At 42.6% G+C, this 60948-nt stretch overlaps 1 protein-coding gene and 1 long non-coding RNA gene across 2 annotated transcripts; one reads left to right on the top strand and one right to left on the bottom strand.

Moving 5' to 3' along the window:
- The first annotated feature begins 2987 nt into the window (after window positions 1-2987).
- On the top strand, window positions 2988-44886 carry Rbp2 (retinol binding protein 2). The gene is made up of 5 exons (XM_004834339.3): window positions 2988-3229; window positions 21268-21443; window positions 35122-35300; window positions 42965-43066; window positions 44647-44886. Exons 2-5 carry the CDS (start codon window positions 21371-21373, stop codon window positions 44695-44697), a joined length of 405 nt encoding a protein of 134 aa, XP_004834396.1. The 5' UTR covers window positions 2988-3229; window positions 21268-21370; the 3' UTR covers window positions 44698-44886.
- Window positions 36231-54355, bottom strand: LOC147825257 (uncharacterized). Its single transcript, XR_015440831.1, has 4 exons — window positions 53797-54355; window positions 42945-43273; window positions 41671-41713; window positions 36231-41141 (listed from the first exon to the last, which is right to left on the bottom strand). It is a non-coding gene; the product is annotated as an uncharacterized LOC147825257 (long non-coding RNA).
- Between the last annotated feature and the right edge of the window lie 6593 nt (window positions 54356-60948).

The raw sequence follows: 60948 nt of genomic DNA, 5'->3' as shown, positions 1-60948 counted from the left end.
AATAAAATAAGAGTAGATGAATAAATAAAACTAAAGTAGTTCATATGTTCTGACTTGGAAATATTTATATGACAAACTAGGTAAAAATGTCAAATATTCCTTTAGTCTTATGGAAAGAAAGGTTACTGGGAAGCAGTTCTCATTGAATGTGATTGCCAAGGACACTCAAGGTTTCCTTGAAGGAGAAGCAGGGACAGAGTCCTTGGGAAGAGGTGGTTTGGTTTGATCCCTGCCAGCTCACTATCTCCTCTTAACCATTGGTTGGATAGTGGAGGGAGGCTGGGAGTGAGGCAGGAGACTAGGGCATGCCAAACCAGAGGAAGTGTCCTGTTAATCACAAAAATCCAGGCCACATGTGCAAAACACAGTTCCCAAGCTGTGCATCTGGGACCAATCAGAAAGAGCTATCTTCACTTCTTCCAGTGTGAAACCAAGCAGGTTTTTGACAGGATAGCCTAGATATGAGGTCAGCCTGAAGAATGAAGAATACAAAAGACCTCTGCTATTAACCTTGTGATCACTATGAACTCTCTCAGTGGCCCACTCTTACTCTGCAGAGCCGACTTCTTTTCCTACCTTTAATAAATGCAAAACCTCAGTATCTTTTTTGTGTGTCATGTCCAATTCTTTGTTCAGGACACCAAGAATCTGGGAAGAATCTACAAAATTTCAGAATCTAGTAACAGGGGGATAGGAAATTGCAAAGGGCTCCTTCCTGTAACTCCATTGCCAGGAAGTAATGGTTTGTGGCCTGCCCTGCCTTTGGGGAGCAAAAGTGAAGAAGGGGTACAATTCACGTGGAAAACCAAGACAAGGGCCAGCACTGTCTGGTGGCCTGAATGGGACCTGAAGGAACACCTAGGTCTTCCCCTTTGGCCCTCTAGGTAAAGACAAATCTGATTACTCATTCCCAACCTTGATCACTGAAGATTTCCCAGCCTTGAGCACTGAAAACACAGAATTTTTGGAGTTCTGTGTCTGGTACCCCATCTCTGTCCACAAGGAGAACAGACTTTCCTGGCTCAAACGGCCTCATAAGGGTGTCAGGTTGAGAAATGGGTGTCCACAACAGCCCAAACAGGCATGGTGTCGAGGTTGGGGAGCTGAAGAGGTGAGATCCCCAAAGAGAAGAAGCCACATGGGGAAGACATTAGCAAAAAGCAGCAATAAAGTTCTTTATTGCATGGCACTTATAGTGGCCATTATCACCTACTGAGGCATACTGAAAAACACCAGCTGTGTGTCCTTGCATGACCATACTGCACATGCATGGTTGATTTATGGTTACATAAGGAGGCCTATCATTTACCTGTGCTAACAATGGGGTCATGTCTTCCAGGAGTCCTCAGATGCCCAGGCTTTGACTGACATAACTCACAACACCTCCCACATATGTTCATGGTCATTACTAACACTTGTTCCTGATGCGTGGCTCTCCCAGGTCCAGGGGGCACTTGCAGAATGTGGGGATGGGAGGGAGCAATACAAGATTTACCCTTCCTTTGCCCCGTATCTTCAGCCGTACTTCAGTGGGTATTGGAATCACCTGAGGAACTAACAGGGCACATAAAGACCTGAGATAGTAGCACAGAGCCTGCCCTTCGTGTTTTCACACAGTTGACTGGATGATTCTGACAGGAGCAAAGTTGGAGAACTATTGCAATAGAATGATTTCAAAGATTATCCAAATTAATCCTCAATAATGTCTGGAGAGATAAATATTATTCTCCTTCATAAAAAAATCAGACTCAGTAAGGCCAGAGAGAAGTGTTTCTAAATTCAAATTCACCATCTTTTTACTAGCTATGCCTTCTGTGGGAGGCAGCTACCCTTTCTGAACCTCATTTCACCATCTTTAAAGTGAGAATTCAAAGACATTCCCTCCCTCGAAGGGCCAGGACAAGTGTTCTACAGACACAACAGAAGGTCACAATTGTCATTCTAACCATGAGTCAAACCAGGTATTAGAAACATAACACTATATAATAAAAGTTTTTGAATGGACACATCTTCATTGATTTTAGCCCATCAGGTGGCATTTGATAAATGGTGGGAGACTACATAGACCAATATCTTATTGATCAACTCACCAGTGTTTTTATTTAATTTGAAGTTTTGAAAAGAAGAATTGCTGGTAGCTCATAGCATCACTGGCGATCAAAGTCCATCTGCCCTTCAATCCCAAGAATGTGTAGACATTTGGGACTTTCTGCTTCAGAGAGATCTTCCCCTGCTCACACTCAAGCAGTCTTCATTCTATGAGTATATGAATATTCCTCAGCTACCACAAATCCATTCCTCAGCTACTGGCACTGGAGAGAAGGTGGTAAACAAAACAGAGTGGTCTCTAATCGCAAGGAGAGAGAAAGTAAGATTTTGCCTGATCCGGGAAATGTCAGACATTCCTTGGGTCTGGTGGAAGGAAGAGTTAGGGGGTAGCTGTTTCCACTAGGTGGCATTGATTGCCAAGGGCATTCCAAGTATCCCTTAAGGAACAGTGGTTTGGATTGACTCCTGCAGCTCACCACCTCCTCCTGACTGTAAGACAGAGAGAAAGTAAGGGGATTTCCAAGGGCACCTGCCTGTTCCAGAGCAATTTAGTCCCTGGAACCCTAAGAGCAACAAAGATGTATGGCTTCCCTACTCTGTTGCTATGCTTTCTGGGAGTGAAAGTGGAGAAGAAGCACAATGTACAAATGAAAAACTCATACATACATGAAAAACTAAGACAAAAGTCCAGGGCCGCTTGGTGCCTGAAGGAATTCTTAGGTCCCCTTCCTCAGGGTCCTCTAGGTAAAGACAAATCTGATGAAGTTTCTAGTGCCCAGTGAACATATACTCCTGGGTTTGGTGTGAGGCATTGCCTAAGGGAGAGTGGAAAGGATGACACTCTGCTGAGAAGCTCTGGAGCATCCAGCAGAGGGCCCTTGCCTAGCAAGGGAACTCCTTGACTTTCAGAGGAAGGAGACAGCAAGATGGAGCTGGGCAGGCCTGGGCAGGCCTCTGGGGAGAGGATACCTGGCTGTAGGGAGTCAGCCCGGGAGCCCAGCTGCTGGCGGACTGAAGGCATCCCTGGGGACCTTTGCTGAGCTCACTCTTAGCTGACTGATCTCAGACTCAAGCTTCAGCAAGATTCACATCTACCCTTTTTCTTGTGGTCTCCAGAAAAGTCTTGCAACTTGGATTGGTTCATTGTAGCTGTCACCCGAGGTATTTTGCACAGACTTAGGTAAGTAAATCAGAAATACAGTCACTCGGGTATGTGGTTTGTTACTATGAGTGAACAAAGTTGGGTGTCCTGGGACAGAACTTTTGAAGCTGGGACTCGGCTGCTGATTTTAAGATAGGAGTCTTCCTTGAATGGAAGGCTGGTGAACATTACTGGCTGAGTTGTTGAGTGGGCATTGCTTTTCCTTATCTGCTATCTCCTACTTTCCCCTTTCCTCCTGGCAACGCCCTGATCCCATATATACACAGATCAGGGATGGAAAAGCATTCCAATGCTGTTTTTTTGTTTGTTTGTTTGTATTTTGGAGAGGTTTTTTTAGTTTTTGTTTTGTGCGGTATTTTTGAGATAGGGTCTTGCTATGTAGTTCAGGCTGGCCTTGAACTCACTATGCAGCCCAGGCTGGCCTTATTTGCAGCAGTCCTCCTGCCTCAGCCTCCTGAGTGCTAGGATTACAGGTGTACCCCACCACACCCAGTTGCCAATGCTATTTTTTGAAGGACTGTGGCAAGTCAAACATTTGCTAGGAGCTTGAGCTACAACCCCATATACTGGGACGAGGAGATGGAAAGAAGTTAGGCTAACAGGACAGAGGTCCTGAATAGTTAAGTAAAGTTTAAGTAAACTGAAGGTTAAGTAACTGAAGGTCTGGACTTGGGGCTTGGATGAGTTAAAATGTAAAGGACCCGAAGAGCTTACCTGAGTAAACTAAAAACAGCCTTGGAGGAATAAAATATAAACAAGACAGCCTGCTTTCTGGACACTAAAGGCCCAGAACACAAAGCAGCCTCCCTGTATTCTGTCACATAGACCTATAACAAAGATGGTATAAAAGACCCTGGACTTAAACACCCATGGTTTTTCCACTATTTGGAATCCCCTCACCGACAGTGGGGAGACTTCCTTTTTATTTTTCCTAATAAGCACACACCTAGTCATTCCCCATTAGTTGATTGCTATTTTGCCACTTCCTTCTGTGTCACTTTAGAACAATGACCCTAAAGGGAGCTCCTTACATCTTTGGCACACAATGTGGGGCACTAACCTTCTCTATGGAGATGTAAATGTGATGGAATGGCCAGAACCACCCCCCCCACACACACACACCTCTTTTCTCTTAGAGTAGCTGCCACTCTTGTAGCAACACCCAGTTAATCACCCACTGAAACCAGTGGGAATGTTAGCCAGACAGGAAGCTGGATTCCCTGACTGGATAAGAGAGGTCTCCACTCATTTATTATCTCCACCTGCCCTCCTCCATGAGCTGAGAAGTAAACTTTCTTGGTAATCTCCAAATTCACTCTTTCCCAGAGTAACCTGAGACAACATTGTCAGAGACCTCTCTCCATCCTCCATTAAGAGTTAAGCTACAGGTTCAGACTTTTCTCTCTCCACTAGTACAACAGACCCCCCTCTTCAGATATGTCCTGGTAAATTTACTGGGCCAGGAACAGGTTAACAAAATAACCCCCTAGATTCCCTGAAAAACATGTTAGGACAAAGGTTGGAGTTCAAAAACAGTTTCCCCAGGCCCTTTATCATTCCAACTAACAGGGAGTTAGCTTTGGAACTCACTGGCTTCCTTCAAACTCCAGCCTATTTTTCTAAACAAAAGCCACTTGGCAACACCTCCTCTCTCCCCAAGAGGTTGGGCTAAGGAATATCCTTATGAGGACTTTCTGTCAGTCCTCAATCTGTATGGGTTGTGTCTAGATGTCCCCCAAAGCCTCATGTGGTCATAGGTGGCTGGATCTAGAGGATGTACTTTTGGGATTAAGGGTATGTGATTACTAAATTAGTCCAGTAATTGGTGTGGCACCCACCCTAAGCCCAGTAGACTATAAAAGGGGCAGAAAGAAGCTGCTCAGGTCACTTGGACTTGCTGCCTTCTGCCTGCCCTGCTTCACCATTGACTGTGTCTCCTCTGTGATGCCCCTCTGCCATGCCACTCTGCCTGAGAGCCAGACAACTACAGACTGAAGCCTCTACAAACTGTGAGCCAAATAAACCTTTCCTCCTTTTAACCTTTGAGTGTTTGGTATTTTTTTTCAGCAAGGAGAAAACTAACTAAGACACAATCCAAACCCATCTATCCATCAGGCTCTCGGTACACTTTCCCAGATGACGCATTGGCACTGAGTGCGACTAAGACCAACACCCACAGAGAACAGGAATCCACTCTCTTGCCAGTGGGCCAAGAGAGGTGGAAAAAGAGAGGGTAGGATTTAAGGTGGCGCCCTTATCTCACAACCTCTCTTACAAGAATACAGGAACTCAGTACTGCCTTTGTCCCCCCACCAGACCAGGGCAGTTTACTGAACAGATTACTTTAATACAGGGAATATCTTCCAAAAACAGTTCACCTTTAGCACAAGAGAGCAGCTGTTAGAGAAGTGATTTACGCTGGTGCCTTGCATGGAGGACATATGATTATCAAAACAGAAGTTTTCTCTATTAGCTGCGTGAAAAAAACCTTTCAGATCAACAGAGGGCTCTGAGAAGCCTGCAGAGCTATTCCACGATTAAGATAAACCATCAGTCTCATCCTTTTTTAAACAGTCCTTGCTTTCACAGTGTAAAGAGATTTTTCTTTCTCTCTCTCCCTAACTCTCACTGGTGTTAGCTTATTACAAGAGATCTCTGCACTAATTGGTCACCCCTAAAATGTTCCTACTAGTCTATTTATGGTTATGAACCTATAACTAAAACAGATTATTATAACTCAACTTGGCCAATGCTTCTAAGAGTGCACTCTGATCTAAAAGTAATTGTTTTGTGTGTCTGTGTTTGTTCATTTAAACTGATTAAGGTACCTGAAGTTACATTGTTAACTTCAACTTTATTTTCCTTTTATTCTTACTGACTCTTTTTGGCCTTTCATAAAAAAATAGTTGGCCAAGTTTTTTTAAATACCTACGTCCATTTAAAATATCACAGGAGGAAGGTTGAGACTGAAAACTTACATGAGACTTGCAAACAAAAGCCTTAAAGTCTGATAACATAAAGGTTATATATGTATGTATGTGATTTAAATTAATGTTTATGTTTCTATATGTCAATTTTCAAATACGTGTTCTACTTAGGTTTGCTTATAAATAAATAGACACTCATGATATTAGCCCAAATCCTTTTTGGTTCACAAAGTTTAGCAGTGGGCTAATTTGAATCAGTTTATAAAAGTAAAAATGTCTTTAAAGCTGGTGACATGTTTCCTTTCAGATTGTTAGTTAATAAAAATTATACAAAAATTAGTTTCATAAATACAATGTCTATTGTTGTCTGTATACAATAACTTAAGGGTTTTTCTTTGGTCAAAAATAATATATCACTTAAAAGTGTTAACTATGATGATCTGGTTCTCATGCATCATCTAAAATAATTGTTAAGATAACTAAGTGGAGACCCATTGGGCTTAGAAGAGCTACTGGACAAGACACTTCTTGTTAGATAAAAGGACAGCTGCCTAAATCAATTTATCCAGTTTTTATCTACTGATGGGTCTTGGGTAACTTTTCCAGAGATTTACAGTGACATACTCCAACAAACATTATTAAATATATTGTTGTAATATATTTACATCAATTATAGTCAAAAGGTAAGTTTTTTATGTCTAAAACAATAAGGTTTCCTTAAGATATTAGGATGTGGGCTGGGGATTTAGCTCAGTGGTTTCGCTGCTTGCTGCACAAGCACAAGGACCCGAGTTCAATCCCCGGTACCAAAAAAAAAAGATATTAGGATGCTCTTGATTAAATTTTACAAAGCTAAATTTAAAAACAAGAGTTCTAAGAGATCGAAGAGGATATAAAAAAATGGAAAGACATCCCATGTTCCTGGGTAGGAAGAACCAATATAGTGAAAATGGCCATATTTCCATAACTGCTATATAGATTTAATGCAATGCTGATTGAAATTCCAACAATATATTTCACAGAACTAGAGAAAACAATCCAAAAATTCATTTGGAGCAGAGGAGACCTAGAATAGCAAAAGCAATTCTAGGCAACAGAGACATGGCAGGGGCTATCACAATCCCCAAATTGAAACTATACTACAAATCTACTCCGATAAAAACAGCATGGTACTGGCAAAGAAACAGATGCAAGGATAAGCGGAATAGATTAGAAGATGCAGAAACAACTCCAGACATGCTCAGCCACCTCATCTTTGACAAAGGAGCCAACCACCCTCATTGGAGGAAAGATAGCCTATTTAATAAATGGTGTTGAAAAAACTGGATTTTAACCTGCCAGAGATTAAAACTAGACGCATATCTATCACCATACACTAAACTAAGATTGAAGTGGATTAAAGATCTAAATATGAAAACAGAAACACTAAACTTGCTGGAAGATAAGTTAGGTAGAACTCTTGAAAACATTGGCATAGGAAAAGACTTCATGAACAAAACCTCAGTAGCACGGGAACTAGCACAAAGAATCGACAACTGGGATCTCATCTTATTAAAAAGCTTCTGCACTCCAAGAGAAACCACCAGCAGAGCTAAGAGATAACCTACATTGTGGAAAAAAATTTTTAGCAGCTATACCTCAGACAAAGGACTACTATCTAGAATATATAAAGAACTGAAAAAAATAAGACCCCCCAAATTCAAAGACCCAATTCAAAAATGGGCATCTGAAATGAACAGACATTTCTCAGACAAAGAAAAGCAGCAAATAAACATATGAAAAAATGTTCAACATCACTGGTCATTGGAGAGATGCAGATGAAAGAAAGAATGGCTGCTATCAAGAAATCAACCAATAACAAATGCTGGCAGGGGTGTGGGGAGAAAGGAGCCCTTCTCCATTGTTGGTGGGAGTGAAGACTGGTGAAACCACTGTGGAAATCAGTATGGAGATACCTCAAAGAACTAGGGCCAGAGGCCCCATTTGATGAGCTATTTCCCTGCTGGGTATCTTCCCAAAAGAATTAAAAGAATCATACCACAGTGATATATGTACACCCATGTTTATAACACTGTTCATAATAGCTAAAGCTATTATGTTTATAGCATTGTTCATAATAGCTAAAGCTTGGAAACAGCCCAAGTGCCCATCAACTGGAAACTGGATAAAGAAGATGTGGGTTTTTTAAATAAAATGGAGTACTACTCAGTCTTAAAGAATGAGAAACTAGAGACATTTATAGCTAAATGAATGCATATTGAGGCCATACTTTTAAGTGAAATAAATAGGACACACGTATAAATACCAAATAGTTTCTCTAGTGTGAGAAACTGAAAGTGTAAATAAGGATTAAAATGATATAAAATGAATAATTGATAATTTGAAATAGGAAGAAAAGGTCCAAAGGGTTAAGGTTGGTGGGAAAGGAAGGGAAAAGGAAAGAAGGGAAAGGAAAAATTACGAGAAAAGGAAAAAATGGAAAGAAAGTCTTTGTAAATAGGGAAGGGTAGAGGGGGTGAAGGGAGCACAGGTAATGGGGAAAAGATAAGAACCAAGATACATCATGTACAGGTACAAGCACCCAATGATAAATGTAAATGTATTGTATACCTAAAATGTACCAATAAAAGAATTTAAGCAAAAATAAAAATAAAAAAATAAAAACAAGGGCTCTAACTTGCACTTAGTTTCTTGTGTTTTCCATTGTTAAACTTTGGTTACTAAAATTGAATTTTAAAGGTTAAATCAAATGTTGGCTTATAAAATATTTTCAATAACCAGTTTATGATGGCTTAAATAAGCAACTATTATCTCAGTTTATGACATAACTTATATATATAGTTATACAAACAGTGGTGCCTCAGTTCATGAACTTAATTTATTCCTTGATTCTGGGGAACATAGCCATGTTTGTGTTCATACAGGGAAGATGGCCACGATCATGTTTATCACCCTGTGCAGAGTTTGCCAACAGACGTTTTCATGAACCGAGGTATTACTGTATATGTATATATAACAAGATATGCTATACGTCTAAGCTTTAAAGTTAACTTTACAGAGTTAAAACTACATTAGTTTAATGCATACAAAGTAACTAATGTGTTTCCTCTTTTATGTAATATATATCTAGTTCTTAAACAAAAATTGGCAACTCTGTTTTAGGTTTGGCCCCACCATTTAAAACTTGATCTACATCTATTGGCTTTAATTAAACAAATATTTTGTTATTATATAAATGAGACACACTTGCATATTGGGTAAGAAGTCTTTTTGTGATCAGCAGCACTATTTCCTTATAAGACCTCTATAGATGCCCTTAATTCTTGTCAGTGTGGTTACACCGTATAAACATGGCTTTAAAATAAATTTATAAAGGGGATCCAAGTCCTATATATTGGTCTCTGCTGACAGTCTCTAGCTACAACTATACCTTGTCACTACTGGGTTTCCGTGAGGTTAAAAAGCTACAACAACAGCTATAAAGGTTCTACAAAAATCTTTTAATTCCTTGGCTGAAATTGTCCTTCAAAAGCACAGTGCCCTCAATATTGTTATGTCTAGAAAACTTACATGCTCATAAATAAAACTTGTTATGTTTAAGTAAGTCACATCAGATAAAAATATCTTAAAAATCAAACTTCTAGATAACCTTTGAACTGTCAAAAAAGAGAGGCTATGTCTATTCCTAAAATAAAATAAATGTTGCTTTTATTTATTTTTTTTTTATGAAATTCTTTTATTGGTACATTGTAGGTATACAACACAATTACATTTCTCATTGGGAATTGTACCTTTACATGATTAATCCTGGTTCTTATTTTTTCCCCATTCCTAGCCCTCCCTTCACACCCTCCACCCTTCCCTATTTACAAAGACTTTATTTCTATTTTTTCCATTTCTCATCATTTTTCCTTTCCCTTCTTTCCTTTCCCCTGCTCCTCCCACTACCCCTACCCCTTTGGACCTTTTCTTCCTATTTTACATTATCGATTATTCATTCTAATCATTGATACATTGTAGGTATACAATATAATGACATTCATCATTGGAAATTTGCACCTTTACATAGTCTCTCTTGGTTCTTCTTTTTCACCCTTGCCCAGTCCTCCCTTCAACCCCTCCAGTCCTATTTACAAAGATTTTGTTCCTATTTTTCCATTTTCTCATATTAATCCCATTCCCTTCTATCCTTTCCCCTAGTCCTCCCACTTCCTTCCCCTTTGCCCCTTTTCTTCCTATTTCACATTACCTATTATACATTTAGTCCTTATTTACACTTTTAGTTTCTCACACCAGAGAAACTATTTGGTATTTATACATGTGTGCCCTATTTATTTCACTTAAGAGCATTGCCTCAATGTGCATCCATTTAGCTATAATTGTCTCCAATTTCTCATTTTTTATGGCTCAGTAGTACTCCATTTTATTAAAAAAACCACATTTTCTTTATCCAGTCTCCAGTTGATGGGCATTTGGGCTGTTTCCAAGTTTTAGCTATTACAAACTGTGCTGCTATGAACATGGGCACTCATATATCACTGTGGTATGATTCTTTGAATTCTTTGGGGAAGATCCCCAGCAGGGGAATAGTGGGGTCAAATGGGACTTCCAGTCCTAGTTTTTGAGGTATCTCCATACTGATTTCCAGAGTGCTTACACCAGTCTACACTCCCACCAGCAGTGGAGCAGGGTTCCTCTTTCCCCTCAGCCCCACCAGCATTTGTTATTGGTTGATTTCATGATAGCAGCCATTCTTTCTGGAGTGAGGTGGAATCTCAGCATTGTTTTCATTTGCATCTCTCCAATGACCAGTGATGTTGAACAGTTTTTCATGTATTTATTTGCTATTTTCTACTTCTTTGTCTGAGAAATGTCTGTTCATTTCAGATGCCCATTTTCGGATTGGGTCTTTAAATTTGAGAGGTCGGATTTTTTAAGTTCTTTATAGATTCGAGATAGTAGACCTTTGTCTGAGGAAGAGCAGGTGAAGATTTTTTCCCACATTGTGTGTTGTCTCTTCACACTGCTGGTGGTTTCTCTTGCTGTGCAGAAGCCTTTTAATAAGAAGAGATCCCACTTGTTGATTGTTTGTGCTATTTCATGGGCAAATGAGGTTTTGTTCATAAAATCTTTTCCTACACCGAAGTCTTCAAGGGTTCTACCTAATCTCTGTTCCAACTGGGTCAGAGTTTCTATTTTAATATTTAGATCTTTAATCCATTTTGATTTTAGTTTACTGGGTCTAGTTTTAATCTTTGGCAAGTTGAAGCCCAATTTTTCCAGCATCATTTATTAAAGAGGCTATCTTTCCTCCAGTGAGGGTGTTTGGCTCCTTTGTCAAAGATGAGATGGCTGAGTGTGTCTGGCATTGTTTCTGCATCTTCTAATCTGTTCCACTGGTCCTCAGGTCTGTTTCTTTGCCAGTCCCATGCTGTTTTTATCACAGTAGCTTTGTAGTATAGTTGCAGGCTGGGGATTGTGATACCCCCTGCCATGTCTCTGTTACCTAGAATTGCTTTTGCTATTCTGGGTCTCTTCTTGTTCCAAATGAATTTTTGGATTGTTTTCTCAAGGTCCATGAAGTATGCTGCTGGAATCTCAATTGGAATTGCATTAAATCGATATAGCAGTTTTGGAAGTATGGTCACTGTATTAATCCTTCCTACCCAGGAGCAGGGGATGTCTTTCCATTTTCTGATATCATCTTCAATCTCTCTTTTCAGAGTGCCATAGTTTTCAGAGAAGAGGTCTTTGATTTCTTTCATTAGGTTGATTCCTAGGTATTTCAGTTTTTTGGATGCTATTGTGAAAGGAATTCTTTGCCCTATTTCTCTCTCAGTGAGTCTGTCATTGGTGTAGAGGAAAGCTATTGATTTTTGTGTGTTGACTTTGTAAGCAGCTACTTGACTGAATTTGGTTATTAAGTCTAGAAGACTTCTGATGGAGTTCTTGGGGTCTTCTATATAGAGTATCATGTCATCTGCAAATAATGACAATTTGACTTCTTCATTTCCTATCTTTATTCTTTTTTTTTCTTTCTCTTTTCTAATTGCTGTGGCTAATGCTTCCAGAACTATATTGAACAAGAGTGCTGATAGTGGACATCCTTGTCTTGTTCCTGATTTTAGTGTGAAGGATTTCAGTTTTTGACCATTTAGTATGATATTGGCTGTTGGTTTTTCATAGATGGCTTCTATCAGTTTGAGGTAGAGACCATCTGTTCCAATTTTTTGTAGGGTTTTTATCATAAATGCATGTTGGATTTTGTCAAATGCTTTTTTCTGCATCCATGGAAATAATCATATGGTTTTTGTCCTTGGCTCTATTGATATAGTGTATTACACTGATTGATTTGCATATATTGAACCATCCCTGCATCCCTGGGATGAATCCCACTTGATCAGGGTGTACAATCTTCCTGATGATCTTCTGCATTCTGTTTGCCATTATCTTATTAAGGATTTTTGCATCTACGTTCATTAGTGAGATTGGCCTATAGTTCTCCTTTTTGGTTGGGTCTTTCTCTGCTTTGGGGATCAAGGTGATCCTTGCTTCCAGGAATGAATTTGGGAGCATTGCTTCCCTTTCAATTTCACTGAAGAGTTTAAACAGTAGTGGCAGCAGTTCCTCTCTAAATGTCTTGTAGAATTCAGCAGTGAAGCCATCAGGGCCCGGGCTTTTCTTAGTTGATAAGTTTTGAATTACATTTTCAATTTCATTGGTTGATATTGGGTTGTTCAGAATTTTTAGGTCTTCTTCATTCAACTTTAGTAATTCATATGTATCTAGGAATCTGTCCATTTCTTCTGTGTTGTCCATTTTATTGGCGTATAGGTTCTGGAAGTAGGTATTGATGATCTTCTGAATTTCTGCTGGGTCTGTTTTAATTTCACCCTTTTCATTCCTAATTGCATGGATTTGGGCCTTTTCTTTCCTTTTTCTGACAAGGTTGACTAAAGGTTTGTCAATTTTGTTGATTCTTTCGAAGAACCAACTCTTGACTTCATTGATTTTTTGTATCATTCTCTTAGTCTCCATTGCATTGATTTCTGCTCTGATCTTTATAATTTCCTCCCTTGTATGAGCTTTGGGGTTGTCCTCTTCTTCTTTTTCTAGAAACTTGAAGTGCCGCATCAGGTTGTTTAATTGCACTCCTTCTGTTTTCCTAATATGTGTATTCACTGCTATGTATTTCCCTCATAAGACTGCTTTCATTGTGTCTCATAGATTCCAACATGTTGTATTGTCATTGTCATTTAATTGAAGGAACTGTCTGATTTCTTCTTTAATTTCCTCTGTGACCCATTGGTTATTCAGGAGTCTGTTGTTCAATTTCCATGTGTTTATGAAATTTTTTGAGTTTCTTTTGCTATGGATCTCCAATTTCATCACATTATGGTCTAATAATATACAGGGGATAACTTCAATTCCTTTGCACTTATTAAAAACATGATCTATGTGTGAGTATGTGGTCTATTTTTGAGAATGACCCATGTGCAGCTGAGAAGAATGTGTATTCTGATTTTGTGGAGTGGAAGACTCTGTAAACATCTGTTAAGTTCATTTGTTCAAGAGTTGGATTGAGTTCTAGTATTTTGTTACTTTTTTTGTCTAGTTGATCTATCTATTTGTGACAGTGGGGTGTTGAGGTCCCCCACTACAATTGTATTAGTGCATATATGACTTGTCATGTCCATTAGTATTTGTTTTATATAGTTGGGTGCACTAGTGTTTGGTGCCTAGATATTTATGATTGTCATCTCTTCCTCTTGGATTCTTCCCTTTACAAGGATGTAGTGTCCTTCTTCATCTCTCTGAATCAGTGTTGGTTTGAAATCTACTTGATCTGCCAAGAGGATAGCTACTCCTGCTTTTTTTCGGGTTCCTGTCACGTGGAGTATTGTTTTCCACCCTTTAACTTTCAGTCTATGAGTTTCCTTTTGAATTAAGTGTGTTTCTTGTATGCAGCATATTGTTGGATTTTGCTTCTTGACCCATTCTGCCAGTCTATTTCTTTTGATTGGTGAATTGAGACCATTAACGTTGCTGGTTATAACTGAAACGTATTGACTTGTCATTGGCATGACTTTTTCTTTTTGTTGGGTTCTCCCTCTTTACATTTAATTTCTTGTCATACCAGATGGGTACATTCTGCTTTGTTTCCTGGGGTTGTGATCCTCAATGTCTGTTCCTAGGATATTGTGTAAAATTCTTTGGAGTGCTGGTTTGGTATTCATGAAGTTCCTAAGGTGCTCTTTGTCATAAAAGTGTCTTATTTCTCCATCCATTTTGAAAGATAGTTTTGCAGGGTCCATCAATCTGGGTTGGAGGCTGTTTTCTTTTAGGGCTTGGAATATGTCACTCCAAGCTCTTCTTGCCTTGATGGTTTGTGTTGAGAAGTCTGCTGTGATTCTGATGGGCTTTCCTTTGTATGTGATTTGTTTCTTTTCTCTGACTGCTTGGAGAACTTTGTTCTTCTGTTGTGTTTCTGGAATCTTAACAATTATATGCCTATGTGTAGATTTTTTTTGATCAAGTCTATTTGGAGTCCTATATACCTCACTTATCTGTATGTCAAGCTCTTTTCCCCTGCTTGGGAAGTTTTCTGCCATTATTTCTGTGAAGAGATTTTTTATGTCATCTGCACTCTCTCCTGTTTCTTCACTGAGCCCAATCAGTCTTATGTTATTCTTTTTGGCATCATCTAGCAGCTGCTGGATTGATTTCTCATGTTCCCTTATAATTTTGAAACAATTTTTCTTTTCCTGGTCACTAGTTGCAATCTTATCTTCTATATCTGAAATTCTGTCCTCACATTGGCTCATTCTGCTGTGTAGACTTTCAGTGGAGTTTTTCATGTCCTGGAAATCTCTTTGCTTCTGTTTTATGGATTCCATTTGTTTCCTATGTTGGGATTCCATCATGTTCCTTAGCTCCTCTCTAGATTTATTATTATGTCTTGCACTAGGGGCACAATTTCTCCTGTTATCTGAGAAATTATTTCTGAGAAATTATTTCTGATTTCATTTTTTCCAGATCCCCTTTTGTTGTCAGTTCATTGTGTCCAGGTGGTTGAATATCAGAGTGTTCCATCTCATTTCCCTTTGGGGTTGCTGTAGGTGATCTGGAAGTCTGGTTTTGAGACTTATTTATGTGTTTTCTCATTTCAGCTGGGGTGGGGGCTGTTGGCGCCTGCACGGATTACCTCCTCTGAGCTGGGAGAGGTGGGACTGGGGCCAGAAGCAGCAGTAGGGATGGTGGCCCAAAACCCCTTTCCTCTGGGCTGGTAGCAGTGGGAAGGAAGGTGGCTGAGAAGCCCCTTCCTCTGGTCCAGGAGCAATGGGATGGCAGCTCAGCAGCCCCTACTTCTTGGCTGGGTGCGGTGGGAGGGATGGTGGCCTAGAAACCCCTTCCTCTTGACCAGGATCAGTGGGATGGCAGCTCAAAAGTCCCTATCTCTGGGCGGGGAGCAGCAGGACTCAGTACCATAGTCTGGTGGTCCGGTGTCCTCTGCTTCTTTGTAGTGTGGAACCAGGTGGCTGTACAGAGGAGCGGGATGGGGGTCCAGTGGATTGTTGTCCGGGTGCAGGCTGATTCTATTCAGTGGGATTTTTTTTGTTTATTTTTTTTTGGTACTAGGAATCGAACTCTGGTCCTTGCACTTTCGAGGCAGGTGGCAGAACCACTGAGCTAAATCCCTGGCAAATGTTGCTTTTATGCTAGCAGTTTCTTTCTTTTTTTTTTTTTTTTTTTGGTACCAGGGATCAAACTTGGAACCTTGCACTTGTGAGGCAGGTGGCTGAACCATTGAGCTGAATCCCCAGCCCTATGTTGCTTTTATGCTAATCAGTCTGGGATAGTGAAAGATGCAGCACAGAAATTAGCTGGCTGTACTTCTAAGATCTGCCAGAAACTATTCGAGTCATAGAAATCCTGGCTACCATGTCTGGAATTGGACATCCTGGCTACTCCCCCTAGCAGGGCCATTATTAATGCTACTTGTACCCTTGACATTTGGACCATATTTTCTCAACCTCCTAGTCCAATTCATTTATTCCCATTTAACAGCTTTAAAGCTACAAATGGTGATGTGGACAGACTCATTGACAAGCACTCTTCTTTCCTTCTGTTCAGGACCACTAGATAGGCCTCAGAGTGGTAGACTCTAACTGCTGCACCCCAGCAACACCCCCTTTCTGCAAGCAGTAGCCCAGGGGATCTTTCATCACTCTTGTATCCTGATGGCAGTCAATGATTGCTACTGTAGAGGAGGGAAACTGAGGCCAGAAGATAAAAGGAAGTTAGGCAGACAAGGCAGAGGTCTTGAATAGTTAACCTAAGTGAACTGAAGGTCAGGCCTGGGTGACTTAAAATGCAAAGGGCCTGAAGAGCTCACTGGGTAAACTAGAAAGTGCCTTGGAGGGTTAAAATATAAACAAGACAGACTGGTTTCCAGACACTAACGGCCCAGGAACAAAAGGCAACCTCCTTGCATTCTGTCACATACACCTGCAACAAAGATGGTATGAAAGACCCTGGACTCAAATGTCTATGGTTTTTCTGCCTTTCAGAACCCCCCTGACAAAGGGGGGGGGGCTTTTCTTTTTATTCTTCCCTATAAAGATATACCCAGTCATGCCCCATTACTTGCTTGCTGTCCTGTTGCTTCCTTCTGCATCACCTCAAAACAAGGACCCAAAGGGGAGCTAGTTGCAATGTACTGGTTAGTATCTTGGAATAAACATATATTATATGCCAGGAATTCAGCTAAGAGTTTTGTATTTTTTATCTCTTTTTTAATTCTCAGTGACCCTGAGATTCAGAGGATGAATGTGAGAGTCAAAGAAGGAAAGTATCCAGGGGTGCCACTGAAAGGAAGTAATGAAACCTAGGTTCTAAGCTTGGCCTGGCTAACTCCAAAACTCTAAGACTTTGTCTTTTCCTCTTGATTAATTTCCTCTTCTATTTCTGTTATTCTAAAACAGTAACTCCCAAGTTATGGTCCTGGAGCAGCAACAGTAGCGTGCAGGAACTTAGTAGAAATGCAAATTCTTGGGGCCCACCCCAGACACATTAAATCAGAAACTCCTGGGGTGGAGCCCTCCCTTTCCTGATCAGTCTGATGCTCTCTTGAGTTTGGGAATCACTGCTCCAGAGGGAACGCTCGAGTTTCAAGGCAATACTTAAACTTACATTGATACCAAACATCTCATCAATCAACAATTTCAGCTGTCTGAGCACGTTTACTCATATTACTCAGCTAATTTCTCATGTAGGTATCATACAGGATTTTAGTTTGCATTGTCACCAAATCTTTTCCATATAAGGAATCAGCACTTGTTTTGTTATATTCATTTTATTAAGGTATAATTTACGTACAATAAAAAGGCACAGATCTTAAGTGTACAGTTTGAGTTTTGACTATTGTCATAGAACCACCACCCCAAACTATGGAACATGTCCATGTATTTCTCTAAGAAATTTCCCTTTTGCTCACTCCTAGGCTATCTCCACCTACTATCTCTATACCCACCAAATACTGGTCTGTTTATATTAATGCAGTTTCAATTTGTACTTTTCTAGTGTGTTGTATAAATGGAAACCTTTAGCATGTAGCCTTTTATGTCAAGCTTCTTTTCCTGAGCTTAATATCTCTGAGATTCTGTGTTATTTTGTACATTAGGAGAGTGTTCCTTTTTTATTCTCGGGTAGAATTCCATGTGTGAATATACACAATTTGTTTACATATTAACTTGTTGATTGAAGTCTAAGTTGCTTCCAAATTGGAGCTATTGTGTCTGAAACTTACTAGCTTCAGAGACACCCTCAAACTTGGATAATATTCAGCTAGGTTTAGAATTCTTGCTCACAACTGTTTTCCCTCATCATCATAAGGTAATCTTCTATTATAGTCCAACAGAGTTGTTGAAAAGCCTAATTGATCAATTGATCTGATCATTTCCTTGTTCTTTTATACAGTTAGTGTATTTTTGTCCGCTTTGGAGGGCTTTAAATTTTATTACTATTTCCCTAAATTTTTGCCACAGTATATTCTGCATTATGTACTTTCTGAGCAATTTTCACAAATTCTCTCCTCAGCAGAATCAGCTGTTTAAATAGTGCCTTTTTAATTTTAACAACTATACTTTTAATTTCTGGAGCTACTCTCTGATTATTTTAATCTTTTAAAAAAGGCATTATTTTACTCCTTTGGTTAATTTTAAATGCTTTTCAATTTATTTTAGTCATTTTAAAAATACCTAATTTGCAATCTGCTTTTGCACATTTTATTAACTAAGACACTTGGAAATCTAATTTAACTGTATGTTTCTGCTGATGGTTGCTGTGTTGGATTAGTTTCAGCCATGTTTTATAATTTTGGGTTATAATCTATATTTGACATAGCTTTATAACAAAAAATTCTGTTATAGGGGCTGGGAATTTAGCTCAGTGGTTATGCCACCTGCCTTGCAAGTGCAAGGGCCTGAGTTCGATCCCTGGTACAAAAAAAAAAAAAAGAAAAGAAAAAGAAAAAACTATATTATAAAGGTTGGCATAGTTTGAAGGTATATTCTTCCAGACAATTTTTATGCTTACTTTTTCTTGCCTGGCAAAAGACAGTAAAAGCTCATCACTCTTTATTTTAGAATGAGTCTTTGGTTAGCCCAGAAGTATATATTCAAACCTCAAGCCAGGGTCAAAGCAGGACAAAATAATTATTTTTAACCCATGCAGATTCCAAGCTAAATATATAAGCTTTTTTGTTGTCGTCTCTGAACATATTTTGACTAGTTACATTCTCACAAAACAGTATCTTTTTAAGAGTTTTGCTTTATGCAGGCATATATATTTTAACTTCCTGACTTAAATCAGAACCAATGCCTCCCTTCTCCATGCCCATTAAAACCAAACCCCTTGGCTTTTTGCAATTAGCAACCCCATTCTGGTCCCCAGGCCCCTTCCTCTACCAGGTCAGTTTTTCTTTACATTTTTGCAGGGGAAGCCAATGAGGCACTCAACTGGGGGTAGGAAAGGCTATGTGAAAGCCCTTGTATCTGAGTCTGGAGGGGGAGGACCTACCTATCCAACCCTGAAGGCTGAGTGCTCAGCCTGTAGCAGCTTCTGGCTGGACCTCAAGGGATGATTCCCCTAAGTTCTCTTTCTGTCCATTTCTGCTGCCTTCATTCATTTTTCATTCTGGTATTTATCCCTTATTCCTCCTTCCCTTTATCCCACATTGACCTTCTGACAATACAGTAGAACCTCAAGTTATGACCATTCTGACATATGAACAACTTGGATTACTACCAGAATTTTAGTTTTTAAATTAAGACCAAAATCTTGAGTTATGACCCAAATGCCAGCCACTTGTGTTTCAGATGGTTTCAGATACAGATTTAACCCTTAAAGAGCTCTGTAAAGAACATCATGACATCCTTTCCTGTGTGGAGTTAATTAAGTAATCCTGGACCAGTGTCTCTAAGGACACTGAGATCTGCCTGGGGAGAAAGACTTTGAAAGAGAAAGACTTTGAAGGCTGTGTAGAGAAGGCTGAGCCTTCAGTTGACCAAATTAATTTCCAACCACCCTTTGTGAATGAACTGAGTTCGAAAGTCAAGGGTGTAGCTGGACCATTTCTCACTCAGTGACTCTAGTATATTTGCTGAAAGATAAATGTGCTATTTTACACCCCTCCACCCACACAGTCAGAGTTAATTAGATTTCACAATACAAAAATACATGTATAAGAGTTTCAAAGGGTCTTTTTTATGGTTTGGGTCTAGATGTGCCCCCAAATCCTTATGCAATCATAGGTGAGGCTTTTTCAGAGGTGGCTAAATCTAGATTGTGTGATGCTAGGATTAAGGGTGGGTGATTACTAAATCAGTCCACTGATTGGTTTGACATCACCCTAATCCCCATAGCCTGGATACAATATAAGGGACAGAAACAGACTTGTCTTCTCCCCTGCTTGCTTACTTTTGCTGTCTTCTGCTTACCATGAACTGTTTCTCCTCTGCAGTGCCCCTCTGCCAAGCCACCCTGCCTTAGAGCCAGCCAATTATAAACTGAAACTTCTGCAAACTGTGAGCTAAATAAACCTTTCCCACCCTAACTTGTGGGTGTTGGGTATTTTGTCTCAGCAATGAGGAAGTCACTGACACAGTCCTCATCAAAATTGGCCTCACTTTAGGAATTCCTGGTACATCTAGCACAGCCCCTACTCCCAGTCTGTTCTTCAGAGTATAAGGGCCCTTCATGAGAACTCACACCTCAGAGTAGGATGTCAGAGATATAAACCAACCCATCTTCTGACTCCTGGGATAGCCAATTTGGAGACAGCTCTGAAATTTGTACTTGTCCAAGTGCCAATTAATCCCCCCACCTGGGTCCAGGCAATCCGTAGCTTGCTTCTGGGGTCTCAAAGAAGAGTTTGACTGACCTTCTGTCTCCCTCTGGCCTCTTTCTGGGCCCCGGTTGCCTTCAGCAGACTCATGTTCCCAGAACATGCTCTTCTCATGGAACACTATTGCTTGGGAGCCCATGAACACCCTTTTGAGAAGCAAAGGAGAGTCAGGCTTCTAAGTCCGGCTCCAGTCCTCTTTCCAAGCTGATTCAGCACATTCTGGAGAAAAAGGCTCTGTAGCCAAACAGACCTGGGTCTGAATCCTGACTCAGTCACTCAAAAGCCATTACTGGACATGGGATTTAACATCTTTGAGTCTTTCTTTTTTGTGAAATGATGATGGAAATGATGACTTGAGTAGTGCTCCACAGGTGTGAGTTTACATCTTTTCAGATTTCCCAGCCTGGTGAGAAGTGCTGGCTACATGTCTCACAGATTCCAGGTTTGTGGTCAGAGTGCTGCCTACCCTCAGTGCATGTGGGTGGACACTGGATGCTTGTTTTCTTAAGGAATGGGATGGAGGGGTCTGTATGGGAGCCCAGCCAGCCAACAGTGAGCTGCTTCAGGGCTTTGTGTTGGTCAAGGTCACTGGGATACACACACCTGGCCACGTCAGGACTTTGTGCCTGGCTAGCCCATATACTGCTGAACTTTGTAAAGCAAAGTTTCTTTTGATTGTGCTTATGACCTTTGTCTCTTATCCTATCTTATCTTCTCTTCAGATGCATAAGCCAGGTCACCAAGCTATAAAAGTGATCCGTTTCAACACTTCAGCTTAGTCCTTAACATTTACCATACACCCACACCAAACCAGAGGCTGTCACCATGACAAGAGACCAGAATGGAACCTGGGAGATGGAGAGTAATGACAACTTTGAAGGCTACATGAAGGCCCTGGGTAAGGGGGATAGGGGATGGAGAGGGAAGGGGATGGTGGGAAGATGTTGTCTGGTCCTCTAGATAGTGTCATTGTGGAGTTCAACAGACATGTATGCAAATCCTCACTCTTTGTTTACAGCAGTGCACAAATTTCTGAGGCAAATCTCCAAATTGGGAATAATAATAAAAGAGATTATATTTAGAATGTCTTCAACACAGTGCCCAGCTCAGAAAAAAAATATGTTGAATGGAGAATACACACATATAACATGCACCACACACACATGTGCATACACACATACACACACACAGGATGAAAATTACCTTGAGGGAATAAGGCAGCCCTCTCCTGCCTTACAACCACCATCTCCTTCATGACCATTTAGTTCTGACATCATCCACCAATGACCCCCGCTTTCTCTTTGGTCAGACTTGTAATGGAAAAATAGGAAAGGAACAGCTAGAAAATCTCCCAGCCTAGAGAACATCAGGGCCTCAGAGGGTTAGGAGAGGCTTTTATCCTATAGTTCAACCACCCACTCTTTCTCTGACTTCCAAATTGGGCTCTAAGCCATGGGCTATAAGTTTCCAATAGGTGGATCTCTTCTGGAGCTGGCACAAAAGTGTAGCCTTCTTCAGCTGGTGGGTTCTACATAAAAGCAAAGGGGGTGAGTCTGCAAAGGGGAGCTTGTGGCTGCTGGTCAGCTCCTGTGCTCTAGGCACTGGACAGGGAGTTGGCTGCCTGTCATTTCTTCCCTGTAGCACCCTCACCACCAACACATTTCTCAGCTTTAAATTTCTCCATGTATAGAATTACCTCACTGGAACTTCCCACACAAACAGCATGAGAAAAATGGCTACAGGTGGGGTCAGAGGCCCAATAATTTTTCTGTGAAATTCACTTTTAGCTTGAAGAATATTCTTGCCATGTCAATAAAAAAGGAGACCTGTGCTCTGTATCACAATTTACAGAATTTAGACCTCTCTTCATATGGTTTAAACATGTTTCCAACAGTTAACTTTCTTTTTCCTCTTAGCCATCAAAATTTCACCTCTGTATGCTTGGGGGAGGAAGAAGGAGGCCAAAATTCTTCTACCAGGGCTCCACCCTATGCCCTGTTGCTCTTGTATTTTAAGTACCATGGTGGCAAATAGAAGTGAAATTGTGAACCTATCCATGGGTAACAGATTTGTTGCATTGTTCACAACTAACTCAGAAGAATAGCATACAGATGAGGAAGCCAAACCAGAGAGCTCAACATAACTGGGGCCAGGGCAGACTTATTCTGTGAACTTGAACATTTTTTTTAATCTTTCAGAACGTCAATTTCCTCATCTTCCAAACAGGGATAATAGCACCACTGTCTGTAGATAGTGTTGGATATGGTTGTGGTTTTGAACAATTGAAAGCACTGTGTCTAGTGCTGTTTGGAACTTCCAAGGTTTCAGCAGTATGCTGAACAAGCTGGACTCATCGAATACATCAGAAACCAACTTTGAGCCTTTCACTTCTTTTAAAGGCCTATGATGACTTTAGTATAAAATCCAGCCTCATTTAGTCTATGGCACTGCAGGGTAGCCCATAAAGCCCTTAGCATCCATCTTTTCAGGCTTCAGGTGGGAGGCAAGCATTCCCAGCACCCTCTCTTCTCTGGAGAGATGGGATGGTCCAGGGTGCATCACAAATTTTCTCCAAGAAATGCTCTCTCTAAAAGCAGCCTTCCTCTGGACTCCTTCACACCAATTTACATTCTCAGTGTGGGTGAGGTGCTGAAAGTCATGATGGTGATATTTACATGTCTCCCTCATATAAAGTTCTGGATCAGTCTTTCTAATTCTCAGTACCACAGACTTGTCTCATAGCATTGATCAAAACTTCAATTTAACATCATATTGCACTGACCTCACTCTAATGAGCGCACTGCTTGACCTTTTGTATCAGGGTCTCTGCTCGCAGAGGGGTAGCTGACACTTTGCTGGCGAGATGAATGCTGTAGGTGACAGTGCCAGTTAAACAGAGGGTGGAGGTGGTTGGTGCCTGACTTCCCCAGCTGCTGATAGCCCACAGTGGTGTCCCAGGGCCCCAGGAGTTTGTCCCATCTTGAGTCCATGAAGCCCTGCACAGAAATCCACAGCCACCTTCCCACACTTGAGATAGGGAACCTGATTTCTCCCATCTGACCATGGGGACATGGGCCAGGCAGGGAATGGCAGTGATTGAAGACAGGTTTCAAGGAGGTGAGTCTGAACATCTAAGGTGTGGCTTCTCAATCTACTCTGCTAAAGCAGCCCAGCAGATCATACGTTTCCTCCACACCCAGGCTGCAAGGCAGGTTGCTTTCCAAACACTGAAACTTCAATGAAGCTTGCCTTTCTTGCCCTTTTGAACACTGAGACCCTTGGCATTTAGGAAGAGTCTTTGTGGAGATCTGCAAATCCCCAGAAGTGTAAATATCACCAAGTTTAACACCATTCCTCAAGAGCTGTCACTTTCTTAGACTTTAACCCTGCATACCAGGGAATTTGGCTTTCTCTGAAGACCTGGCTTTAGGTTCACTGGGGCAGAAGAAACTGTTGAGATGTGGATCTGGGTGGCACAGGGGTTTTGTCTCTAGTCCAGTGACTTACTCCACACATTGGCTTCTCCATGTGACTCAGCTGCCAGTCTCAGCAGAGTGACACATAATGGCAACCTTTGGGTTTGCCTCAAATTATCAAAGTCATTAAGAGTTCAAAGAATGAGTGCCAAAGGTTTAGTCAGTGACACTTCCTTTCCTGTCTTCTTGGGTCCCTAATGTTTCTCAATGCTCTAGACTAGTATTGGCAAAGCTTTTAGAGACCAAGGACCCAAACTGCAACTTAAAACCCACTTATTTATTACAAGGTGCCAACACTGTTATTAAATCTGAATACTGAGGTTTTAGTTCAGAAAAAAAATGAATACATTTGTACTTGGCTCTGACAGAGAGGCTCTACATGCCTGACACATGCCATAGGTTCACTACCACTGCTCAAGACTCTTCTCTGACACTGAGGAAAGCAGCTGGTGAACTCCTGCACCCTGAACAATTTCTCCTGTCCTGAGGTCCTCCTTCTGTTGGGTCAGAGGGATGGGGAGGGCTGTTGGGAGCAATTCTATGTGATTTAATTATGAAATGAGCTTTCTCCTTTCCTCTGTTAAAATGATGACTTTTGGGGCTGGATCTTCCAATGCTGAACCAACACTGCCATCCCTATAATAAAACCACTTTCCACATACTGCCAGATCTGACTTCTCACAGTTTGTTTTCTTAAACAAATTTTTATCTATATTCATACTTTTTCTTCTATTATCTTTATCCAGTTTTAGGATTAGCACAATGTTGAGTTCCTAAAATGAGGGGAGAAGTGTTCCTTCTTTTCTCTACTTTAAATGTTTGATATAATTTATCAGTTAAAATGTATATGAGCCTGTTGTTGTCATATAGGTAAGTTTTCAAGTTAGGAATATACTCTCTTTAATAGGTGCTATTCAAATTTTATATTTCCTCCAGAGTTAGTCTCATTAATTTGTCTTCCAAGTTACTTCTTAGAAGTTGTCAAATTTATTTCAAAACAAATTTTTGAAATATGTTTTCTATGTCCTTTTAAATTCTGTAAAATCTGTGGTAATGTCTTCTAAATTTTGATAATGTAATTTAAAAAATATATAATTGATATTGTGTAATAGGAAGAAAAGGTCTAAAGGAGCAGGGGAAGTGGGAGGGGTAGGGGAAAGGAAAGAAGGGAAAAGAAAAAATATGAGAAAAGAAAAAAAATGGAAACAAAGTCTTTGCAAATAGGGAAGGGTGGAGGGGGTGAAGGGAGGGCAAGGGAAGGGGGAAAAAATAAGAACCAAGATACTCATGTAATGGTACAAGATCCCAATGATGAATGTAACTGTATTTTATACCAAAAATGTACCAATAAACTTAACGGGAAAGAATTTTTTTAAATAAAATAAATTTTAAAAAATTATGAGCTGAGGCCAGGTAGGGTAGGTATGAGGAGGAAGTCCCAGTAATGTGAAGGAACAGTTCATGTGTTGGAGGGTGGGGTGGGAGCCCAATAACTTACCTAGCATGGAGACTCACCCTGCTCTTGGGCCAGAGCTCCAGCAGCTGCTTGTGAAGCAGGGACTGTTCTATCTGAAATAGAACCAGACTTGCTTTCTGCTCACAAGATCAAAGTGGTATAGGAGATACAGGAGATCAAACTGACCATTACAGTTGGGCACGTATGGTGTTCCTGTTTTCTGTTAGTGTATGCAAAGCTTTCCAAAAATGTAGTGCCATCTTTTATTATCTCTCACAGCTCTGAGTTTGGGCAGGTTCACCCTGGTGGTTCCCAGTGAAGGGCTCTTGTTCAGTGCAACTAGACCTCCTCACCCAGATGTCTGTGTGCCTTGTGGCTGAGACCTCAGCTGGGCCTGTCAATATCTGCTTGTGGTCTCCCCATGTGGCCTGGTTGTCCTCAGAGCATGGTGCCTACGTCAAAGACAGGCAAGGCAGAAGCTGCATAGCCTCTTATGACCCAGCCTCAGAAATCACCAGGGACCACTCCCAGTGCATTGTATTGGTCCAAGGGGTGCAAGCCCTGCCTGCGGCAACAGAGACCCCTCTTCTTCAGTGAGAAGAATGTCAAAGTCACATTGGAAGAACAGTGTGTAAAATGAGATACAGTCATTTAAGAAAATATAATCTGCCACAGATAGCCAGTGGGTGATTCTATAACTGGAGCCCCAAAGGGCTAGATGCCCTGACAGCTAACCTTTTAGAGCTTTCAATGACATAAACCTCTCACTCAACATGAATGTCATAGGTTCACCAACACTGGGCTGGAGTAACTGAACAATAGTAACAAGAAGTATGTGCAGGATGGTAGAGGGAGCTGCAGTACATGTGTCAGTGAAGGCTTCCTGGTATTTCTGGGAGGGGTTTTGAAGGAAAGAGAGGCGTGCCCCATGCAGAGACAAAGTCAGGCATGGCCCCATGGCATGGGACTGGGAGTCCAGAAGGACTTGTACTGCCAGAGCTGAAGTACAAGGAGTGTGTAAGGGAAGAGTCTGAGAGGCAGGCAGTATACCACATGTGGACTTCAGCCCTCAAGGATGGGCGTTAGGGAGGAAGTGGTGTGCTAAGAAGATAGAAGCCATCACACTCACTTAAGAGTAGCACCTACTGCAAACAGTTCTGGTGGAGCTCTGGAAGCTCCACTAGGAAAGAGGCTGCCTTAGAGATAGAGTTCAGACAGGTCCCTCCTGAGTGATTTCTGCCAGGAAATATTTCCTGAACATGGACAATGTGCAAAACCCCAACCTGATTGGTTTTGGTGTTTGTTTGTTTGCTTTTTTAAATTTTGTGATGCTGGGAATTGAATCGAGGGCTTCACACATGCTAGGCAAGTGCTCTACCATTGAGCTACACCCCTGAAGCCCCCAAATGTTTAGGAACTTGCAGTCCAGCACCAGCAGAGTGTGGACACCCATTATTTTTAAGTGAGAATAAGCATTGTGCTACAGCTCTATATTCATTAATTCATTTTAATTAGCAAGTGTATTGGGCACCTATGACACATCAGGGAGGGTTCTGGGCTTTGGTGATACAGCAGTGAATGAGGAGTTCACCTGCTAGTGGAGGAGACTGGGAGGAAGCAAACAGTTTAGGATAATTTTAGGTAAGGGTAAATGCTTTAAAGCAATAAACAATGAGGAGGAAAGTGATGGGTAGTCAAGAAAGCTATCTAAGGAGGTGACAATGAAGTCAAGGCTTCAAGCTGAGAAATGTTGTTGCAGGCACAAGGGACAAGTGCAAAGGCTTTGGATGTGTTCCAGAAGGCACACCCACAGGAAGATGAGTGTTGGGAGTGCACGAAACAGGAGGAAGATGAGAGAAGGTATGGGGGTGGAATAGTAGGCAGAGATCAGACCAAGTGGCCCTATGATGGGAAGATGGAATTGATTCTCTTCATATGTTTGAAGGCTCACCATGGCTCCAGTATGGAGAATGAATCATAGGAGAGCGAGACAGGAAGCGGGGCCGGGGGCGGGGGGCACTAGGAGGGTGTTGTGTTATCCAGGCAGGAAATGGTGATGGCCTAGGATAGGGTCATGCCTATAGAGCTAGAAAAGAGAACAGACCCAGCATATATTCTGATGATAGAGCTGAAGAGGCTTGGATAATTTGAAGTGGGAAGAAATGAAACTGTTAAAGATGGCCCCCAGGTATAGACCTGAGGAACTGGAAAGATGGTGACCCTATAGGCCAAAATGGGGAAGACTGTAAAGGAGTGAGATTGGGTGGGGGGTGGAGACAAGAGAGAATGCATTAAGTATTCTGCTTTACATGTTCTGATTTCAGATGCTCACCGTGCATCCAAGTGGATTATTACACTGGCATGTTGATATAAGGTCTATTGCTCAGGGTATAGTCAGGGCTGAAGATAAAAAGGATGGTTTCCATTTTATAGAATGATGAATCTGAAGCCCAGAGAAGTAGAAGGATTTGCCTGGGACCACATGTGGCTGGGAAATGACAGAATCCAGACAGGAGCTTGGTCTGTCTCTTCTAATACCAGGCCCTTTCCACAGCACTGTTACAGGCATAGAGCTATGGACGAGGTTGGGGAGGAGGAGCTTCATTCTGAAAAAGGCTTATTTGAATGGGGGCCTCCAATGTAGACAAGTGAGGCCCTCAGAAACATTGCAAGAGGGTCATTTAGAGTTCCTGGGCAAAAGTAAATGAATGGATGATTGAATGAATGTCTGATGACCCAAGCAAGGATGAATTTATTTCACAAAATCTAGATTCCTGCTGGTGCTGACAAGTCAACAAAGTTATACATACATGCCTTGCCAAAGTTTTTGCTCAGATTACACAGTATCTGGTGGCACTTTCAAATGGGAAAGTGCTGAGAGGAGCAAAAGACAGATGCCACTATAAGCCTAGTCCCTGCCAATGGTCCCTCCACCTCATTCTCATCCCAGTGGTGAGTACCAGACTATAGGTGGGAGGTGAGGCCAAGCACAGGGGGCAGGGAGATGCCTAGAGCCCCCAGCTTGGCTCTGCTATCCCGGAGGGAGTGAGTGTGGGAGGCAGGCAAAGGACAGTCTAATTCCTCTCTAAATGTGTTCTCTAGAGGAGGAAATGGTATGGAAAAAAGGAGAAGATTGCTCTTCCACTCTGCTTCTCACAATTGCCTGAAAGTGCCAATGATTTGAGAATTAAGGAGTACAGGTCTGAAGCCCATTGAAGCTGCACTTTAAATGGTTCTCAGATCTCATATGATGAAAACTTGTGCATCTCTGCTCCTTCATTTACAAAGAGCACCTGCCCTTTTAGCCTGCAACTTTAGCTTTTTTCCCACAAGCATATTACAAAGCATTTTAATGTTGAGTAGCATACTCATATTTCAGCTTTATGACTTGCATTGTTCAAAATGCAGTTATGAAAAGTACGCTTTAATAAAGTCACTTCAGTGTTTTTTTTTCTTCTGCAGCAGCTATGAGCTACATATATTATTCAGAAACAGCTTGCCTTTGGACCTTTCCTTCTGAGATAGAAATTTTTTTCACCTGGCTATAAATCACACTCAGTGATGTCTTTAATCCACAAAGGCAGATAAAACATACTGGATAACACTGGTGTTAAAATACCATACCAGGAAAATAATTTTCTCTGCAAAGTTCAAAGAGAAAGTGTTTTTGTAATCCGCACACGTGAGCGTGTGTGTGTGTGTGTGTGTGTGTGTGTATGTGTGTGTTCTGCAGCTGCAGTTAAACCCTTTTGATTAGAAATATCCAACAATGAATCCACCAGTAGACTATCTGGCTCCCTTCCCTGGGGTGGAATGCAGAGGTGACATGATTAACTGGCCTGTGCAAATGCTAAGGGGTAGCCAAGCGGCCAAGCCATTTTTCAATCTGGAGAAGAAGGGATGCTTGATTCCATTTGCATAGAGCCCCTAATAAGATTCCCCAGCACTGGTCAGAAAGATTGACTAGGGTTGGTGTTGCCAGGACAAACCAGTTTTCTCAGCAATAGACATTTTTAGCTGGGATCTACTTTTCTAGGCAGCCAGGGACAGGCAATAATTTTTATTAGGGGGGCTTTGTTGTGAATGACAAACAGACTCTATTTGTAGGGAAGTTATTGGGAGCCCTGTTTTAGCTGGGTGACTGAACCACCACTTAAATCCTCTGGGCTTCAATTTTCACATCCACAGAGTGAAATAGATTTGCTTGCTAAGGAACAATTCAGTTCTAAATTTCTCTGTAATTTCCTATTCTTCCTTCGCACTTTTTCCTGAAGCCTTCCCCTTTGTTTCTTTTGGCTAATACATAACCTTTAACTTTCTTTTCCTAGCTCCTAATTATGACTCTAGCAGAATGGTATAGCACAGCTCTGACTTCAAGCACAGAGGGCTAGAGCAGGAGCTGCTTCTACCAAACTGCAGGGGAGAAAGCTGATCCAAGCAGGGCAGTGTCTCACCAGGCTGCTTAAAGAGCCCACGTGACAGGCTACAGTGATCGAGGAGTGAATTAGCCACCATTCCATCTGCTCCATGAACTGACACATGGCTATAGAGATGCATGAACATGACCTAAAATTTTCACTCTGGACTGAATTCTGATCTAGTCCTTATTTGACTCAAACAAATAAGGCAAAAGGTGGAGGCTAATGCGTGGTGAATACCACAAGCTCCTTGATACTGCGTAAAGCAGTTCACCATCATTTTTACTCAATCCTCACCATAGTAACCCTATAAAGTGATCATTCTTTTCCTCATTTTATCATGGCAAAACTGGGACACAAAAAAGGAAAGTAGCTTCTGTAAGACCACTTAGTTGGGAACTCAGGATAGATCTGCCCTTCACCCTTCACTCTTTCATATCAGTAGTTCAATTTTTTGGCAAACACAGAATGATTTGGAAGGCTTAAAAGAACAAGGAGGGGGCCGGGGATTTAGCTTAGTGGCACCACACCTGCCTGGCAAGTGCAAGGTCCTGAGTTCGATTCCCAGTCCAAAAAAAAAAAAAAGAAAGAAAGAAAGAGAAAGAAAGAAAGAAAGAAAAGAAAAGAAAAGAAAAGAACAAGCAGGGCCTGACCTTCAGAGCTTCTACTCAATGGCTCCAGAGTGGGTCCCAGAATTTGTGCTGTTAACATGTTCTAAGCTGCCCCTCCAGCTGTTGGCCCAAGGAGCTCATTTTGAAAACCATTGTCCTGGACCATGCTGCCTCCTTTAACCAATCTGTAATATTTATTAAGCACCTACTGTGTACAAAAGGAATAGCATTTTCTTTGTCTTCATAGAGGAGAGACTAGGGGGGACAGAATAATCAATTGCATGAAAAAGTCAAGGAAATCACCAGGTAGTATCTATGGTGCAGCCTGAATGGTAGGTAAGGAAGAGGGTAGGAGGACAAGACAGACTACAGATGGCAAGGCCGAGGCTTGGCTTCATGAGACATGGAAAACTGGCAGGAAAGCAGCGAGGATTCAAGAAACATCTGAAAAACACAAGGGACTCTGAGGAAACTGGCCTGAGAGATCATACTTACTAATAGTGATTAGGATGATGGCAGCTACCATTTATAGAGCCATTGTCACAGGCTGCCAGCCACTCTTCACAAACACTACAACTTCAATGCTACAATAATCTGATCCAGTTAGTAACAGCTCCACTATGACTACTGCTTTCCACTGCTTCCAGATCTGAACCTATGTGTCCAGTCATGGGACTAGAATTAAACACAGAAATGTTACTTGACTTGCTAACCATGTCTCTGAGGAAGGAGAGAAATATGAGTTGCAATGTGACCTGTTAGCCTCTTGCTAGTTCCTTTCCCACAAGCATGCATTTATATTAACTAGAACATGGGAGACATTCTTTGGTGGCTTTTAGCAATTTAAAAAAAGGATTCCTTTTAAAATCAGAAATATTTGACCACTTGGTCCTGTCTAAACAGGCCAGCAATTACCTTGAAGGGAGAAAAATTAAACAGGAGGCATGTGCATGATTTCAGTGTCAATGTGGCTGAAATAAATAACCCAGAAAGGCTCCTTTCAATCTTTTCCATGATATGTTTTGGAGAACACCCAGCAAGCTGGGTGTCCCACCTAGAGGTGCTCTATGCCATGCTAGTCTGGAAGTCTGCATCCTGAATCCCTCTCTTGGACTTACAAAGCATCGTTTCTATATAAATGACTCCATGATGGTCTTCATTGCAGAAACCAGCTTCTCTTGGTTTTAATTCCTCATTTTCCTAACTTAATCATGAGCCCATTTATTTAACCACTTAACCTTCCTGTTGGAGATGAGCCCCATGGCAGAGAGGGGAACCCTGGCCTCTGTGCATGATGGCTGAGAAGCCTACAGATGCTCACTACACAGAGGGCAGCGGAGAAGCGTTACCATCACCTCGTGTTCTGTGGCCTGCAGAGTGTGGCTCCACTGTGTTCATGAGCTTTCTGTGAGCCAATGAGCTGAAGCTAAATGAGCTGTCAGAGAATGTCCAGGGGATAGAGTGTGATTGCTCTAGCACTGACTTATAATTGAAAGCCTTAGGCCTAGAAACAATTGCTTTTTGAAGGGGGTAGTATGCAAGAGTCCTGAAAACCAAAAGCTGCCTCAGATAGAAAAGACTGCTCCAGTTGGATCCAAAAGTCCTAGTGTCTCCAGGGGAAATTTAACAAGTCAGAAGTTACTGTATGGTGAGCAGCCATACAATGCACAAAGGAAAGGGGGTTTAACTGGGCTCTCCCAGCACTTATGGAGCTTAGCATGGCCCTAGAGGCAGATTGTCCTGAGATCAAGTACTAGCTCTACTGCTTCATCATTATCAAGTGGGCAAGCGATACAGCTCCTCTGGGCCAGTTTCATCATTGATAAGAGAGTGATAATATAGTATTTATCTCATGTATTTGATTGGAGAATGAGGTAAGCAAAGCTTTACTCCCCAAGAGAGGTTCTATCATGGGCACTTCTCCTTGTAGTTTCCAAAGAGTGTTTTAGTCACCACCCCAAATATTCCCAAGGTTCCACATAGTGTGCCCTCCACATTCACTCTACATAAATTTAGGCACTATGTGCCCCATAAAATTAATTCTCCCTTTTATGTCCCTGAATCTCAACTTAGTCACCCAAACTCAAAACTCCTATTTTCTTCTCCTAACTTGACCCCTTCTACACACCCATTCATCACTGAGCCTCTAACTGCTATTTCAGTTGTGTATGTTCACACAAGTCCTAGTATCTCTAGACATCTATTCCCATACCTCTGACATGAAGCACAGGCACTTAAATAGTGGCTTTCACATTTTTTAAACCACAGAGATCTTTCCAAATAACCTATGAGGAAGTCCAAGATCTAACATCACTATACTTTACCACCAGAAATTCTGGGCCTACAGTAGGATTCAGCAATCTTCAATTTTTACATATTTCCAGGTGATCCTTATGGGTAGTGAACTTTGGGACCCACTGGTGAATTCTTAGGCCTAACAAGCACTTCACAAATAGTAGGTGATGATAGGCAAGCAAAGTATTTGTGCCCCAGCTCATGCCAACTTGAAGCCATTTCTCTTTTCAGTTTAAAATATAGGTATGTAATCTTTTACTTTCTGGGCTAGCTAATGTTACTTAAAATTATTTCCTTACACTCAAATCTGACTTCATACGATTGGGCTTGAAAGACCAACCAGATGAGCAAATGTGAGTCTGTTGTGAGTTGGTAACTGTGGTCAATCTGCTGGCCCAAAGCGAGGTCTGAGCAGCCAGCTTGGTCTCTCCTTGGTCTTTTGAGAAAGAGGGAATTAGTAGTAACAGAGGATTCAAAAGGAAATGGATGAGAAAAGAAATGGGGAGAGATGATGAGGGAACTGATGCTTTACCATGGGAAGAGCAGCAAGGTGTTAATTCTCCAAATTGAAAGGAGCACCCAAACTGTTGTTACCTGCTGGCCTCTCTTATGGACACATATATTTTTCCCATGCCAGACAATGCACAGTATGAAATCACTCACCTCAGAGAGGGCTGGAATTCTTAGAGAAACAGCATTCAATAAATCTGAACTGTTCTTACTGTTGGGGCTATTGTTACCATTAGGCTGTAATAGAATCAATGTCCATGTTTTTTGCAAACCCTTGAGGTGGATATTGTAAAGAGAAAAGAAAGAAAGAGAGAGAAGAGAAAGAAAGAAAGAAAGAAAGAAAGAAAGAAAGAAAGAAAGAAAGAAAGAAAGAAAGAGAAAGAAAGAAAGAAAGAAAGAAAGAAAGAAAGATTTAAATTGGCATCCAAAGATATCTGCAGAATTCACAGGCATAAATGTACTCAAATATGATTTGCTTAAAGATTAAGAGCCTGATGATATTCGTGGCATGGATGGAAACCTAGAAGTTCCAGAATTACTCTATTTCTAGATCTATTCCACAGGACAGCAACTTTTTGGCTTGGCTGACATTATATGAATAACCAGAGGTTAGCAAGTCAGTGGACTTAGCACTGAGCTTCTTACTGTGACATGCAAGGCTTTGGAAATTGAGCATTCCCCCAGAAGGGCACACTCCCTGTTACTTACTAATGATTGCTAAGAAATGAATAAGATTTGCCTTAAAATGTGAAGGCAAAGAAAAGATGTTACTATCGTAAATGTGGCAAACTCTTGATCCTGATGAATCTGGATGGTGAGTACATGAGGTTCCTTGTATGCTTCTTTCTGCTTTGATTTGCCCTAAAATATTTATTTAAAAAGGTAAACAATTATTATTCACAGGTGTAAATTCACATTTATGCCTGTGAATTCTGCAGGTATATTTGGATGTCAATCTAAATCTTTTATATTTTACTTTCTAGAAAATCCACCCAAAGGGTTTTCAAATAACTCTGAGATTGATTTTATTACAGCCTAAGGGTAATAATGGCCTCAAGAGAAAAACAAAAGAAAATCTCTGACCAAGTAGTTATTGTTTAAAATATGCTTAAAACTATCCTGAGGGCTTGTAACCATGGCAGAATCACCTAGTTTAGGAAGCCTACAATCTGCCTTAAAGACGGAAGTTGGTGCCCACCTGTACTCCCAGAAAATAGAGAGGCTGAGGCAGGAAGATCACAAGTTGAGTCATGCCTAGGCAATTTAGCGAAACTCTGTCTCAAAATAAAAAGGGATGAAGTTTGAACTCATGAGAAGAGTATTGGGTTCCATCCCCCAGACTTGGGGAAAAAATGGAAATTTGTCACTTTTCCTCTCTGCTATGTAAAGTTTTATCTTTACTCATGATTGAGACTGGTGATTTCCAAAGTGTTTTTCTTTTAAATCATGAAATCTTTACAATGAACTCTTAGGAGGAAGCTGAAATGTTGGAGAGAACAGAGCTGCTGTGATGGGGAGGGAGGGAAGGAGAAGGATGAAAGAAAGAGAGGAGAAAGCAAGAGGGAGTTGGGAGCTGCAGCTCAGGGTTGAGCCTCACCTGCTACAACTCCTCCCAGCAGGGCTCCCAGGAGATGCCAGGAAACTCCTCAGTCTCCTGGTGATTGACTGAGTTGCCCCTCTTGTTTGTTGCTTAAGCAAAGAAATGTGGCCTATGATCTGTGTCTCTAGTCCTGAGTGTCTGGCCTTGTTATCGAAATGAATGGATCTCACTGAGCGCATCATAACCTCTGCAACTCCCTTTTGCCAACAGGTATCGATTTTGCCACCCGCAAGATCGCAATACATCTGAATCAGACAAAGATCATTAATCAAGACGGAGATAACTTCAAGACAAAAACCCAAAGCACATTCCGCAACTATGACTTGGATTTCACTGTTGGGGTAGAGTTTGATGAACACACAAAGGGTCTGGATGGCCGGAGAGTTAAGGTAGTGAATTGGGTTCGAGGTTTTGTATCCTCTTTGCATAGGGGCTAGCTATTTAGCTTCTTAGTAAAAACAAATGATAGGAACAAGCTGGGAAAGATCAGGAAAGGGGAACCAGAATGGTCTTAGTGAACAATTATTGAAAGCTGGGTAAGAAGAGGCAGGCTAGAGAGACATTAAAGGATCTCAATCTCTCCAAGATTTTCTGCATGGCTGGGTACTCAGAGCAAAGAAGGCAGAGTGAAGGGGCATAGACAGGGATGGTGACTGTGACCAGCTGGGCAGGGCAGCTTCATGTAAAGGGACAGTCTGCTTACTCCCACCATGCACTGCCGTAGCAGAATGAGGCCTCAAGCTGTCAGGTATTTTTTTTCCTTTCAAGAGATATTGAGATGTCAGGTAATTTTACATGAAATATCTCAAGGGTAGGTGATCCCAGCTGGCTGAAAAAAATTTTTGAAAATCATCATGCAAATTTAAACAAACAAAAATTCGGTAGACTAAATGAAGTCATTGTTTATCTATCTAGTTCTAGTAACTTGGAGGAGTTTCCAGTAAGTTGGTGGCTGCTGTCTTAACCTTGCCTCAACTCACAGGTTAGAATCTAGGAAAGTCTGTGTGCATCAGGAGATCAGACTTCTAGTCACATGAACTACTGTACCTCTCCCTTATCCAGGGGTCTGCTTTCCATGGTTTCAGTTGCCTATAATCAGTTAAGATCCAAAAGTAGTAAATGGAAAATTCCAGAAATAAACAAGTAGCGAGTCTTAAATTATATGCTATTCTGAGTAGCATGATGAAAACTCACACTGTCCACTGCATCCTGCCCAGGATGTGAGTCATTTCTTTGCCAACATATTTATGCTGTATACATTACCCACATACTAATCACTTGGCAACCACTAACCACTTCATTACATATGTTGTATATATATATATATATATATATATACACATACATACACACACAGGTGGGACAGATCCTCCATAGATGAAGGGGACAACGATATTTGGGTATATAGGGCCCTGGAAGCAAGCAGGGAATGAGAAATTATCTCAAAGCCCAAGTGCTTGGGTTTGGGGAAATATCAGGTCCTTGGCCAGAGGCACTATTTGTAAATAAGGCAGAAGCTGATAAGCAGCAAGAAAATAGGGAGGGATAGCTTCTCTCCCTCTCCATCACTGAGTGATATCACAGTGTTCATATTCACATTCCTGTGTGCCTATCGTTGATTTTCCAAATCAAATTATGCTTGGTCAGGAATACAAAGAAATCCAGTTTCAGTCATGTATAATGACCTGCCTCCAATCCTAGAATCATACAGAACTCTAGAGTTTACACTGTCCAGGAGACTTGGAAGGGTTACTGGTTTGTCATTGGTCATGGTTTCCATTGACTGGTACTGCAGATGCCCATGCAATATACACAAGGGTGGGAGTTTGATATTCATAGCCACTTTTACCTCTGTTCCAAATCAGCCAACAGAATTTCTGTCTGGCTCTCAAGCTAAAGAAAATAAGAACTGAGTATTCTGTCCCCCAGCTTTGTGTGCCTTACCCCCAGCAAAGGGCTGGCCCTCTGGGAGGCCACAACCAAACAGGAACCTTTACCCTGCCCTTCCCTTTCAGGAGGGCTCACTCCTCCCAGGGGCAGGTCACCACCCGGTGCTGTCAGGAGCTCTTTCAAAGTCTCACCTCTGCCTCAGCAAGGGACACAAACTTGGGCTTGTCTCCTGGGGAGGAAAGAAAACTGTTATTGTGGTGAGGACTCTAAAGCCAAGATAGCAGGACACATTTCTCAATCAAGTTGTCCTGCGGTATTGATAACTTTAGTCATCAAGTGGAATTATATTTACTGTTCCTTGCTAAAGAAAAAGGCCGGGGTTGAAAAGCATTTTGGGAACTCTTGCATCAGAACAGCCCTATCATAAGAGAGCATAACCTTCCAGGCCTTGGAATATCCACTTGTAGAAACCTGTTCCTGAGCACATGATGATGGATAAAGAAGCCTCTTTGGAACTGTGGATGAAACGCCAATTAATCAGATACCAGAACTGATAGGAAAATGTGTCTCTGAATTTTGTATCACTCTCACATTCCAACCTAATCAGTTCAAAATGATTCATTTTCCCTGGCCTTACCATTTGGGGCGTGGGGGCTTGAAAAGCAGGCCTACCTTCTCTGACTTGTTCTTTGATGCTATAGAACTTGTTCTTCCTGAAATCAATCATGTTCTTCTGGCTTTCCCTGACCCTCAAAGGACTCTACCTGTCCACACTTGCCTTCCTTTAGCCTCTCTACTCCCCATTCTCATTCCTCTCTTCAAGAGCAACAGTTATTCTTGCAGAGAGAAAGAATCCTCTTTTCCATGGCTTGTTTCCTCTTTGTCTGCAGCAGAAAGCCAGAGTTAGTACACCACACACACACACACACACACACACGCACACAACTGGTGAGATGGGACATTTCCAAGATGATTTGCCCAGCTGCGGGCTGGACAAAGGTCCATTCCCATGAGAACCACAGTGCAAAGCAGGTGCCTTCGGGACTACTTCCCATCACTGGACTAGACCCCTTCAGCTGGGAGGGCACACCTGGAAGTTTGTGGGTCTGTTTTACTCATTAATCTAACTCAGGTGGCATGCCTGAGTGTGCACACAAGCTGTGTGTGTGTGCACATACATGTGTGCATGTGTGTACCTATGTATGGGTGTGTATATGTGTGTAGTGCTTCTTACTCCTCCTATCCTTGTTCTCCAGAGCTCCACTTCTCAAATCCTCAGTCACCCTCAGGAACCCTCTGAAAAGCTCCCCTCTGATTATCTGGGAGAAGAGATGTGCATGGGTTGCCACAGGGGCCTTGCAGAACGCTGTTCTAAGCCAACCCAGACTAGGAGCATTGGCTCCACATTTGCCTTGGGGTTGACACTTCTTTGAGGGACCTGGAGACCCCTTTCCTTCCTGTGGGTCATATATATTCCAAATTCCTATCCTGATTTGTTTCTAAGAGCGTTGAAAGCCCCTTTCAAAAATACACAAGCTACGTTAAAGTGAAATATGATTGATATCCATGCAACAGAATATGGAGCATCATGCAACTATGAAAGGAAATGAAATACTGACTCACGTGGCAACATGGATGAGCTTGGAAAACATGCTAAATGAGAAAAGCTACATATAAAAGGCCACATATTGCATAATTTATCTGAAATTTGTAGAACTGGCAAATTCACAGAGACAGAAAGTGTTTGCCAGGGGGTACAGGACAGAGGGAATGAGTAGTGATTGCTAATAGGTACAAGGTGGGGTAAAGAATGCAATGATGGTTACACAACCTTGTGTACTTCAAGAGGGTAAATTTTATTATTTGTGAATTGTATCTCAATTAAAAAAAATCAGTAAATATCTGAGCATGATGGCACACATCTGTAATCCCAGCACTCTGGAGGCTGAGACAGGAGAACTGCAAGTTCAAACCCAGCCTAGGTAACTTAGTGACTTAGAGAGACCCTGTCTTAAAAAACAAAACAAAACAGGTGTAGACAGTGGCAGTTAGCGCCAATATTATGTAGTTGTAGTGTCAGGAGAAGAGGGAAGCACTCAGAGCAGGGTCAGTAGGTGGTGGGGAGAAACTGTTCCCTTGGGAGGCAGCACACAGAAACTGCCAGAGGAGAGGGCTGGCCTGCAGGAGGCCAGAGGAATATTTGTATGAGGACGGTTGCAGGGGCAGGGGAGCCTCTAAGCATGTCAATAGTGTCTCTCAATGCTCTTAATTTAAAGAACTGTTATTTTCCTTTTTTAGAGAACTTACTGGGAAGTGATTCAATCTTATATAGATAGAAAAGCTACAAGAATATAACATGGAATGTCTATATTCGCTTAAGCAACAATTATCTATTAACATTTTGTTCCATTTTCTTATCATTTGCATGTGTTCTCTTCCATATATTTTTTCTTTTTCTGAACAATCTGATGTATTACTCTGAAATAATTCAGTATATACTTTCAAAGAACTAGTATACTGTATCCTTTTAGCTATCCCATTGTGTAGTTATCAATTACAAATTAAACACTGATACAGAAACTGTATCTAGTTCACCACAAAGGGCTGTTATATGGATGCTGTTATAGCCAGCAGGATTTGGTAAGGGAATACATTAAATACAGGATACATAATTTATAGGATTATTTTATGATAATTACCCAAAAAGTCAAATGCAAAGGATGCCAAGAGATTAACCGCACACTAGAGGCCCAAAGAATCCAGCGGAGGGCCTAGATCCCAGCAATTTCCCACACAAGTCCAGTTAAAGGCCTAAAGTCCAAGGCAATATCTTACACGAGTCCAGCCAGTGGCCTAGAGCCCACAGCCATGTTTCATGCTTGTCCATATCTAGGGTCTGTACCCAGAAGGCCCAAAAGCCAGTGATAAAAGCCAGAAAATCTATGCCGGTGAGATGAAGGATTTGTGCTGCCAAGCTGAGGTATCCACACTGGAGCCAGGAAGTGATGCTCACGGTGAAGATCAGAGCTCCTCTGACTAAAACAGCAGCCATTCCCAGTGACAGCAAGGCCCCAAGCTTCTCCTCCAATGAGAACAGCCTAGTTCACATCAGGAAAACCATCCACAGCAGGCTTCTCCTAGAAAATCAATAGGCCATAATCTTCCTCTCCAGTTCTCTTTTTATGGCTATTGGTATCAATCCTCAGGTGGATCTTCCACGCCCAGACCACACTGATTCAGTTCAGCTGGGCGTTACAAGTTGACCATTAGTCAATCCACCACACATGCTAACTTTGGACACTTGGGTGGGGAGGGTCCTTTTGTGTTTCTGTGCATCTGCCCATCCCTGGAGTGGTCTCCCTCTTTACCCTCTCCCTCAGAAGCAATGGCTTTCCTCAACCTCAGGATCTTTTAAAGCAATTAAATCTGTTTTTAAAACCTCTTCTGACACAGGATGAAGGGCACCAACTAAAAGCAAATTGAATTACAGAATTTCAGTTCATTTAACTGTTCTCTTCTTCTGCTTCTCAATGTCTGTTTCATGTAAAAATAAGATTGTAATATTTTAAGTATTACCATGATTGGTAATGAATTTACTTTAGGGTCAGAATAAGTTGTCATATTGCTGGCCAATGTGAGTTATTAAGATAAAATATTAGGACAGACCCCATGTACTAATATTTTCCTCCTTTTTTCTTTCTGCAAAGTTTGCTAAGTGCCTACTACATGCCTGGCCTGTGTCAGGAGCTAGAGATAAAATGATGGATCAGAGGCACTTTCCTGCCCTCAGAGATTTTGAGCCTTCCTGAAAGACAGATAAATAGATGGACAAGGACCGTATCATGTTCATCTTAATGGGCACTTGTGTTCTCTGTTGGGACCACCTCTGATGGAAGGAGACAGGTGAATTTACCACAAGATTCTGCTTCAATAAAATCAACCAACCTAAGATCCATTCAGCAGTGCTGATCACTGTGCTGAATGTGGTGTTGTAGAAAAGCACAGTGATGCAGTCTCTTCTTTTATGGAGCATACTGTCTACAGAAGAAGGTGGACAGCAATTCAGCCAGCATGTAGCAGGGCTCCACCAGGTGCAAGGTGACATGTGAGAAAGGAGAACAGAAGATACAACCCTGGCCAGACTGAAGGCAACAGTCCTCTCTCATCTATTGGAAGGAACCTCAGAGTCCAAGGCCAGTGACAGGCAACAGCAAATGAGTATTCCAGGCATTTATTTCTCCCAGGAGAGCGAGGAGAACAACTTGTGACTTGAACTGCTCTAAGACCTTCAAAGATGTGAGGCTTGGGATGACCTTGAAGAAGGAAGAGGCTTGTTTTTCCTTTAGAAAATACATAGAATTTTATTTTTAAGTTAGTTTTGGGAATATTAATATGTGCAGAGGGTAGAACATTTTAAGCAGTAAAAAATGAGATTTCCTTCCCACCCTGGCCCCCTGGCTCAGTCCCTCTTGAGGGACAATCACTACAACTGGTTTCTTTCACCTCCTTGTAGAGAACATGTACAAACATATGCATGTCCATATACTCCCCACCCAACCCCCTTGTTTTATGTACATGGTTCTGCACCTTACTATTTTTAAAAACCCTAATAATATACTGGGGCCATATTCTTTCAATGACTGCATAACAGGGAAGAACCACCCCATATTTAACCAGCCACCCACAACAGATTTGTACGAAAAAGCAGGCCCAAGTACACAAAGAGAGTAGGGGGAAAATCCGTAGGTCAGTTTATCACCAACTGGATTTGCAAGATATAGAGAAAGGTAAACATCTGACCCTTAGCATAATATTGTTCATAGAAGCATAAGGTAGTTTGTGCATACTTAGGAGAAAAAAGCAACTCACATCCAGGTCATCCCGAGGAAGAACAGCACACACAAAGTATTCCCTGGATGGAAATGACATAATCATGTCAGGAATTACATGAGTAAACCTAGGGCACAGATCTGGGTGGCCCTGGAGAGCTACATGGGGGTTACGCAGACTATCTCAAAGCAAGCATTAGGAGGGAAAGTGGGGAACAGAAGAAGAAAGAGTTTGGAAGTTGGAGTATTTGTAAATATGTACACAGGCGTTTGAGTGCTCTTGGGTTCCAGCAGGCTTGGGACTTCTCCAAACTTCTGGTCCACTCAGCTTGGTTGTCCAAGATGATTTCTGCTGATGTTTTTCCTATTCTACTAACCAGCTGGCATGACTGTTTGGAGGAAACCAAAGAGCAGGAGCAGGTCCACCCTCCTGGTTCTATATGAGAAGGCAGGCACTGGAGCCACCTGGGTGGCTCCCTGATTAATGAGAAACTTTCCTGACTTTTTTCCCATCCTCCAGGGGACAGCGTGACTCACAATGTAACTCCTGTAGGAAAAGTTCCCCAAAGTAGAATTCTATGTCAAAGAATATATGCACTTTTATATTTTGAAAGGCAATATAAAATTGCTCTCTAAAATGATGTATATTCCCACCTGCCTTGTATGCGCTTCTCTACCTCCACTCCAACTCAGTAAATCAGTCTTTGGCCTTGGACCACATGATGAATTATATATAAAAAGTAGTCTTGTTACCATTTATCTTATTGTGAGTGTGGGTGAATATCTTTTCTTGGGTGTAAAGCCACCTGCTAGGGGGTTCTCCCCTTGTAATCTGCTGGTTCAGATCCTTTGTGCTATTAGATTAATGATCTTTTTCTTCTTGATTGACAGGAGCCCTTCATATACAAGGAAATCAGGTTTTTGCTGATGTGCTACATTCTTTTCCCCTGTTTGTATTTATCTGTTGACTTTGAAGTATTTTCCCCTTCCAGAAAGTTTACATTGTTAATAGTCAAAGTCATCACCTTCCTCCCCACTGATTTGAAATGCTGTCTTTACCATATGTTGAAATGGTAGAATAGAATTCCTTAAAAGAGAACTGAGCCAGCCTGAATAAACTGTGGCCGGTATGGAGGATATTTGTGGAAAATAAGATTGGAAAGCTCTTGGCCTAGTAAAAATGAGATTGAAGGGATCTTGGGTCATGGAGGCCAGGGCTCTGCCCTGTGAGAAGCAGAAGCCAGGCAATGGCTGCAGGGATTGCAGCCACAGGTTGAGGCTTGTGGAGTCTCTCCAACCAGAAGTCCTATTTACCTGGGAACCTGTCATTGCAGACACTGGTCATCTGGGAAGGTGATGTCCTCATGTGTGTGCAGAAGGGAGAGAAGGAGAACCGTGGCTGGAGGCAGTGGGTTGAGGACAATAAGCTGTATTTGGTAAGTCTTGGGTCTGCACAGCTCTTTCCACTGTGCTTACAGGCACTCCTGTAGTCACCTGGCCAGGCACTGTAACAAGAAAAATGGCCATGCACTCCTCCTTTTCCAAGCTCCAGCCAAATGTATGTGGTCATATAGTCAGAAAGCCATTCCCGTCTGGCTCAGGGGACTCCAGGAAGAAATCTATATGGTTGTTTCTGTGAACAGCTGCAATTAAAAAGAAAGTTCAAAATGCTGAGCTAGGAAGCCAAGATCCAAGGAGAAATGCAGGGAACCCATTAAAGATCAGCTGGGGAGAAATGTGAGTCACAGAATTAAGATGCCCTGGAGGAGGGTAGGACCAGGCCTTCCCTCAATTATGAGCCTGGTAGGGAGGGGAGGGTGGGCTGCAGGGGTTGGGCAGCTGGGCCTGAGGGCATTGACCTGCCATCATGAGGTATGTCTATTTGACCCCAAAATATTTTAGGTTAATTTGATATTAGAACAGGATAATAGGAGCCATGGCTAATATCCTTAAATAACTGTATCTGTGTCTAGACAGCTTAATTTTTCATTCTTCAGTCTTCAAGGCAATTCATGGGCCCAGCATTCTACCAGTGAACATTTTTTCAGTCCTTCTCTGAATTCAGCCATTCATTTGTTAAATAAATTGTTCATCTAATGAATGCGTCTTCCTTCCTTTCCTTCCTTCCTTCCTTCCTTCCTTTCTTCATCCTTTTAGCTAAGGAGTCAAGTGGGTAACAGGCTCTAATGTTAGAATTCAGGGCACTTTGTTGCCCTTCAAAGCCAACCTTGGTTCACCTGATATCTCCATTTCAGAGGTAATGTCAGCTGATGATATATGGAAGGCATTCACTGTATTTTGTACTGACAGTTATCCCTACCTGCTCTAGTTTGGATGATGGATTTTTTTAATTGTAGTGCCATCCCCAGTGGTACTTACAGCTAAGACAATAGATCCACTGTCAACTACTGGGAGTATGGTAGTCTTCCCCATGCTCACTTTCTCTCCTTCAAGCATCAGTGAGGTACAAATAAGGCCTGGGGTGCTTTCTGTCTGGATGAAAAGCCAGACCCTGCCAGCTGCACAGGCGACTTGGGGAGCCCTCCTGCAGCTCACACCCTGTCATTGCCTGTGCCACTGCCAGCTGCTGTTGTATTCACCAGAGCCCAGAAAGCCCACACATGGAGGACAGCTCACCAGCAAAGGTCTTTCTAGGCCCTTACCTTCCTACCTCTCCTTCATGCTAGATCCTTCTCTTCCTCATGATTTTGCTGCCTTTTATAAATTAGGCAACCATTGTTAAAATCATGGGAGTAGGAAAAATCCCACCCAAGAGCATCATTTCTTTGCATTTTTCACTTTTATAGTTGTTCAAGCTCAATTCAAGTGTCAAAATCAAATTACCGCTTCCTGTAGGGCACACCAGCTGCTTGGGTCTGTGAGATCCACTTTCCCCAGAATGACTAAGTGTTCCCTTTATTCCAACCCCAACCCCAACCCTAGACACCACGTGCGCTGGGCGACGGGCAGAAGGCAGGCCAGGCTTGTTAGCCACACTCACTTTCTGACCTTGCAGGAGCTGACCTGTGGTGACCAGGTGTGCCGTCAAGTGTTCAAAAAGAAGTGATGTCAGCATGGGAGGCCAGCAGAGTGTGCAGAGTTCTCTGCCAGCCTCCAGAATCGGCATGGGAACCCTCCCACTCCTGACAGAGCCCTGTTAAAGTGCCCAGATAGGTTTTAAACTGAATGAGTGTGTAATATAACAGGTACAGTCTTCCCTCTTTGAAACGTGGCATTAAAGGGAAAAACAAAATCACTCCCATGCATCGAAATCCTTTATATATATCTCCCTTTATTTCTAGAGCTGTCAGATTTGACCCATGGGTAGAGGAAGTAACTACCTCCATGGTAGTTACTGTTTTGTTTTCGCAAAGCTTTGTTCTTTGTTGATTTATATTATTTTGTTTCTTTTGCATTAGTTTGAGGTGGCAGTGGACTGTTTTACCTAGGAACATTCTCTGGCTACTGATTCTTGAACATCCTCCACTTGGATGACACTCCTTTGGATAGCACATTTGTTCTCCAACACTGTATTTAAAGATATGTATGCCCTGCACTTTGTACCTTGCCCTGAGCAGACCATGCATAGCTGTCTGCAAAAGTCCAGCCCTCTGGGCCCTCTGTCCTTCAGCCCTGTTCTATACAGCATGTCACTGAGCACATGTCCATTCAGCCTCAGAGTACTTTCTTAACCACTGTCCTGTGCAAAGTGCTGTACCAGGGGCCTAAATTCAAGCAGTGCAGCTCCACTTTTTAGCTCAGCCCATGACGTCTTTGGGTCCAACCCATCTTGGTCTGCAAAGAGCCAGGAACCCCACCATCAGACAGCAGTTCCTTTGAAAAGCAGATTTATCCTAAAACAGGCAGCACATGGTGGTAGCACACTTTGGTATAATTTAATGACAAAAGCTTACCACTAATCCTAGGCATCCTGGGATTGGGGGATGGATAGGAAGGTGAAAATCCTACCATGTTGCCCAAGGCCACCCTTAGCGCAAACCCTCTGATCAGGCAACAGTCATGCCATGTTCCTGTGATAAGGAAGCAGGAAAGTGCCTGTCTGAGCCTCGTACTGGATGGGGAGCCGGAGAAGGCAGATGGGGCTTCCATGGGAGCTTTTTCAGTCAAGTCAGTGAGAGGTGCTGAGGAGGTGGGTGCGCCTCCCGAGGAGGTGCAGGCCCTGCCTCCTGGACACATGGGAGACAGAGCAAAGGGCCTGGAGTAAGCCCATGCTCTTCTCTTGGTTACTTTATTCATTGCTGAGACAAAATACCTGACACTCGAAACTTAGGGAAGGAGAGGTTTATGTTGGCTCATCGTTTGTAGCAGTTTCAGTGCATAGCTGGCTGGTTCCAAGGCAGGACAGCATGGCCAAGAGGTATGGCAAAGGGGGAAGAGATCATAAGCATGGCAAGAAGCAGAGCTCAAGGAATGGAGGAGGGAGGTATGCCCTTCAAGTTCACGCCCCCACCTCTTTCAGTCACCCTCTCTTCCAATCAGACTTCATCTCCCAAGTGACATTTAGGTATAAGCTCATCAGTGGACTAATCCAGTGATGAGTGTCATACCCCCATGATCCAGTCACCTCCCAGAAGCCCCATCTATGAGCTCATGAGGCTTTGGGGGACATCTACAAATAAACCCTAACACTCTCCCATGCATGCCTCCCCAGCCTTGCCCTTGTTCTCTGCAGCCTCAAATGAGCCCTCCCCTTTGTCCCTCAAGAAAACCCTACTGTATGAGACAGTGTCTGAAGCTCACTGGGGACTAGGTGTAAAGTGTTCTGCCCAGGAAAAGGGGTGAGTAGTTATTAAGGATGTGTTACCCTGGACTCTGCAAAACACACTCTAGGGGATGTTACTTCCCCCAAGGTTCTGTGAAAAGGCTCATGGTCAAATAAATCAGAATATGGGGAACTATAGCCCCTTCCTAGAAATTCAGAGTAAGAACTAGTACTTTCAAACTGACAAGTCCTGCAGTAATAAAGACTTTCTTAAACCATGGGACCCCTTTTCACTCCACAAAGTTTTGCTCCATGGGGTCTTTTAGGAGCACTAAATTTATACTTCTCCGTGGCAGATAACAAATAATATAATATAAAGTTCACATTTTCCAAATGGGACATTCTCAGTTTATTTTTCCTACAAATGAAAAGTAACTGAATGAAACAGCTTACATATGGTAGGAAAGCCCTGCCCTGGTTGAATTTATTCTAGTGATAATTCTTTTTCAAAGAAGATGCATATAAACTTGAAGAAGTACAATTTGAGGTCCCATTTCAAAGCCAGGGCAGGTGTTTTGGGCCAGGACTTCCCATACATTCCTGCACTCACTGTGGACAGGACAAGTCAAGTCACCAGGCTCCTATTTTTATTTCCTCCTCCTATTTTAAAATCAAGCATGGCAGGACTGCCCTGCCCCAGCCGCAGCAAGCCTCACTGGAACACGGAGGAAGAGATTACCTTTGATACCCACTGGGGCTGATACTGAGAACTCAGAACCTCAGAACCACAGCCTCAAGGGGGTGTCAGGAGACAGGCTAGAGTTAGTTATAAACCAAGGAAGGGGTCTATTCTTGAAATTTAAAGAAATATTTGGCTCATGATCAGGCAGCATCACAAAGTAGTTCAAGCACGGACTTTGGCGCCTGCCCTTGGCTCAGAAAGACCCCACCACTCTCCAGCTGCGTGGTTATGTGGCAGTTACTTCCCCTCTCTGAGCCTCTTTTTCCCCATATGTAAAATGAAGGCTATAAGAACCTGCTTCAAAGTGAGTGGTGAGGGTTGAATATGATCCAAGCAGAGAGTCTGACACAACAGTCAAACAGTCAAACACACACACACACACACGCACACACTTCTTTCCAATCATTCCCTTTGTTAAACTCTGTGCCCTGTAAAAGCTTTAACACTGGGATCCTTTACTATGGGCATTTCCAAACTTGAAGATCACCAGGCTTGGGGAGAAGAGGGTGCTGGAGGGCAGATCATGGGGTGGTGAGGCCTACTGCCTGTGAGGTGACATAGCAGTGACTGCCAAGGCCCTGTCCCCACCCCCATCAGCACCTTCCAATGGCACAGGTTACCTATCAGGAACCTATCAGCCCCCATTGTCTGGGCAGGAGGAGACTCAGGCTAGGCTGGAGTTGGAGTAGTCAGGACTCCACAGCTGGTTCTGAGGTCAGGAGATGGGGACTCATCGGGGTTAAGGAAAGATGGGAGAAAGGGGGAGGATGGGGGAGAGGTTAAAGGAGGAAGAGGAGAGAGCAGGAGGTGATGGGAAGAGGAAAGGAAGGAGAGGTGCAAATGGAGTGAAAAGGGAGCAGAGAAGAAAGGAAGAATGAGGGAGAGTAGGAGAAGGAAGGGAAGGAAGGGAGAGAAAAGGGGAGAGGAAGAGTAGAAGGCCAAGGAAGGGAGAGCAGAGAGAAAATGAGAGGAGGGGAGGAAGAGAAAAGGGCAAGGGAGAATGGGAGACAGGAAAGGAAGTGAGGAAAAAGGAAGAGGAGGAGAGGAGAGGAGAGGGAAAGAATGATAAAGGGAGAGGCAGGGAGAGAGGAGCAAAGAGCTCTGCTCCTCAGCTGATGTAGGGAGAGAACCAGAGTGAACCATGTCTGACTACTCAGGGTATGTGACCCGCAGCCAGGGCCATGGTGACAAGCCTCATCAGAAGAGTTGCCTGAATCTGTGTTGCTGGCTTCCCTAAAGCACAGGCAGTTTCATTTAGATACAACCAGTCAGCGAAGCCAAAGCTAGTGTACCCACAGCACTGAGGAGGGTTGGCTGGCCTTTGGCTGATCTTTTGGGAACGGAGCAAGTCCAGATTACAGGCCTAAACCTTGGTTAAATACCCTCTTTTGTCCTGGAGAGCTCTTCCAGGGCTGCCATACACATGCCTGCTTTACAGAATAGGAAACTGCGGGCTGGGGATTTAGCTCAGTGGTTTTGCCGCCTGCTGCACAAGCGCAAGGACCCAAGTTCGATCCCCGGTACCAAAAAAAAAAGTGAGAACAGAATAGGAAATTGAGGCTTGAAGTGGGTCAAATCCTCATCGAAAATTCCATATTTATCAAGTAGCAGAGGCAGAAATTGAACCCAGGTATGTCTGTTTCTAGAGCCTGAGGCACTTCACACAAAAGGCTGAGGTGACAAGGACAATACAACCCTTCCATAGCAATATCTAGACTCCGGCATCTTCAGAAACCTCTAACCCCACTTCTTTCCAGTCATTTGAAATTGAGCTTTGTTTGTTTTTTATTTACATCAGCATTAACTTTGGACAAACTCCAGTACAGACAGGTGGTCACCAGAAGTGACTCACATGTGCTTCCTCTGGTTGGGGATTTGTGTCCTGCCTCTGTGCAGAGACCCACAGAAGCAACAGCCAGAGCTGGCCTGAGCTGGCTCTTCTACTTCAGCCTGCTCTTTCCACGAAATATTTGTGATTGATTAGAAGGGCAGAGGTTGGGGATATTTAATTTCGGCTCACTGATTACTCTTGCTATGTAGATGGATACCATTAGAAGCAGGGACTTGAGAAAATGAAATAGAAATGAACGAATCTGAGTTTTCAAGAACTTTAAAGATTTGGTCATGGCTTTTTCTGGAGTCAGCCCTCACTGTAGTTATTCGTTGTGCTTCTGGAAAGCCTGAGAGCAAGCCTGAAGAAAGTGGACAAAACCCCACTCTTTCTGGATATTACTGTGAAAAATATAATTAGCCAAAAAGATCTTCCTAAGAGGCTACCATGGTTCAGATGCTATAGTAGAAGCTGGGGACACAGAATGTTTTAGTCTGTGTCCTAGAAGAGAGAAAGAGAAGCTTTGTCACACATTTCACATGTACGGAATTTAGTACAGGGGTTGGATACACAGGGTGGAGATGCTGAGAAGTCAAACAAGAGATGAGGTAGGTCAGAGCTTAGCAACACCAGGAAACTTCCAACACCACTAGGAATGGAAACATGAAAGCAGGAAAGTGGTGTTATCAGAATGCGAAGCCAGTGCTAACCATGTAGAGGGGATGTCATGGGAGACAGAGCCACTGCTAAAACTCATTCCCAAAATAGAAGAAGGAGAAAGAGTCAGATGAACTCTGTGGCTTTTCCATTCATCCCATTTTCCAATCTCTCATAATTTTCCCCATTGGTAGAAAACCCCCAGAAGCCTGCTGCCACCAGTGAAACTGGAAAATGTGTTCCCTGTAGGTCAGAGCAGAACAGGAAAGGAGGGGCAGGCATCTGACAGCAAACAGGCACTGAGGGGCGCACAGGTGAGTGGCCCTGGCCTCTGCCCTGGAGGAGGTCCACTCAGACCATCGAGAGGATGAAAGTGGAGTGCTTTAGGGTCTGGAGGTGGAGGGGCCCCCAGCCCAGCCCAGAATGGGAAGGCTTCCTTGCGGCACTATTGCCTAAATTAAGTTTTAAAGAGTGGATGTGGGCCTGGGGAGTTAGCACAGTAGCAGAGAGCACTTGTCTAGCATGTATGAGGCCCTATGTTCAATCCTCAGCAGCACCAATCTAAAATAAAATAAAGTAAAATAAAAGTGAATATGGTTTGGAAGGTGGTCTTCGAAGTAAAGGGAAGGGAAGGGTCCTCATCAACTGCCCTTGCCTTCCTTGTACCACACGCTGTACCGGGTATTTCACATGTAAACTTTAGCTCTCTCAATCCTCAACATGACCTAACCCCTTTACAAATGAAGAACCTGTGCTTTAGCATATGACAAACATGCCCACAGTGACAGCCAGACACAGCAGATCCAGAGTTGAAACAAAGTTTCACAGAGCCCCATCTCTCGCTGGCCTTGCAATGCAAGTGGCCACCTTCTATAGTTGTTCGTCAGATTTTGGGTGAGTGTGACCTTTTCCAAATGCAGAGAAACCTTAATCTAAATCTTAAAGGACAATGAAGTTAATAAAAGAAAGCTTTTACTGAACTGGAACAAAAGAGACTATTTTATTAGCCTAATTACTTTTAACTCCTATTAAGTGTTTAAAAGCTCAATGGAAATGTTTTCTGTTATTAAAGTTCATTGTTTTTGTTTAAACTAAAAATTCTCTAGAGCCCAAATCTTGTCCTAACCACAAACCCACAGGCTAGACTGCCACTCGGCAGGTGAATTCCCCTGCCAGCGCTGGGTGGACTGACATTTGCAGGTAACTCTGAACCTTCACCTTGCAAAACTTTTCACACTTGCAGTTATTTCAGGATTTGCGACTTTCTGAGCCACAGACTCCACAAACGCTGGCTGTTCTTTGTGTCCTGCATGCCATTGCATCCAATGTCTCCTGGTTTCTGCCCTTTGCCTGACAGCTTCACTGTCAACCAGTCAGCATTTATTGATCATGTATCAGTGCCAGGCCTGTGATAGATGCTAGACATTTTTTCCATCAACCTACTCATTCAAGGAACATTTATTTATCATCTACTATGAAACAGACCCAACAGCCACGACTTGAGCAGATAGTAGTAAATAAAGCTGGCATGTTCCTGCTCGTCACAGATTTTGGATTTCAGCAAGGTAAAAATTATGATCCTCGTTTTATAAATGAGAAGATCCAGCCTCAAATAGGGTGAGCAGAATGGCCAAAAGCACACCCTTCAGAAATGCCAGGGCCAAGATTCCAACCTCCATTCCTGCTACTATGGTTTGGATATAGTTTAAGTATAACCCCTGAAGGTTCTTGTTTTGTAGGCTTGGCTCTTGGTGCAGTGGCATGGGGAGGTGGGCTTTCAGAGGAGGGGCCCAGTGGAATGTCCACAGGTCAGTTGGGAATATGTCTCAAACGTCTGTGAGGTGCTGGTCTCTCTCTGGCTTCCTGTTTGGAGATGTGGTCTCTTCCTCCTACATGTTCTTCCATAGCTATGAGTGGCACAGCCAAGGAGGAGGTCTCACCACTGTTTGGACTTTCATCTCCCCAGAACTAGGAGCTAAATGAGCCCGCTGTCTTCACTAAGTTAGCCTTCCTCAGATATTTCACTATGGAATATAAAACCAGCTAATACACTGCCCACCACTGCTTCTTGCTGGGCGGGCAGAAGCGAGAGCAAACCTGCACATTAACTAGAGAAATCAGGGGGCCCTGTTGCTCTACATGTCTCTCATAAGGAAGGAAAATAAAAAGGTTTTTGTAATCCACCAGTCACAGAAAAACGAGACCCTGTCTGTAATATTCTTAACAAATGCTTAGCATATAACACTCATAATAAATAGTGGCTAAAACAGTAGTAGTCTATTGTTACTTTAATTTTTAAAATGGGGCCATTTACTCTAGTGCAGTGTTTCTCAGGCAGGGGTGATTTTGTCCCCCAGAGGACATTCAGCAATGTCCGGAGTCATTTTTTGTTGTCATAACTGGGAGTGTTGTGATGCTGGCATCTACCGAGTAAAGTCCAGGGATGCTGCTGAACACCCTACAACACACAGACAGCCCCCACAGCAAATTATCAGGTTCCAGATTTTAGTATTACAGAGGATGAGAAGTTGGCCTAGTGGGGACTGCTTTCCGCTCATTAACTATTCTTTGGCAATTTTATTTTTAGTGGGTGTGGAGTGATTGATCGCATGGCTGATGACTCCTTGCAATAAACTGAAAAGAAAAAGCAAGACTTTTCCTTGCAACCCAACAAAGGATTGATCTTCTTTGCCTCAGTTTAAGAGATTACAATAGTTTCAGTGGCTGTAGGAAGTTCTTCACAGGTCAGCTCAGGGTGCTGCCACTGTTCAACTCACCCCAGTCCCCCTTGGTCTCAGCTCTTCAGGGAGTACGGAAGAGCTGGACAAAACCTGCTTCTAGCTGGGTGTGGTGTGCACAGTTGTAATCCCAGCACTCTGGGGGGCTGAGGCAGGGGGATAGCAAATTCAAGCCCAGCTTGAGCAACTTAACAATTTAGCAAGATCCAATTTCAAAATAAAAAAGAGCTGGGGTTGTAACTCAGTGCAAAGGCCCTGGGTTCAATGCCCAGTACCACAACAAACAAACAAATACCTGCTTCTTTGCAGAAAGTGTTAGGGTTCCAAAGATTGAGTTTCTATTTTTATACGATTGCCCTCTCAAAGTCCTTTATCTCCCATATCCCAGGCCTGGGAGTCCTTGAGCTCAATATTGACCTTTGAGGAATGTTAATGCCCTTCTAGCCAGTGGGATCTCTGGAAGCCAATATCATGTGACATGATTAAAACTATTCCAAATCCCATTACAATTAAAGAACAATGACCTTTTCAGAAATGTAGGGATAATTAGAAAGAATCACGCTGTTTTCCCAAGTTAAGGTGAGGAGGTTCTGGCAGATGCAAAGGGTTCAGCTGGGAAGTAACTCAGTTTTCTCTAAACTGTGAGGCTACAGAAAATCAACAAAAGTTCAGACCAGTCCCTGGTCCTTCACCCTGTGCAGGACTGGCATTCCCCAGGTATTGTATGTCAATTATGTATGCCTCAATAAAGTTTTCACTTGTCTTTTTTTAAGTTGACTCTACATGGTGAATGTGATTGTCTCTAGCTATAAAGGTCAGGAATTCAATGAGACTTGCAGAATGGGAGCCAGGAGGGGCCCTGGCAGTCATCTGATCCTCCCTCACCTCCCAACCTGTTAGAAGATGAAGGGACTCGACAAGATCATTTAGTGAAATCTTGGCCTCGAGAAGCCTGGAACTCAAATTTGGATTTCCCCAGCTTCCACTCCAGAGTTCCTTCCAGTGATGATGGGGTCTAAGGAAGATGGGCACCTCATTGAAAGCCATGCTGTCCCCTCCCCTGGTCTTGTTTTCAAACAGGGAGAGCACAGCATTAGGTTAGGGTAAGCTAAAGGACCATCTTAGATTTATGGTATGAAGTATCACTTGTTTCCTTTGGCATTTTTCCTTCTATAGTCTTCACAAGAACCAGGAAGGAAAAGCAAGTATTATTAAAATCTCATTGGCAGATGAGGAAGCTGAGGCCCAAAGCTTCCCCCATCCCAGGTAGCCAACAGTAGGGCAGGCACTCTGCCACCCTTCTTCTCTCCTTTGAGGCTTACACCTCTTTCCTGGAATTCCAAAAGATAGCAGAAATGCCATGGTGCCCAGAAATCCTTGACAGAGCCCACTAAGATTGAGAAACCCCTTTTGAAAAGGAAAGGGAGCCCTGGAAAGAGAAACTCAGACAGACCCCAATGCCATCCTAGACCCACCAGCATCGAGGATGAGTATTTCAATAGGCAGAGGAGCCCACATTCTTGCCTGCTCTTGGAACAGTGGCCTCCTTTCAAGGGCAAGAGGGTAGAACAGGTGTTATCGACTCCAGCTCCCTCACTGGGATGAGAAGGAGTCAGGGATGAGGGCTATGCTCTCTTCTTGTACTCCTGCAGGAAGCCCCACCAACCAACAAATGGACTTTGCTCCTTGGCTGCTTGAAAACCCAGCTTGTCCCAAGTCCAGTTTTCAGTCTTTCATTTTGCACAAAACATCAACAAAAAACTGCTTGGAAGGATCCACATCTCCCACTAGTCAAACCAATGTATTTGCTTGAGCAGCCACACCTGGGCCCATCCACTCTGATCCGCTCCATGGGCTTCACTGGTCATTGCCTTGGGGAAGGCTCCCCAGCTTCTCTGCCCAAGAATGTTCTTCCTGTCTCCCTTCTCTCCACACCAGGAGGACTTTGCCATTAACCGACATCAATGGGATAAAGGACTCATTGAGGTAGGAAGGGAAAACATGACAAAGCCCATCAGTAGGAAGCAGGCTGATGGCAGGGCAAAGTGGGAGAGGAGGGGTTGGAAAGCAGCTGGTTTATTGGTTAAGGGCTGGGCTGGAGAGGAGTAGACAGCCAAGCACCAAAGTTCTAGGACATTCCACTGTGGGTTTGTCCCTGGTGGATAATGATTTACCAACTGTATACAGAGCGAAAATATCAATCACCCTCACTTTCTTCTTGCCCTGCTGGGCCTCCGTAGAATGCTAAACCACAAACCAACTCGCTTAAGTAGACATGGAGGTAAAAGGAAGACCCTGTTGCTGCTCTTCCTCTACCTGTGTGACTATGAGCAGTTTCTTAAACTCTCTGAAACTTTCTGTCAATCGGAAAAACTAAAGCTTGGCCATCTCATAAGAGGTCATGGGTTTTCAAAAAGCTAGAGGATGTTACAGCTCTGAAAACCTGAGAGCACTCACTACATGCCAGAGTGAGGGAAGCATGCATTAGGACAACACCAAAAATTTATTTGCCTGGCCATCTTCACATTTCTTCCTGCTCTTTTTCCCAGACTCAGATTTGATCTGAGGCCCATCATCTCTGGAGAGGAACTTCCTTAAGGGTCTGAGTTGTCCTAAATGAGCCTGGACAGGCGAAAGGGAAGACAGATCTTCCAGGTGAAGGGTCTCTTGTGTTCTGGCCCCACCCTCACAAGGAGGCAGGGGATTGCCCTGTCCTGCAGCTCTCCCTCCTGAGGCTCAGAAGAGGAGCATCTGAGTAGCTGTCCCTTGTGTGGAAGGCAGAGTTGGACCCTGAGAGCATCATTCTTGATTTGTAATGGTTTATATCTAGATGTCCTCCCAAGGCCTCCTATGCTCCCAGGTGGGGCTTCAGGTGACTGGATCATGGGGGATTAGTCCACTGATGAGTTCATAGCTAAATGTGATGTTGAGAGGAAGTGGGTCACTGAGGGCGTGGCCTGGAAGGGTCTATCTCCCACTGTCCTTCCTTGATCACTCTTTGCTTCCTGTCTGCCATGCCATGAGCAATTCCCCTCTGCCTTGGAGCCAGCCAACTGTGGACTGGAACCTCTACAAACTGTGAGCCAAATATGCCTTTCCTCCTTTAAGTTGCGGGTGTCAGGTATTGTGTCCCAGCACTGAGAAAGTGACTAAGTCAGCATTGCTGAACACTGAGTCCCTTACCTGGAGCCTGCATCACCTCTGGACTTCTGGAGTTGTGAGAAAACTAGTGTCCCTATTTTTCAAGCCCATTTGAATTGAGGTTTCTATTACTGACAACCCAAAGTGACATCACTGCCAATTCTGAGTGCTGCTCTTGCAAGCCAGATCCTGGAACCATTGTGTGCACTGGTGGAGACTGTGTCCTCCTCCATGCTCACCAGGAGACCTGTGGCCACATGGTGGGGCAGAAGGAAATGTCCAGCATCTCCAGCCATTCTCACGTCCAGCTGTCATGAAGGCCTCTCTCTTCCCAGCCTGCCTTAGGTCCTGAAATGCTTGCTCCAAGTCTCTGTTTTCCATTCTGTTCCTGAATTGTCCCTAGACCTATATCAAGCCTCATGTGGTTTCCCTGATGGAAGAGTCCTCAGTTGCGCAAGTCCTTATGGCCTCTGCTCAGGTCCTTGCCCAGGCTCAAACTGACACTGACATATACTCTGGTCATCCAAGAAGTCCCCATTGTGTCCTATGGTCCATGGCTTTAGGTAGCACAAGAGAAACACTTTAGACTAGGACCCCATTTAAAAAAATCTCATAGGAGACCATGTAGAAGGTGAATTAAAAGGTAGGCTCTGTCGGTCTGAGTCTTAGCACCCAGGCCTCAGGTCTGTGTACAGGCCTAATCAGCTGGTGGATTCTTTCTGGGAGTGGCAATTTTGACAGAGTCATCTTTTGGAAAGGAACAATGCATTTATTGTATTATAGATGTCTTACCCTTTTGGAGTATCTACCATGTGTCAGGCACAGTGCTAGCCTCCTCTCATACATTTACTCATCTAGTCCTCACAATAGTTCAGTGGAGCAGGTTCCATTTTTATCCCCAGGTTACAGATAAGGCTCCCTAATGATCAGGACATTGAAGTAAGTCACTTATCTACATTCTCCCAAATGCAAACCTGCAAGAAATCTGGATCTGAAAGCCCCTGACTCTAAGGAAGTTCTGATTCAAGTCTTGCAACATGACCATCATAAACACCACATCTCAAAATGCAGAAAAGCAGGGATGTTGGCTCATGGGGATTTCTCAGGACCAACATGTCAGACAATCAATCATTCATTAAGTGTCACTGGGAACAGAGCTCTCTCCAGCTCTGGGATTCTTGCTGCCACAAGAAGCAGAACTGCCAAAGAGCAGGTCCCAGAGCCTTTCGAAAGCCTGATTCTCTCTGGCCCCTTCTTCCTGTGCTCTGAAATGTGAAAATGATGTATGTGGTAACAGTGGATCCCATTGTATTCAGCTCTCTTTATGAGTGGGCGTGATGCCAGGAGGCAACAATGCCAGAGAGAACTGAGGCTCTTTCATGTCCTGGAGATGCACCCCGGGTGGACAAGCAGGTCAGTCCATGAGACCAGACTCTTGAAATCAAAGAGAAGGAAGTTTTTATGTCTGCCCCGCTTGCAGTTTTCTGGATGCCAGTGGGAAATGGCAGTAAGAATCCAATTGAGCCTCGATATTTTTAGGGTTCTGGAACCTGCCATTTGCTCCTGTATACTTGTCTTTCATTTCTGCCATTCACTGACCTGTTTGGAAAGGTGAACTTTAGCTGATTGCGCAGCAAGGGCCCCACTTAGGCAGCCTTCCTAGCCCTGCCTGGCTTCTCACCTGTAATGTTCCCTCAGATGCTGCCTCATGCCTGGCATTCTCCAGGCTGGGAAATCATTTCAAAGGGAACCTGCCAGAGCCCCCACCCCTTCAACCAACTCCCAACCTTTCCTCTCCCTTGGTTTCAACTTTGTTAATAAAGAAAGCTGACTTGATTGAGAGTATTGTGCCCTACCTACCTCTCCAAAGCAGCGGGTAGGCACCACTCAAGAGCCAGTTGGCATGACGACTGAGCCAGGAGGACACTTTCAAAATGGGTAATTTAGTTTTAAATGATCATTGCATTTTTAACTGAATGTCACATTCCCATAATTGCGAGGACAGCTAATTGGGCAATTGTTCAGAATTTCTCAATTTTGTTCTTATTTTACTTAATGTGTATACATGCAAGTACACATCTCTCTCTGTCTCTGTCTGTCTCTCTCACACACACAGACACACACAGAGTCACTCACAAGATGGGCCTAGTAACTAATTCTATATATATCATGACCAACACTGGACCATTTGATAGATGTTGATGCATTAACACCAACACTTACTGATTGTGTTCAGCCCAGGCCCAAGGCACTTCCTCGTCCCCTCTCTCATGTAGAGGATGCTTATGTGGGTCAAGATGTTGTCAAGCCTATGTCCACACTCACCCATCCCAACAGAGGAGAAATCATCTGATAGGGGATTTTGACTTGAGAAAGTCTGACATGGCTCTTCCTACATTTTTAAAAATTCTGAAGCCTGCATCTTTAGCACATGTCTTGGTTCTCTGGCTTATCTGTCTTTTTTCAACATTACCCTCCACATCTTGTAGCCTAAATGCTGTGTCATCTGAGGGGGAATTGCCTGGACTGTGTACAGATGTCTATTTGCTCTGATTTCATCCTGGATCTCATGGCCACATGCACTGTACCTGAACTGGAACCCAGATCCTTGAGTATACCCTGCTTTGGTATACTATTGCCACAAAATACTTTTCTTGTTTTTAATGTTGTTTCCAAAACTCCAGTCTGGTGAGGAATCCCCCTCTGATAAATTACAGTGTTAAACTGGTTTCAGAGAGAATGTTTCTGTCACACCCTTGGACAAACTGTCCCTTCAAAAAAGAGCAGAGAGAACCAGTTAATGCATCTTAACTGCTTTTTTAAAAAAATTCTAAATTGCTGCTCTGATTAGCCTACTGTTTCATCCCAGGGCAGAGGCTGCATCTACTGCTTAACTGAGCTGAAACTTAGAGATAAAAAGCCAGGGATGGAGAGTACATCACCTTGAGAAGGAAATGGGAACCGTATTTTCATCTCAAATGACAGATGCCATTCTGACCTTTCATTGCTGATTGTGAGCCTTTGGAGTACAAAGTGGTCCCTTTGCTCTGATTTTCTGACAACTGTTTAATCATGTCCTATTCATAGAAATTACAGTAGAATTTTCTTATTTCTCACTTATCAAATAAGATAATGGCACAGAGAAATCAAGTCCTAGAAACAAATAATCAAATTGTAAGACTCCTACAAGCAGCAGTGAGCCTCTGAGCATACTGAAGCCTGGCTGGGTGGGTATGAAAGTGGACAGGAAGGGCTTCCATCCTGCTACATGTCCAAATACATCTGCCCTTGACCTAAGGCTCCATGGTCAATAAAATGCGAGTCTAAGGTTAACAGACAAAATGGAAAGACATGGAGGAAGGACCTGATATTTATTGAATAGTTTTCATCTACATTATTTTATCTCAGCCCTACAATGGCCCTATAGTGTATGTTCAATTAATTCCATTTTATGGACAAAGGAACTGAAGCTACAGAGGAGAAATCATTACTCAAGATTGCCTGGCCTACCAGTAAGTTGGGTTTTCTCTTCAACAGCCTCGTTCTACTTTTCAAAATACTTCAACAGCCACAACTTCAACATCCCATTAGCTTCCTGTCCAGCTGGTAATGGGCCAAACCACTGTTGCTAAAAACATCAACAGGACTTGAGGCTGCAAAACTGTCCCAGGGCCACATGAGGTGTTCAGCCAGTGATTATGAAGTGAACTTGGCCCAGTCTCTTCTCTCCTGGCTTTTTTGTATGCCAGAATCCTTCAGGAAACACAAAAGTTCCCTGGCTTCAGGAGGCCCATTTGAAGTATAAGCTTTTATTTTTCTTTTCTTTATAAGAAGACAACGATTTTTAAATTGAAAAAATAAAAACAATAAATATTTTATATAAAAACATTTAACTCGACAGGCATGGTGGCTTACACCAGTAATCCTAGCACTCACTTGGGAGGCTGAGGCAGGAGGATTTCCTCGAGTTTAAGATCAGCTTGAGCTACATAGTGAGTTTAAGACCAGCCTGAACTACATAGTGAGACCTTATCTAACAAAACAAAACAAAAAACAAACACATTTAACTCAATGTAGAAAAGGGCAAAAAATTAGAAACATCCTGTCAGGCACTTCTCCAAACATAACTACAAAATCATAGGTTTACCAATCAACATGAAAAGTAGTTTTTCCTTTTTTAAAAAATTTTATTTTATTGGTACATTTTAGGTATACAATATAATGACATTCATCATTGGAAATTTGCACCTTTACATAATCTCTCTTGGTTCTTATTTTTCCCCCTTCCCCTGCCCTCCCTTCAACCCCTCCATCCCTCTCTATTTACAAAAATTTTGTTTCCATTTTTTCACATTAATTCCACTCCCTTCTTTCCTTTCCCCTACCTCTCCCACTTCCCCTTCCCCTTTGCCCCTTTTCTTCCTATTTCACATTATCTATTATACCTTTTAGTCCTTATTTACACTTTACAGTTTCTCACACTAGAGAAACTATTCAGTATTTACACATGTGTGTCCTATTTATTTCACTTAAGAGTATCACCTCAATGTAAATCCATTTAGCTATAAATGTCTCTAATTTCTCATTTTTTATGGCTGAGTAATACTCAATTTTATAAAAAACAAAAAAACAAAAAAAACCACATTTTCTTTATCCAGTCTCCAGGTGATGGGCAATTGGGCTGCTTCCAAGTTTTAGCTATTACAAACTGTGCTGCTATGAACATGGGTGCACATATATCACTGTGGTATGATTTTTTTAATTCTTTGGGGAAGCTCCCCAGCAGGGGAATACCTGGGTCAAACAGGACTTACAGTAAAAGCATTTTTTCCTTTACATGCTGCTTCAGAACCTCAGAAATATTCTCCTCAGAAATAGAGAGAGTAGATCTAAATCTTTATTCTGTTAATACTGTATAGTATTTCACTTTATAAATTTCCACCATTTATTCAACCAATCCTGCTACAGAAAATTGTTAACTTTAATAGACAACAGTGGAACAACTATTCTTGAATGGATATTGTTTTTGTTTTTAAGCTTCTGTGATTATCTTCTTAACCATTAGTTCCCAAAAGTATAGAGAGTTAATGAAATATTGAGGAGGGATTTTTCTTTCTTTCTTTATCTTTCATTGCCATAAAAATTTGGACAAAACATCTGCCTCAAAATGACCAGAAGAAATTTTCTTTTAATCCTTGAGTTTTCTTCCAGGTGAGGTTCTTCATCTACTCTTTGCTTTCCACACCATTCCTTCCTTTCAGACTTTAATGCATTCCTCTTTATTGAGCTCACTATATAACATAGATGGCTCTGAAAACACCTCTTTACAGCCTCCATTCCAGGCTATCTAAAACCTGTCTGTCTTCTCTAAATTCTAGAGGTGGATAATCTAAGTCTGTCCAAAGCTTTATAGCCTGAGGGTGCTGTAGGAAGGTGAGAAACACCCTTCTAAATAAAGTGAAACCTGAAAAGCTTTTTCCACTCTT

This window comes from Heterocephalus glaber, unplaced genomic scaffold (assembly GCF_053883595.1).
Source record: "Heterocephalus glaber isolate CG9 unplaced genomic scaffold, H.glaber_assembly_v1.0 deba00001504, whole genome shotgun sequence".
NCBI lineage: Eukaryota > Metazoa > Chordata > Mammalia > Rodentia > Bathyergidae > Heterocephalus > Heterocephalus glaber.
Note: the sequence above shows the minus strand (reverse complement) of the source record. Positions and strands in the feature narration are given on the sequence as shown.

What these genes read in the sequence shown, in the direction of transcription:
- Rbp2 (XM_004834339.3), top strand. Translation starts at nt 21,371, where the DNA reads ATGACAAGAGACCAGAATGGAACCTGGGAGATGGAGAGTAATGACAAC. An exon ending in AGGCTACATGAAGGCCCTGG is followed by an intron (nt 21,444 to 35,121) that starts GTAAGGGGGATA and finishes TTTTGCCAACAG; the next exon opens with GTATCGATTTTGCCACCCGC. An exon ending in AGGACAATAAGCTGTATTTG is followed by an intron (nt 43,067 to 44,646) that starts GTAAGTCTTGGG and finishes CTGACCTTGCAG; the next exon opens with GAGCTGACCTGTGGTGACCA.